This window comes from Lactuca sativa, chromosome 1 (assembly GCF_002870075.4).
Source record: "Lactuca sativa cultivar Salinas chromosome 1, Lsat_Salinas_v11, whole genome shotgun sequence".
Classification (NCBI taxonomy): domain Eukaryota; kingdom Viridiplantae; phylum Streptophyta; class Magnoliopsida; order Asterales; family Asteraceae; genus Lactuca; species Lactuca sativa.
Genome location: NC_056623.2, coordinates 246,842,697 through 246,914,785, shown reverse-complemented (window position 1 = coordinate 246,914,785; position 72,089 = coordinate 246,842,697). Strand labels below are relative to the sequence as shown.

At 44.3% G+C, this 72,089-nt stretch overlaps 1 protein-coding gene across 2 annotated transcripts; it reads left to right on the top strand.

Annotated features, from left to right (window-relative positions):
- Positions 1 to 32,596: 32,596 nt before the first annotated feature.
- On the top strand, positions 32,597 to 35,521 carry LOC111909236 (phosphatidylinositol/phosphatidylcholine transfer protein SFH2). 2 transcript variants are annotated; one of them, XM_023905024.3, is made up of 11 exons: positions 32,597 to 32,892; positions 33,003 to 33,031; positions 33,402 to 33,485; positions 33,608 to 33,661; positions 33,742 to 33,819; positions 33,926 to 33,979; positions 34,147 to 34,206; positions 34,284 to 34,379; positions 34,470 to 34,571; positions 34,696 to 34,776; positions 34,845 to 35,521. In XM_023905024.3, the coding sequence occupies exons 1-11, from the start codon at positions 32,838 to 32,840 to the stop codon at positions 35,166 to 35,168; spliced, it is 1,017 nt and encodes a 338-aa protein (XP_023760792.1). In that variant the 5' UTR covers positions 32,597 to 32,837; the 3' UTR covers positions 35,169 to 35,521. The 2 variants fall into 2 exon arrangements, with proteins under 2 accessions (XP_023760792.1, XP_052620960.1); XM_052765000.1 differs by lacking the exon at positions 33,003 to 33,031.
- The last annotated feature ends 36,568 nt before the right edge of the window (positions 35,522 to 72,089 follow it).

The window sequence follows — 72,089 nt, the reverse complement described above, 5'->3', positions numbered from 1 at the left end:
AGGACTGGTGGAGATTGATGACAGGTTCATATTCTGATGATCAGCGGGCTGCTATACCTGGGAGCAGTTACAGGATATGTTTCGCACCCGCTACGTTCCGCGCGTGGAAGGGGAGCGACTTGCTCAGGAGTTTTTGACATTGAGATAGGATGGGAAACTTGTGATGGAGATTACCCGGATGTTCACTGAGATAGCTATGTTTTTCCCAGATTTTGCGTTAGATCAATCTCAGATGAGTCGTTATCTGAGTATGCTCAAGACGGATATACGGCAGTTTGTGGCTACACAGAGTTGTGATACCCTCCTAGATCTACAGGAAGCCGCAAGGCGGCGTGAGTTGGAGATAGAGCTGCAGCTGAAGGAGCAGCGTCAGACGCCGGCACCTAAGCGGTCTAAGACCGCTGATACACGGTTTGGGGGTCAGCAGAGCCGCACTAGTGGAAAGTGTGGCAGGGTTCATTCGGGAGTTTGTAGAGTAGGTGGTGGGTGCTACAAATGTGGCAAGGAGGGGCACTATGCCAGGGACTGCCGTCAGTCCGCCCCTCCCGTGGATATGATGATTTGTTACCATTGTCATCAGGTTGGTCATGTGAAGACCAACTGTCCGCAGCTCGCCGCCAAGTTGGCGCAGGGTTCTGTGCCAGCTACTGTGAGGATTGGATATGGGAGGCCAGTCAAGGTGGAGCCTCCGAAGGCTCAGGTTCGCGCCTTCCAGCTCACAGCCGAGGAGGCCAAGGCAGCACCGTATGTGGTTGCCGGTACGTTTCTATTCTCAGTCTTAGTTATTGTATTTTTGTTATGCTCATTGATTGTACCTGTGGTTAGGTACGTTTTTAGTGAACTCTTTGCCCGATTTGGTATTATTTTACTCGGGGGCGAGTCATTCGTTTGTATCTCAAACCCTCTTTAGAGGATTCAGTGTGTCGACAGATGATCTTGAGTGTCCGTTGCGAGTTTCGATCGCCAACGAGCACGGGGTTTCTGCTTCTTCAGTCTACCGAGGATGCGAGTTGGAGATTTTCGGGGTGCCCTTCCCAATAAATTTGATTCCTATCCCAATGGGGGATGTATGCGTGATTGTAGGGATGGATTGGCTTAGCCGTTTTGGCGCCATGATCGACTGTGAGTGACAGTGGGTGGTGGTTCGAACCCCAAGCGGGGGAGAACTAGTAGTATATGGTGAGGGCACCAGGTCGGGATCAGGGTTTTGTTCGGAAGCCAGGACTCGACAGTATATTTAGCACGGGTGTGTCGGTCATTTGGCGTATGTGGTAGATACACGGGTTAGAGAGCAGCTCTCGGTTTCAGAGGTCCCGATGGTTAGAGAGTTTGCTGATGTGTTTCCGAAGGAGTTACCCGGAGTGCCTCCGGTGACGCAGGGTGAGTTCAGGATTGATCTAGTGCCAGGTGCGGCCCCTAACACCAAGGCGCCATACCGTTTGGCACTGCCTGAGATGCAGGAGCTATCATCTCAGTTGCGATGCTGCTAGGTAAGCAGTTTATTCGTCCGAGCAGTTCACCCTAGGCGAGAACGGTTGTATACCAAGTTCTCGAAATGCAAGTTTTGGTTACGAGAGGTCCAGTTCCTCGGACATCTCGTTAACCACGAGAGGATTTTGGTCGGTCCGGCCAAGGTGGAGGCGGTTATGCAATGGGAGACTCCGAAATCTCCCTCATACATCAGGAGTTTCTTGGATTTAGCAGGGTATTCTCGGAGATTCATTCATGATTTCTCCAAGATTGTGGTACCACTCACTCATCTAACGAGGAAGTGGGTGGATTTCCGATGGGGCCCTGAGCAGAAGAGGGCGTTTGAGACCCTCCGGCAGTGTTTATGCGAGGCGCCGGTCTTGACACTCCCCGAAGGAGTTGAGGATTTTGTGGTATATTGTGATGCGTCCATCACAGGCTTGGGAGCAGTCCTCATGCAAAGAGGGCGGGTGTTAGCCTATGCATCACGGCAGCTGAAGCCACATGAGACGAGATACCCTACGCACGATCTTGAGTTGGAAGCGGTGGTTTTCGCTCTCAAGATTTCGAGGCATTAACTGTACGGGGTCCGATGTACTATATATATGGATCACAAGAGTTTGAGGCACATCATGGATCAGCCGAACCTGAATATGAGGCAACGCAAGTGGCTGGATGTGGTCAAGGACTATGATTGTGAGATCCTTTACCATCCTGAATATGAGGCAACGCAAGTGGCTGGATGTGGTCAAGGACTATGATTGTGAGATCCTTTACCATCCTAGTAAAGCGAATGTGGTTGCGGATGCTTTGAGTCGCAAGTTAGTTGGGTCCTCTACCCCAGCCAGGTGTATGAGGATAGCGGTGAATTCCCCACTGGTGGGCTTGGTCGGGGATGCCCAGATTGAGGGTATGAGACCAGATAACTAGAAGTTGGAAAGGATTAAGGGGGAAAGCGCCCAGTTTGTTCAAGATAGTCGCGGATTGTTGACCGTTTATGGTCGGGTTTGGGTTCCGATGTACGGAGGGGTCCGGTAGACACTGATGGAGGAGGCTCATAAGTCTCTTTTTTTATTCACCCGGGAGCCACCAAGATGTACCATGATTTGAGTTCGAGTTATTGGTGGCCTGGTATGAAGCGAGATATCGCTTGGTTTGTTGAGAGGTGCTTAACCTATAGGATGGTCATGGCTGAGCATCAGAGGCCGCATGGCAAGTTGCAGCCTCTGGAGATTCCCGTGTGGAAATGGGAACGGATCGAAATGCATTTCATCACGAGGTTGCCGAAGACGGCAAAGGGGTTCGATGCTATATGGGTCATCGTAGATCGATTGACCAAGAGTGCCCATTTCCTAGCCATACGGGAGAGTTCGTCGACAGAGAATTTGGCCGACCTATACGTCAGAGAGATTGTCTCTCGCCATGGGGTTCCAGTTTCTATCGTTTCCGATCGAGATGTCAGGTTTACTTCCCGCTTTTGGCAGAAGTTCCATGAGGAACTGGGTACGCGGCTGCATTTTAGCACGACGTTCCATCCGCAAACTGATGGGCAAAGTGAGCGGACCATTTAGACCCTCGAGGAGATGTTGAGGGCATGCGTCATTGATTTCGGTGGGAGTTGGGATTCCCACCTACCGCTTGCAGAGTTCGCCTACAACAACAGCTATCATTCCAGTATTGGCGCTCCGCCTTTCGAGCTGTTGTATAGGCAGAAATGTAGGACCCCATTCTGCTGGGGCGAGGTTGGGCACAGGGTGATGGGTCGGACAGAGGTAGTTTTGCAAACTACTGATAAGATACAGCAGATTAGACAACGACTGCAGACCTCTTAGAGTCGGCAGAAAAGTTATGCCAACCGACGCCGATCTGAGCTGGAATTTCAGGTGGGCGACATGGTTCTCCTGAAGGTCTCACCCTGGAAGGGTGTGATCCGCTTCAGGAAGAGGGGAAAATTGGGTCCCCGTTATATTGGGTCGTTTAGGATTGTTTCCAGGGTTGGCAAGGTGGCTTATAAACTAGAGCTTCCGGAGGAGCTTAGCCGGATCCAAAGCACATTTCATGTTTCGCAATTGCAAAAATGCATTATGGACCAGGAGGCAGTGGTATCGTTGGATGATATTCAGGTCGATGAGCGCCCTAACTATGTGGAGAGGCCTGTGGCTATTTTGGAAAGGAAGAAGAAGATTATGCGGAACAAGGAAATACCTTTAGTAAAGGTATAGTGGGAACATCAGAGGGGATCCGAGTGGACATGGGAGCCGGAGGCGGAGATGCGCGAGCATTACCCGGCATTGTTTATCCCAGCGGACTTCGGGGGCAAAGTCTAGTTCAAGTGGGGGAGAGTTGTAAAACCCCGATTCTCAGGTATATATTGTTTAAATATGATTTATTGGGTTAAGCTCTACTCGACGAGTTGGTTGACCTACTCGTCGAGTAGCAGCGGGGTGGGATCGTGTGTTAAGTAACCTACTCGACGAGTCCATATTGGGACTCGGCGAGTAGGAGCTGGCAGATGAAACCCAAAATCCCAGGGTTGCACCTTTATTTAAAGGAGCCTCAGCCTCCTTTGGCCTCTTTGTAGTCTTTGAGAGCTCCTTAAAACCCTAATATGTGTGTGTGTGTGCCTCTTTGTAGTCTTTGAGAGCTCTTGTGAATCTCTTCTATTGGTTGAGTTTTAGGGTTTTTGTGAGATATTAAGTTGGAGAGATGAGCTATGGGCTAGATCTGAGGTTGTAACTTCAGACCTAGACCCTCCTTGGATTCTAGAAGCATAAAGTTACAATTTTGGTCATAATTGACGTCCCTATTGAGCATGAAGCTCCATTAAGAACTTAAAATGGGAATTTAGAGCCTTTATAGCCATGCATGCACGTAAAGTTTGCAACTTTACATGATAAGCATGCCCTAGAAGCTTGGATCTGTAATTTGGAGCCGCTGCATGGCTCAAATCAAGTCTGTACAGGAAAAGGACTGAATGGACTCGGTGAGTCGCAAGGTTGACTCGGCGAGTCACATGAAGATGGTCGTGAACTCAATGAGTTGGATGAACAACTCGGCGAGTCCGATGAAGATTACCATAAGACTCGACGAGTTGAAGAACAACTCGACAAGTCGGATGAGTTTTCCATAGGATATGTATGCGTTTATATTCGTCGAGTTGCAAGGAGGGAACTCAGCGGGTGACCTTAAAGGTTGGGCAAGAATCGAAGGAACTCGACGAGTCACCCCGATGACTCGGTGAGTTGGAATGTGCTTCAAGGAACTCGGCGAGTAGCCGGGGGTACTCGGCGAGTTGGGGGTCAACATTGGTAGTTGACCTTGACTGAGGACTTTGACTTTGATCAGGGGTTGACTAGTGGGTTATGGAGTCCCTTATAAGGTTAAGGACTCATGAGTATTTTGTACTATGATCATAGGTGGTGGAGCCTGTGTCAGGTCATCCGAGAGTTGGAGTTTATATTCCGAGTCGACATCTGCAAGGTGAGTTATCCTCACTATAACGATAGGGTCTACGGCACCAAGGCCGACCCTTTAAGTTGTTATTGTTATGGTATGCTACATGTGGTTATGATCTGTTAGATTGGAATCAGGGTAGACAGTATGTTATGCTCTTATGATCCGTAAGGATTGGTATGTTAGTGACATGCTAGGTCGGTACTCTAGTTACGAGAGAATTCTATGATTGATGATCAGTGATATAAATATGTTTGATGTTTGTGTAAGCCAGTATATGATAGTTATGTGCACATGGTTATTTTCTTATTGGTTGGGTTGAGGCGGTCCTACTTTGTGCTGAAGGCCAACATACCCTATGAGCGGTCCGGGGAGACTGCAGGCCCACGTGGCGAACCAGTCATGCTGAAGGATTAGGATAGATTCAAATAGACTATAGGCCTAGTAGGGCGGTCCAGTCAGGCCGATGGCCCAGTATGCATGTGGATTGGTTGATTGTTACTGATATGGCATTTTCAGTGTGATATTGGTATTTTGGGGGTAGTTCACTAAGCCCTCGGGCTTACAGTTTCAGTTTATTGTTTCAGATACTTCAAGAGATCATGGCAAGGCGAAGGCGTGAGCGTACCGCTCCTCATCCTTATGTTATGATTTTGGGACACTCTGATGGATATTGATTTGAAAACTTTTTTGTAAACGATGCTATTTGATTTTATTTACGATCAAAAAAGTTTAAATTTGGTGTAAAATTTATGGATGTTACAATGTCACACTGCACTTCCTCCCATACAACATCTCGAAAGGAGGACGATCGATACTCACATGATAACTATTGTTATAGGAGAACTCAGCCAACGGAAGGTAAGTATCCCAACTACCTCCGAAGTCTAAAACACACGCCCACAACATATCCTCCAGAGTCTGGACAGTTCACTCGCTCTGACCATCCGTCTGTGGGTGAAAGGTGGTGCTAAAATGCAGTCGAGTACCCAACTCGTCATGAAACTGCTTCCAAAACCGGGAAGTGAACCGCACATCCCTGTCTGAAATCACTGAAACTGGCACCCCAAGCCGCGCCACTACCTCCTGGATATAAATGTCGGCCACCTTTTCGACCGAAATACTCTCCTAAATCGGAAAAAAATGGGCACTCTTGGTCAATCGATCGGCGATGACCCAAATCGAATCCACTCCTCACGCAGTCCTGGGAAGCTTCGTAATGAAGTCCATAGTAATATCCTCCCACTTCCACAACGGGATATCCAACGGCTGGACCTTGTCATGAGGTCTCTGGTGCTCAGCCTTGACCTTCCTATAGGTTAGGCACCTCTCTACGAACCAAGCTACATCCCTCTTCATACATGGCCACCAATAATCAAGACGAAGATCCCTATACATCTTTGTCGCTCTTGGATGGATAGAGAACCTGAATTTGTGCGCCTCCGCCATCAATACCTGGCACACACCCCCATGATAAGGGACCCACACCCTACGATGAAGAGTCAACAATCCTTGGCTATCATAGTTGAAGGAGGAAACCTGACCCACAATTCGCTCGCTCTTCCAATGTTCCTCCTTCATGGCCTCCTGTTGGGCCTCCTGAATCTGCTCCAACAATGGAGTCACAACTGTCATCCTCAAACAGATGTCCCTGATCGGCGCTGCCTTACGAATAAGCACATCGGCCGCAACATTGGCCTTCCTTGAGTGGTAGAGGATCTCGCAATCATAATCATTCACCGCATCAAGCCACTGACGTTGTCTCATATTTAGATTCGGCTGGTCCATGAGATAACTCAGGCTTTTGTGGTCCGTGTAAATGGTACAACGAACCCCATAGAGGTAATGGCGCCAAATCTTGAGGGCGAAAACAACAACCCCCAGCTCCAAATCGTGCGTCGGATAATTCGCCTCGTGAGGCTTCAGCTACCTCGAAGCGTAAGCTATAACATGCCCCCTCTGCATCAACACCGCACCCAAACCCGAGATGGACGCATCGCAACAAAATCCTCCATGCCCTCCAGCAGGGCTAAGATTGGCGCCTCACACAATTTCTCTCTCAATGTCTCAAACGCAGCCTGCTGCTCAGGCCCCCAACGAAAGACCATGACTTTCCTCGTCAACCGGGTTAAGGGCACGACTATCTTGGAGAAGTCCTAAATGAATCTCCGATAGTAGCATGCCAGTTCCAAGAAGCTCCGAATCTCAGATGGAGACCTCGGAACCTCCCACCTCATCACGGCCTCCACCTTGGATGGGTCAACTGAAATCCCGTCCTGGTTGACAAGGTGCCCAAGAAACTGAATCCCGCGCAACCAGAACTCACACTTGGAGAACTTAGCATACAATCTCTCCCTCCTCAAAGTATCCAAAACCTCCCGCAAGTGCTCCTCATGCTGCTCTCGCATCTCGGAATAAACCAAGATGTCATCGATGAAAACTATCACAGACCGATCCAACATCGGTCTGCACACGTGGTTCATGAGATCCATGAACGCGGCAGGAGAATTGGTGAGCCCGAAAGGCATCACCACGAACTCATAGTGGCCATAACGTGTCTGAAACGCAGTCTTCTACACATCCTCCTCTCTGACCCTCATCTGATGATATCCTGAACGCATATCAATCTTGGAGAACCAAGACGCTCCCTGTTGTTGGTCAAAGAGGTCATTAATCCTTGGGAGTGGGTAACGGTTCTTTACTGTTACCTTATTCAGCTCCCGGTAGTCTATACATATCCGATGCGACCCATCCTTATTCTTCACAAACAGAATCAGGGCTCCCCAGGGTGAACTGATCGGTCTAATGAATCCATTGTCTAACAGCTCCTGCAACTATGTAGACAACTCCTGCATTTCAGGAGGAGCCAGCCGATATGGTGCCTTGGCTATCGGAGCCCCACCAGGGACTAGGTCGATCCTGAACTCTACCTGCCTCTCTAGAGGTATCCCAAGCAACTCCTCGAGGAAAACATCTGCAAACTCTTGCACCACGGGCACATCGCCCACCGTCGCCTTACCCGCCTCCAGGGTATCCATAACATAGACGACAAATCCTAAGCAACCCTACTAAAGGTAGCGCCTAGCTCTCGCTGCTGAACATAAAGCTGGTCCCTGTTGTGGCCTCTCGCTCTGAATTACCAGCTCTCCCCCACCGGGGGTCCTGATCCGCACCAACTGCTACGCGCAATCAATCACTGCCCCGTTAGGGCTTAGCCAATCCATACCAATAATAATCTTGTTCCCCCGTAAAGATATGGGAACCAGATCTACCAGATAACGCTCCTCGAACAGCCTCAAAACACAATCTCGGTAGACCTCTGATGCTCGCACTGACCAGTCGTCTGCAATCTCGACCTCTAGAGGTCCAACATGTCCGAAGACTTAGGAAACTTCTTGCTAAACGCAAGAGAGACAAACAATCAGGTAGCACCCGAATCAAACAATACCTGAACTGGGATACCGTTCACATCGAACGATCCTAAACAGAGCACATACATAACATATCAAAATCACAGCGACATAACATAAAAGCATAAGAAAGAAATTGTACCCATCACCACATCGAGTGCAGCACGTGCCTCCTCATCTGTCAACTAAAATGCTCGGCTCCTCACCACTGGAGCCTCTACCTTGGTCTTCTGGCCATCCGTGACCCGTGCTGACGCTGGGGTCGGCGCCGCCGTTGGCGCTGCTGTTGTCGCTGCTGTCAATCTAGGGCAGTTGGCCTTCTTATGGCCCCTCTAATTGCAATGGAAGCAAATTAGGTGTGACATCTGAACTGTGGGGGCGGGGAAGTACAATCCCTGCCAAATTTCCCCGTCTTGCCACACTTCTAGTAGCCCGACGATCCCGCTCTACAAGCTCGCTCATGCGGTCTGCCGCATTTCCTGCAGCGGCTCTGGCCCGGCTAGCCCTTTGACCTAATGTCGAATCCCTTGGGTTTCTTCCCCGAAACCCCTGTCACCTGCTCAGTCTCTACTTTCCTCTTCTGGAAATGCTCCAAATCGAGCTCCCTCTCCCGCGCATTGGCAATCATGGACTCTAGGGTCGGGCAGGCTGAATAGCTGACATGCTCCCGAATATCAGCCCTCAACATCTCATGATAGCGGGTCTTCCGCATCTCCTCATCCCCCATATACTGGGGGTACCAACAAGGCCCTCTCTCTAAACTTAGCGGTGATGTCCGCCACTGTCTCAGTCATCTCCCTCATATCTAGAAACTCCCTGGCCAGCTGTTGAAGCTCCACAGCCGGCGCAAACTCAGCCATGAATCTAGTCACGAAATCTGACCACACCATAGCCTCAATGGCTGCGGCTCCCAACGAGTCGCCAACCGACTCCCACCAGTCTCTATCTCTATCCCTCAGACATCCCGCAGCAAAGCGTACCTTCGACCCTTCCAGGCAGAAGCTTGTCAACTGCGCAGACTCAATGCTTGCGATCCATCTCCTGGCAGCAATGGGGTCCTTCACCCCGTGAAAATCCGGCGCACCACTCCCTCTGAAGTCCTTGAAGGATAGTGTACGTGTACCCGCGTGGCCAGACGCCAAATCACTCCTGAATGCTCGGAGGCGATCCTCCATCAGCTCGATAATCCCCTCCTTGATCGACCCGAAAATAACCGGGGTCGACTCAAGGATACCTCTCGTGATCTCGGACGTGATGAGCTTGCGTAACCCGTCATCAACCTGCTCGGATCCTACCCCCGAGCTTAATCCTGATCCTAAGCCTCCTGCTCCATGTCGTGTTACCACCATACTGAAAATAAACACGTAAATGTCAGGATCATACATACTCCTGAGAGGCCTCACACACTCTCCCGGTTTCCTGGTTCCATCTCGACCCTCCTTGACTCGAGTACGGATCCTCTGCTTTCAGTAGTACGGGCCCATACTACCTTCCACATCTATCCATACTTTCCTCAAGGATTGCCTCAATTTCACCAAGTCCCCTTACTGATATCCCTTTCCATCTGATCTCATCCTAGGCTTTCCTAGAGCACCCTCTGACCTACTCTCCGCCATCAGCTGCACTAGGAGTCCCTCCTTCCCTTCCTTAACTAGCTCGAAAATATTGTTACATATCCGCTCACTAGTTAGTTAAAGTTAGCCGGGACCCCCTTAGCACAAAGCAAGCGGTATTCATGCATTGAGTAACCACATCAGGCATAACCTAATCAGGCTATCCTACCGCTGGCTAAACAACCCTATCATACAGCTCATATAACAAGCATTAAAGGCATCCTCCTAGATCCTCAGCCCTAATCTAGCATGCAGTTCTCAGAATCATATACCAGGCATACAAAGCATCCTCCTAGATCCTTAGCCCTAATCTAGCATGCAGTTCTCAGAATCATATATCAGGCATACAAGGCATCCTCCTATATCCTTAGCCCTAATCTAGCATGCACTTCTCAGAGTCATAAATCATACACATAACATAACAAGTATGGGTATCTTGAGGAAAACTTACTTGAGCTCGGCCAGTCGCACGCATCACACACCTTGTCCTTTCTCAAAATTCTTTAACTTAAAATTTTAGAACTATTTTCTTTGTGAAAAAAATCTCTTAGTCCCTCGGTTTGAGTCCAGACACCCCCGAGGGTGTGTCCGAATCCCTCAAACCAAGGCTCTGATACCAACTTGTAACATCCCAAAATTTGAGGCCAAAAATTTCGTTTCTTTAATTAAGTGATTTATACATTTGTTTATCAAAACATTGCCAGCTTCTACACTGCTAGCTCCTTCCCCTTAGACGAAGAGGTACCGGAAACCAGAAATTAAAACTGTAAGCACAAAGCTTAGACCCACATATCTAGCAATCTAGCATACTCACATATCCCACAATAACAGACCAGACAATTATCACAAAGATAATCGTCCGAACTAACAATTACTAGTCGGCCGGCCTTGGTGCCTTAGACCCACTTCTACAGGAAGGTAACTCACCTCGATGTCGTGTAGTGTCTGAACTGTCCTCAGTGTGAAGGTTGGCTCTCTTCAACTCCTCAATCCCTACACGACAACCCTCAAGTCATCAAACAGAACATGCAACCTTAACCCGGGTCAATGCCAAAACTAGGCAAAGTTAACATTGGTCAAAGTCAACACCCACTTGACTTGACTCACCGAGTTGGTCTACCAACTCGTCGAGTCCATACTCCATTAACCTGATCCAACCCCGACTTCACTCGTCGAGTTTAGCAAGAACTCGACGAGTCTTACTTCATTCAAACCATTGGGACCATCTTCATCCGAATCACTGAGTTGTCTGAACAACTCGTCGAGTCCATCTTCAAAGATTGGGAGATTGCCTTGGACTCACTGATTCTGTTCTAGCACTCGTCGAGTCCCATGCTTTCCAGGTCCAAGGCAAACCCTCAGCAGGCTGAGCGTTCCTTTCACTCAACCAAAACCATTCCAGAAGACGTATTTGGGGGAAAAAGCGTCTCGACTCGCCAAGTCACCCAAGTGACTCACCGAGTCCCTCCTTGTCCAATACTATACAGTCGATTTCAGTGGGACTTAACACACCAAAACAATAGATCTGGCCTCCTAATGTCCATTTTACACGTAAAGTTCCAAACTTGGAATGCATACAAGGGGTCTTTGGCCCAAAAAGCCATAAAAGATGGCCTCCGAGGTGCATGGGGTGTTCATAGCAACAAAATGGGCACCTTTGTGCCATAAAACCCCCCCAATAGACATGGATCTACGTAACGCCGTAAAATTTCAAACAAATTTTTCACATTTTAAAAACACTTTATTTCATAATATTATAAAACTCATTGTTTCATATATCCAAACATAAGTCAAAATCCCAAGATCATAACATATATAAAACTCCGTGTGTGTGTGTACTGATCATGCTGACGCCTTCCCGCGATCCTCACTAGTACCTGAAAGCATAACACAAAATACTGTAAGCACGAAGCTTAGTGAGTTCCCCAAAATATCACACATAACACATACTAGCCACTTAAGGCTATAACTTTGTGGTAGGGATGAGATTTAGAACTGGAAAACCGGACCGGAACCGGAACCGAACCGGAACCGAACCGGAACCGGACCCGTTAGAACCGGAATATATAGAACCAGGTCCGGTTCCGGGTTTAAAAATTGGCTTTATCTGGGTTCCGGGTAATCCGGGTTTGGGTCCATTGGGTCCGGGTAAACCGGGTCTAAAATCCGGAACCGGTTTTTGGAACCGGAACCACTTTTAGGGCCGGAACCACTTTTTGTGAAACGTTTACAAGATGCATATCTTATTTGTTTCAACTCCAATTGACATACGGTTTTTTCCAACATGTATTTTAGAGTTTGTACATGATTCTAGACTATAAATTTGTCATTTTTAGTTTTATATTCATTGACTTACAGTCCTCAAAAGTTGAGATACCAAAGCTGAAAGTTTTTAGTTTTTTAGTTTTTTTGTATTCGGTGAAAGTTTTAAAACATGCATATCTAATTCGTTTGAAATCGGATTGATATGTGGTTTTTTCCAACTTCTATTTTACAGTTTGTAAATGATTTTAGACTATAATTTTGTCATTTTTGGTTTAACATTCAATGATTTACAGTCCTCCAAAGTCAGGATATCAAAACTGAAATTTTTCAACTTTTCAGCTATTTGTTTTTGTACTTTATATTATGTGAAAATATTAACACAAGTATATCTCATTCGTTTAAATTCGGATTGACATGCGGGTTTTTCTAGAGTGTATTTTAGAGTTTGTACATGATTTTAGACTCTAATTTTGTTAATTTTGGTTTTGTATTCAATAAGTTACAGCCCCCCAAAGTCGGGATATCAATATGAAAATTTTCAAAGTTCAACCCACTAAGTAGTAAGTAATTACCAAAAAATTCCGGTTTTTTCGGGTTTTCCGGGTCTAAACCCACTTTATCCGGTTCCAACCTACCCACTTTGATGTTTCCGGGTTTTCCGGTTCTAGACCCACTTTACCCGGAACCATACCCGGAACCGAACCGGAACCGGTTCCTATATACCGGTCCGGTTTCCGGTTCTATAAAATCCCGTTAACCGGTTCCGGGTTTTCCGGGTCCGGGTCCATCCGGTCCGGGTTTGGACCCACTTTCATCCCTACTTTGTGGGCCCCTGGGCCCTAACTTTGTGGACCCTCTGGTCCTAGCTCTGTGAACCTTTCGGTTCTAACTCTGATATATATACTGATATACACAGCATAAATCACATAGAAATAATGCAGTGCAGCAGATTACATAAATAGCATACAATAACTCTGTCACACAACTCTAATTACCACTCAACGTAAAGTATAGTGAAAAGACTCACCTCGGATATCTCGGATAATATCTCGCTCGCGGGTACATAGATCTAGCCTCTGCCTAAAACATAAACAATCATCTCAATTAATAACGGCTCTCCAGGCTAGGCTAGACTCTCTCTCATGTCCTCTAAGAAGGCTAAAAGACCATTTTACCATTCAAACGGTCCACAAGTCCAATTGTTGACCAATCCCTAAAAGTCAACAAAAGTCAATGGTTAAACCTTGACCAGACTCGTCGAGTGCACAAATGTGACTCAGCGAGTCCATGCGTGTCCTTCACACTCCTGGTCCTCACCTGACTCACTAAGTCAACCGTCCACTTTTCAAATCATCATTGATCGTGAACCGCGGGACAACCAGTCCCAACTCGTCGAGTCCGGCTCTTGACTCGGCGAGTTCAATCGTGAACTCAAGTCCTCTAGATCCCCTCTGACTCACCGAGTCATTTCCCCAACTCAGCAAGTCACCAACTGTGTGATTTATGGGGAACCTACTCCTACTCGTCGATTTTGTTCTTGGACTCGGCGAGTTCATGCCATGCTCAAACTCAAAAGCCCTCCTGAGGTCAGATCCGTTCCTCTAATCCATAGATCTGACCTTCCCAAGCATGATAATCACGTAAAGTTCAGAACTTGGTGCTCATGCAAAGGCCCAAAGATTCTATTTGAAGAAATAACCTCAAATATGACATCCTAAGCTCATGTCTCCCAATATCAATCATAAAGATCAAAGGGTTAAGGTCTCTAGACCTCTTTGGATCCAGATCCAAAGCCTTAATACGAGAAGGGACCAGATGCTCATCAAATCGAGCCTCTAAAGGGTCTAGAAAACCCTAACTCCCAAGGTTAACACCAAAACTGAAGAAGGATCGAATCTATACCTCAAATATGAAGTCCCTGGGCTCTGAAATCTACAGAATAGCACCCTTTTCAGCTCCCTCTTGCTTTGGTCACCTTTTTCTTGAACGAACACCAACACAAGGATCAAAAATGGCCTCTCCTTCCTCACAAACTCTCTAGCTCTCTTAGGGTCTTTCTCTAGGGTCTGGTAGCCGCAACTGAAGGCTATAAGAGCCTTTAAATAGGTCCCAAACCCGAGAATTGGGGTTTCACTTAACAGCATGGACTCGCCGAGTCCACGAGTCGACTCGTCGAATCCGGTCACTAATCTGGATAAGAACTCGCAATCCTACTCGGCGATTCTAAGCATCAACTCGTCGAGTTCCTCCCCAAACTCAGAATAAATGAATAATATAATATACCTGGGAATCTGGAAGTTACAATTCTCCACCACTAGAATTAGAGTTCACCCCCGAAGTCCTGCTCAACAAACAACTCTGGATGCTGCTTCCGCATCTCCAACACCGACTCCCAGGTCAGCTCGGACCCCTTCCGATGTTGCCACTGGACCTGCACCAGAGGCACTTCCTTGCTCCTCAGAACCCTGATCTTCCGATCCCGGATCGCAATTGGTCCCTCAGAGTAATTCAGGCTCGCATCCACCTGAATATCCTCCAATAGTACCATTGCCGACTCATCGGCCACACACTTCCTCAACTGAGATACGTGAAAGGTGTCATGAATCTGACCTAACTCCGCAGGTAGCTCCAACCGGTATGCTACACTGCCTACTCTTGCTATCACCATGAATGGACCAATATATCGGGGCCCCAGCTTGTCCCTCTTCCTGAATCGGATCACTCCTTTCCAAGGAGATACCTTCAGGAGTACGAAGTCACCAACTTGAAACTCGAGCTCCGAGCGACGCCTGTCTGCGTAGCTCTTCTGACGACTCTGAGTCGTCACTAACCTCTTCCTGACCTATTGTATCTGCTCAGTCGTCTGAAGTACTATCTCTGTACTACCCATCACACGCTGTCCGACCTCACCCCAGCAAATGGGAGTCTAACACCTCCTCCCACACAACAGCTTAAAGGTTGGCATACCAATGTACGAATGATGGCTGTTGTTATAGGAAAACTCAGCCAAGGGTAAATACGTGTCCCAACTCCCTCCGAAGTCCAATACACATGCCCGAATCATGTCCTTGAGCGTCTGAATCTTCCGCTCGCTCTGCCTGTAGGTCTGTGGGTGGTATGCGGTGATAAAATGCAGCCTCGTACCCAACTCCTCATGAAATTTCTTCCAGAACCTGGAAGTGAAAGGCACATCTCGATCTGAGACGATCGAGATCGGTACTCCATGCCGCGATACCACTTCTCTCACGTACAACTCTGCCAGCCTCTCAGCGGAAGAACTCTCACTGATAGCAAGAAAATGGGCGCTCTTTGTCAACCTGTCCACGATCACCCAAATTGCATCGACACCTCTTGCAGCCCTTGGCAATTTGGTGATAAAGTCCATGGTAATATGTTCCCACTTCCATTCGGGAATCTCCAAAGGCTGCAACTTACCATGCGGACGCTGGTGCTCAGCCTTAACCTTGCGACAAGTCAAACACCTCTCTATGAACCATGCGACATCCCTCTTCATACAGGGCCACCAATACTCTCTCTTCAGGTCTAAATACATCTTAGTGGCCCCGAGTTGGATTGAAAACCTCGATTGGTGTGCCTCCTCCATCAGGATGGTACGTGCCCCGCCCACACATGGCACCCAAATCCATCCCTGGAAGGTCATAAGCCCTCGGCTATCGGTGACGAACTCAGATACCTGTCTGATAACCTGCTCTCTCTTGCGGTTCTCCGGTCTCACGGCCTCAGCCTGGGCCCCTCGGATGGTGTCCAACACCGGAGTCATCACTGTCAATCTCATACAAACATCTCGTATCAGGGCGCCCTCTGCCCTACGACTCATGGCATCGGCTACAACGTTATCCTTGCCCGGGTGGTACAGGATCTCACAATCGTAATCCTTCACCACATCCAACCATCTCCTCTGGCGCATGTTCAGGTTGGGCTGATCCATCAAATACTTCAAGCTCTTTTGGTCCGTGTATATGGTACACCAAACCCCATACAGATAGTGACGCCAGATCTTGAGGGCGAACACTACATCCCCTAACTCCAGATCGTGGGTGGGATACCTCGCCTCATGAGGCTTCAGCTGCCTCGATGCGTATGCTATCACATGCCCTCTCTGCATCAGCACCGCTCCCAGCCCCAATATTGACGCGTCACAATACACCACAAAGTCCTCCATCCGCTCCAGAAGGGCTAACATCGGGGCATCGCATAGTCTCTGGCGAAGTGTCTCGAAGGAGGCCTGCTGCTCTGGGCCCCATGAAAAAGCAACACCCTTCCGGGTCAACCTGGTAAGTGGCACGACGATCTTGGAGAAATCCCTGATAAATCTCCGATAATAGCCAGCCAACCCTAAGAAACTCCTAATCTCGGTGGGTGATCTCGGCACCTCCCAACTCATCACAGCCTCAATCTTGGCCGGATCGACCAATATCCCATTCTGGTTAACGAGGTTCCCCAGGAACTGGACCTCTCATAACCAGAAATCACACTTGGAGAATTTGGCATAAATCCTCTCCAATCTCAGAACTCCGAGGATCTCCCTCAAATGCTCCTCATGTTGCTCTCTGGATCTCGAATACACTAATATATCATCGATGAACACGATCACCGAACGATCCAACATCGGCCTGCACACTCTGTTCATGAGATCCATGAATGCCATCGGTGCATTGGTGTGCCCGAAAGGCATCACTACGAACTCGTAGTGCCCGTAACGAGTCCGGAATACTGTCTTCTGGATGTCCTCATCACGCACCCTCACCTGATGATATCCAGACCTTAAATCAATCTTGGAAAACCAAAAAGCTCCCTGCAACTGATCGAACAAATCGTCGATCCTCGGTAAAGGGTAACGGTTCTTGACCGTCAGCTTGTTCAACTCCCGGTAATCAATGCACATCCGGTGTGAACCATCCTTTTTCTTGACAAAAAGGATAGGTGCTCCCCACAGCGAACTGCTTGGCCGAATAGAACCCTTCCCCAGCAGCTCTTGAAGCTGCGAGGATAACTCCTGCATCTCTGGAGGTGCAAGGCGATAGGGCGCCTTGGCGATAGGCGCTGCCCCCGGAACCAAATCAATACAGAACTCTACCTGCCTCTCGGGAGGCACGCCCGACAACTCCTCAGGGAAAACATTTGGGAACTCTTGCACTATCGGGACCTCATCAACTGACCTCGGTCTCCCTGAATCAACCCTCGTATCCATCACATACACTACAAACCCACTGCATCCCCGTTGTAGACTCTGCCTCGCTCTAGCGGCCGAACAAAATGCTGACCCAGAACGCGTACCCTCACCGTATACCGCAAGAACTCCCCTACTAGGGTCTCGTATGGTCACCAGTTGTCGCTCGCAGTCGATAACCACTCCAAATTTGCTCAACCATTCCATGCCCACGATGACACAGACATCTCTCATCGCAATAGGGACTAAATCAATCAGGAACTCAACATCGAAGATCTCGAGTACACACCCTCGGATCACCTCTGTGGCATAAACCGCCCTCTCGTTAGCTATGGAAACTCTCAGAGGTCGACTCAACAGCTCTCGACTAATACTGATGTGCTGACTAAAAGCCAAAGATACAAAAGACCGACTCGCACCCGAGTCAAACAACACCAAGGCAGGTACAGAACTCACAAGAAAAGTACCTACGCATATCATAATATAAGCACAATATCTATAACTCAAAATAAATAGATGAAAGAATACATACTTGCCACAACATCGAGCGCTGCACGGACCTCCTCCGCGGTCAACTGGAAGGCTCTCCCTCGTGCCTTCGGTGCCTCGGCCTTCACTGGCCGACTATCAGTAGCTCTCACTGTAGCAGGGGAGGATCCAGAGATGCTCCCTGCACTGACCCTCGCAACTGCGGACACTCTGCCTTCCAGTGTCCGGTCTGGTTGCAGTGGAAACAGACTGCAAACCCCTTGGGGCAATCCTTGGCCATATGCCCCTCCTTGCCACATTTGTAGCAAGACCCTGCTCTGCACACCCCATCATGACTCTTGCCGCACTTTCCACAAGTGCGACCCTTCTGTCTCCCTGTCCTCGAATCGGCGGGCTTGGCCCGCTTGGCTGTCGGCTGAGACTGTGTCGGTCGCATATCCCTCCCCTAAGACTCCGCCTCCTCCCTAGCCTGAGTCTCCAGCTCTATCTCCCTCTTCCGAGCATTTGCCTGAAGCTCGGCAAATGTCCAGTACGATGAGTTCGCCGCGAAATCTCGTATATCCCTCCTCAATATGCTCAGATATCGGCTCATACATGCCTGCTCGGAAGACACGTGCTCTGGGCAGAACATCGCCCTCTCATGGAACACCCGGGTAATCACTGTAACAGACTCGGTACCCTGCTTGAGGGTCAGAAACTCCTGGGCCAATCATTCCCTCTCCACCTAGGGAACATACTCCTATCAGAACATAGTGGTGAACCTCTCCTAGGTCACTGCAGCAAGCTCAGCAGGCAAATAGTGCGCCGTCACAAACTTCCACCAGTCCTTCGCTCCCAAGCGAAGCTGGTTCAGCGCGAACCGAACCCTCAAATGCTCTGGACATGAGCATGTGAAGAAACACCCCTCAATTTCCGAAATCCACCTCATCGCCGCAATCAGATCATGTGTCCCATCAAACTCTGGTGGTTTTGTGTTGCTGAACTCCCGGAACAGCAACGCATCACCACCTTGTGGTCTAGCCGCAGCTACAGCTGCGGTGTCCGCAGCAATAGCAGCATCAGAAAGAGCAGCATATCGCTCATCAAAAGTCTCTATCAGTTTGGTCTTGATAGACCCAAACATCTCTGGTATCTCTGCCCTGATGGCCGCAGCCACCTCCTCGTGAATGATCCTACGGATCTCCTCATCACTAGCACCGCTGCTCTCTAGTGTGTGGTGTGTCCCAACCATGATGTCTCTAAAATACAACATAAGAAGTATCAGGGACTCACTCGAGTATTCTCACACTCGATAACTCAACCTTACTTGACCTCTGGTACCCCCGAAGATTCTTACTTGGACTGCGCACTGATCCGGTGTCTCCAGTAGTACGGGCCCAATACTACTGTCCACATCGCATCAACATTCACCCCAAGTCCTCCTCCCAGGGTCCCAAATCCCAAGCACTCTATTCTCAATAAGCATAGGCTATTCTCTAGAAGATCTCTCATAAACTCCTCACTGCTATCTAATCACTCTCAAGCTTCCCTAGCAGCAAGACTCCTAGACTAAGGCATCACAAATCAGGCCACTCTAGTCCTAATAAGAATACCTAGTCTAATCTAGCATGCATAACATAAATCATCATATATCATAGCATAACATATCTCATAACACTTATTGTAGGGGTATTTTGGGAAATCACCGTTCGGGCGCTGGCTGATCGTACACACGGCTCTGCTCTGTTTGTTTCAAAACTCTTTTACTCTTTGAAAATTACTTTATTATCAAAAAATTTCCTCAAATCCTCGGTTTGAGTTCAAATACGCCCGAAGGTGCATCCGAGTCCCTCAAACCAAAGATCTGATACCAACTTGTAACGCCATAAAATTTCAAACAATTTTTTCACATTTTAAAAACACTTTATTTCACAATATTATAAAACTCATTGTTTCATATATCCAAACATAAGTCAAAATCCCAAGATCATAACATATATAAAATTCCGCGTGTGTGTGTACTGATCATGCCAGCGCCTTCCCGCGATCCTCACTAGTACCTGAAACGCATAACACAAAACACTGTAAGCACGAAGCTTAGTGAGTTCCCCAAAATACAACACATAACACATACTAGCCACACGAGGCTATAACTCTGTGGGCCCCTAGGCCCTAACTCTGTGGACCCTCTGGTCCTAGCTCTGTGAACCTTCCGGTTCTAACTCTGATATACACTGATATACACACAGCATAAATCACATATAAATAATGCAGTGCAACACATCACATAAATAGCATACAATAACTCTGTAACATAACTCTAATTACCACTCAAGGTAAAGTATAGTGAGAAGACTCACCTCGAATATCTCGGATAATATCTCGCTCGTGGGTACATAGATCTAGCCTCTGCCTAAAACATAAACAATCATCTCAATTAATAACGGCTATCCAGGTTAGGCTAGACTCTCTCTCATGTCCTCTAAGAAGGCTAAAAGACCATTTTACCCTTCAAACGGTCCACAAGTCCAATTGTTGACCAATCCCTAAAAGTCAACAAAAGTCAATGGTTAAACCTTGACCAGACTCGTCGAGTGCACAAATGTGACTCGGCGAGTCCATGCGTGTCCTTCACACTCCTGGTCCTCACCTAACTCACTAAGTCAACCCTCAACTCTTCAAATCATCACTGATCGTGAATCGAGGGACAACCAGTCCCAACTCGTCGATTCCGGCTCTTGACTCAGTGAGTTCAGTCGTGAACTCAAGTCCTCTAGATCCCCTCTGACTCACCGAATCATTTCCCCAACTCAGCGAGTCACCAACTGTGTGATTTACGGGGAACCTACTCTTACTCGTCGAGTCTGTTCTTGGACTCGGCGAGTTCATGCCATGCTCAAACTCAAAATCCCTCCTGAGGTCAGATCCGTTCCTCTAACCCATAGATCTGACCTTCCCAAGCATGATAATCACATAAAGTTTAGAACTTGGTGCTCATGCAAAGGCCCAAAGACTCTATTTGAAGAAATAACCTCAAATATGACATCCTAAGCTCATGTCTCCCAATATCAATCATAAAGATCAAAGGGTTAAGGTCTCTGGACCTCTTTGGATCAAGATTCAAAGCCTTAATACGAGAAGGGACCATATGCTCATCAAATCGAGCCTCTAAAGGGTCTAGAAAACCCTAACTCCCAAGGTTAACACCAAAACTGAAGAAGGATCGAATCCATACCTCAAATATGAAGTCCCTGGGCTCTGAAATCTACAGAATAGCACCCTCTTCAGCTCCCTCTTGCCTTGGTCACCTTTCTCTTGCAAGAACACCAACACAAGGATAAAAAATGGCCTCTCTTTCCTCACAAACGCTCTAGCTCTCTTAGGGTCTCTCTCTAGGGTATGGTAGCTGCAACTGAAGGCTATAAGAGCCTTTAAATAGGTCTCAAACCCTAGAATTAGCGTTTCACTTAACAGCGTGGACTTGCCGAGTCTACGAGTCGACTCGTCGAGTCCGGTCACTAATCCGGATAAGAACTCGCGATCCTACTCAGCGAGTCTAAGCATCAACTCGCCGAGTTCCTCCCCAAACTCAAAATAAATGAATAATATAATATACCTGGGAATCCGGATGTTACAATCTAAAACATACACTGACTTCCAACACTAAATCCCGAATACAACCTCTCTAGGGCTTTGAAAGATGAAGGAAAAAGCCCAAAAATCAAGATCTATAGACAAAGGTTCAGCTTCATACCTCCAATAAGCTGAAAATGAGCTCCAAACTCTGGATCTTTTTGTTTCCCCTTGGTCTCACAAGCTCCTTTCCTCTTCTCAAGCTTCACAATCCACCAAAAAGCACCAAAATGGCCTTAGAACACACAAAAATGGATAGGGTTTCGATGTGATGTCTTCTGGGAGTATATAGGACGATGGAGGCTGAGATAAGGTGTTTAAATAGGGTGCAAACCCTCAATTTAGGGTTTTACCCAAACAACACCTACTCGCCGAGTCAGTCTTCCGAATCGTCGAGTAGGTCACTTAAATTGTCCACGGATCTTGACTCTACTCGACAAGTTGGGCCTCCAACTCGTCGAGTCCCAGAGAAAAACACAAGAATGCTTGAACTAACTGCGTACCAGGAATCGGGTGTTACAAAAAATGACATTTTTTCAGCTTTGAAAATCAAACAGTTGCATCAATATAACAGAAAACTCCCTAGGCTCTGATACCACTGATGGGTTTTGAGCACTATAACAATCCTATGGTGCACATACAACCCTAGATGCTTTGGATCTAAGTTTTCTCAAGTTATACATGCAATTTCATTTTATCCAAAGCATACACCCTAGCTAGCATGCAATTGGAGATATACAACATAAAAACTAGTTAGATAAATACCTCTTTGTTGTATCTTGTAGTTCTTGGCCTTTCAAGAGCTTAGTACCTCAAGTGTGATACCTCTAATGTGTCACAAAACACCAAAAGCAAGAGGAGGCTTATGAGAGAGAGGTTAGGAAGCACCAAAATCAGCTAGGGTTTCACCTTGAAATAGAATGCCGATTTTAGGGAGCTAGGGGTTCAATTTATAGTGTGGAATCTTTAGGGTTTCATACATAAAACTCTAAAACCTTTGGCATTCCAATAATCCATATGATTGGCCCTTTGGACTAACTTTTCATGGACTCTCACATAGATTTAGCCTGTCCCTAATCAATCATGGATCATTAGACAAACTATAAATATTACTGATTTACCTAATCAGTCCCTGTAAATTTAATCAGTCTCTTTTGATCACTAAATTAATTCCAAATTCATTCTTGATCAATACTAATTAAATAATATGATTTCTCAATTAATATATTATTCATATAATATATTAATAAATCACAAATAACCTTTTTTGTCAAATATCCATCCTATCAAATTGCTCTGAGGAATGCAACCCAAAAGGATCATGCTATTATCGGGTCAAGTACATACCAATTATAGTTATGGGCTTAGACACCTAATCCAAAAGTTCTTAGGCCTAGGTAGCCTTACCAATTGAGTCTTTCGGAACCTGGAGGCTGGACTAGGGGCGAGACTGGGGTCTCAGCTATGGTCGGGAACCGTTATGTCGTGAGTTAGGGAGGGGTTGTCATAAATCGGAAGGATCAAGGTGTGATGCATGCGTAGATGCGTGTAACACGGGTCATGAGTTGAGTATCAGATTGTATAATAGTGGTTCCAATTTTGTTGTCAGACCAAACTCTTGTGCTTGAGTTTGGCTCTTTCTGTGTAGAGCATACACCAGTTGAGATTCTGGATTTTCAGATGGGTTACATTCTGAGTGGTTATGATTTCCATATGATGTTTTAGACCTGGGTGGGTCGGTTCAATTGGCTTGAGGGGGACCACGACACGCATGGGATCCGCAAGCGATAGATGATGGAGTTCGGAGATGATGTGAGTCTGCAGATCGATTGCAATATTCGCTTAGGGTAAAGCGAACTTAGTGATTGTGTGTACAGTGTGATTGGTTGAGATAGCTCGGTTGGATTGAAAGATTGTGGAGTCATATTGTCGAATGTGCTTGGGTGGAAATGGCAGTCCAACTGGTGGGTCGAGAGTCAATCCCGCATTCGAATCTGGTGTTCAAAATTGGAAGGCAACTCGAGTTATATTTCGAATATCAGGGGATAGTACCGGTAAGGCATGGTCATTCAGTTTGGGGCCAGGGTTGAATCATCCTGGGATTGATAGTGGGATGGTCCAGTCTGGCGAGAGGACAGGCCTAGTGTAGGACCTTTGTCCCATGTGGATCAACATGATTTCATTCAGTGTTTAAGGGAAGAGCGAGCGGATGATTCAGACACTTGAGGAAATGCTACGCGCGTGTGTTATGGACTTTGGTGGGAGTTAGGATTCCTACCTACCCTTGGCTGAGTTTTCATACAATTGTTGGATTTATGTCTAAGTCCATAACTATAATTGGTAAGACTTGACCCGACCCGGCATGGTCCATTTGGGTTACATGGCATCGGGACAATTGGATAGACAAGATGAGGAAAAAAGGATACTAGTGATTTTATATTAATACATTATAAGTTCTAATATATTAATATATAATCATATTATTTAATTAGTATTGATCAAGAATTAATTTATAATTAATTAAGTGATCAAAATGAACTAATTAAATATGGACTCTTAGATATATATGTGTGATGGGCCAAGTTCATTTAAGTTGAGCTAAGCTTTCATGGATAGTCCATGGAGTGTTTAACCCATGGATCATAAGAAATGAAAGGTCATAGGTATTAGGGTTTAACCCTAATCTCCACACTATATAAAGAGGTCCTTGGTTGGTGAAATTGGCACTAGTGTGGGTACACTAAGAGGGCTAACCGATTTCACTAAAGAGAATCAAAGTATCCTTATTCTCAAGGTTATTCCAAGAGTTCATGGTGTTGTGTGAACCATTTGAGGTGTCAAACTTGGGGCACTAGGCACTCAAGATTCATGAAGACAAGCTACATCAAACAAAGGTATGTATTCTATCCATTTGATTACCCAAGTATCAAATATTGTATGCTAGATAGGGTAATACGTTGGAAAGTTCATAATTGCCTGTATAATAGAGAAAACATGGATCCAAGGTATTTTGGGTTGCATGTACACTAAGGAGTGTTAGAATGCTCAAAACCGAACAATGGTATCAGAGCCTAGGCTTGTTTTCTTGTTATACTTGCAAGATCTGCTTAAAAATCGAAGTTGTTTGCTGTCTGGGCATCAGACTCGGCGACTCCATCAGGAGACTCGACGAGTCCATGCCTTAAAAGTGTTCAAAACGATCCAACTCGCCAAGTTGGTTCATGAACTCGATGAGTTGGACCCCCAGACAGCATATATTCGACTGTTTTGGCTGGAATTGGACTAGGAACATTACCCTAAGATGTTTTTGGACTTATAAACTTGTTTTTGATGTGGTAATGTTCATGCTAATCCAATTTCAAAGATAATTTCAATAGATTCATGTTTTGTATTAGCTTAAAAGTTATGCTAATTATATGAAAACGTTTGATGTGATTTAACTTTGTTCATATGAGTTGCTTAGATTAATAGATAAGTTAATTGATTATGTGTTTTCAATCCATTTTAATCTAAGAGATGATTCTAAAATGTGTTTGTGTAACTTGTCCTCAAGTTACATGAAAGGTCACATTTAAGTTTCTTAAAACTTATAAAAGTTGGCAAAGGTTACAAAATGAAGAGTCTTGTTCTCATTAAATGGTTTTATGACTCCATAACTTTTCCTCAAGTTATGGAGGTTCAAGAGTCACTTTATTAAATAATAAGAATGTGTAGCCTTAATTAGTTCCATAAGTTACAAAAGAAGAAAAGTTACATTATTTAATAGTTTAAAGTCTTCCATAACTTTTCCTCAAGTTATGGAACTTGAAGACTTTTTTAATTAAAACTACTTTAAACTCATAATTTATGGAATTAATTAGTTGTTAATAGTTTCAAAACTTGCCCTTAAGTTTTGGAATTTGAAAAGTTTTCACTTATGAATACTTTAATTCCAAGTTAGCCCTTAGAATTTAAAAAGTTAAAATTCAACCCTTATACTTTATAATATTATAAGTTAATAATATGAATTGTGAACAAAGAGCAGAATTTCGAAGATGGTCCCTGAAACTTCGAATTTTTTGCAGTTTTCACCCAAATTCGAAAAAGGACTATATTTTGCTGAAAATTGAAGATTGTGCATTTCTGGTCCATGCAGTTTGTGCAAATTGACGCTTTCTACCCAGATTTGAAAAAGGGGGAGAGTTTTGCATATTTGGCTGTTTTAGACGCAACGAGTCCCTGCAAGTTTCAGAAAGTGACAATTTCTACCCGGATTTTTGAAAAATCTTGCAACTTTCACCCAAAAAGTCAAAAATTTTCATAAATTGAAATTTTTTTGTGGCTTTTTCGTGATTGTTTTTCCGTGCAAGATTTTTGGTGATTCATTTTTGGTACACATCAAGGGGGAGTATCGTGAAGTTTATTCCTCGGGCGCTTCTCATCCTTATTGGGTTTTATAATCAATTTTTGATTATAAAAAGGGGGAGAAATGATGGGTATTCGAAGCTTCTCGGGTTTGTCGAATATTCATTTGCGGATTTGAAGACCGGTGTTACTTCGAAGGGGAGTTTGGTCTTGATCGCGCTAGCTCGTTGGAGATTAAAGCTGGACATCCAATCCTAACTTTGAGGGGGAGAATGTTAGGGTGCAAAGTCATTCTTGGATGTAATGTTTAGGCTTTCCTCTTTGTATGTGTAAATGGGTTGAGTCTTTCCTATAAATAGGAAAGGAGTGACTCCCATTATAAAAGGAGTTCATTTTGGAGTGTTAGACTAGAGAGAGAATTTGTATACAAACCCATTTGTATAATCTTTCTAGATCTAATAAGAGCTTACAAAGAATTATTTACTCCTTGTGTTTTTGATTTTACATGATGAATCACTAGATCTTTCTAATTCCGCACATGCCATCATAATCAACACCACTACAAATTGATACTATGATTACGACATCCCTTTTCATAGTTATGAAATTGTTTAGACACACCTGTGAGCTATCTAAGAAAAGGTGTGTGATTTTGATAAAGTCTTATCAAAGCAATCTAGTATCAGAAATCTGAACTTTGGTAAGAAAGTCAATAAAGTATTGATTTCTAGAAGTCCAGCTAATTTCTGAATACATGTCAAAGCTAGTGGGAGTATAAGTGTTATGTGGATAATCATCATGTTAGTGGGAGCATGATAATTATGATAAGTATTGCAAGTTAGCAATGTTAATTATAGAAATAAAAGTTTCAATTCGTTGAAAAAGGTATTTTGCTATAATTAAGGGAGAGGAGATTATACTTCATGTCAATTCTAAAAGGCTTAGAGTGAGATTTTAAGCTTAGATTGAGATTTTAATCATCTTTAGTCAAGAATATATATATGAATTTCATACTGGATTGGTTCAACTTAAGAAAATTCTATATATTGCGTTCTCAAAATTCGATTATGATTACGGCATCCCTCTTCATAGTCAAATCTTGAGAACATGGCAAATAAAATAATATTTTAGCAAAAGAGTGGTCTAGAATCATGTCCTTATGTGAGACATCATGAATCGTGTCCCATTTGCTTTGGGTACAAGATCGATTACATGTGCTATAATATTTATCCTTTCTAAATTTTCCAAATGCCTTGGGGCATAGAGGGGGAAAAGGTTTAGAATTGGATATGACTAAAGTGATTAAGCAATTGTCGAGGACAATCTAAGGTTTTACCAAGGATTGATTGCTCAAGGACAGTTGGAAGTATAGTGTTAACTTTGGAAGGACCATATTGACCTAATCTGAAAAGAGGCAGTTCTTGTTCAGAAGGGGTAATCAAAATGGGAATATGGAGTTGTCTCCATAGGTGGAAGTTATCTATGTAAGAAACTTAATGCAAGAAGAATGTTCAAAGGCAATGAACTTTGAATATGAGACTTCAGTTCCATGGAGTTGATCTCCATTGGAATATTCTGTAATGTTTTTTGACAAACCTTTGTGACTTTGTGCATAATCGTTACAAGAGGACCAATGCATATAAGTTTTAGAATCAAACAGATTTCGGTAAAAGGCATGAATTTGGAATTCTTGCATTGTCAAAAGGACTTGGGAGTGTGAAATTAGAATCATGGTTCAATTGGTTATTTCACAAAGTAAAAGATCATATACAAACTTGGTATGCATACTTGGAGTATGGCATAACTAATGTTTAGACAAACATAGAGTGCATACTTGGTGTACGGTAAAGCTATTGTTTAGAAAAACATAGTGTACATGCTCGGAGCATGGGAAAACTATTGTTTTAATTCAAGAATAAAGTTGATAGTTGAAACAGTATGAAATGAATAATGTGTAATCATATGGTGATAAATAAAAGGTGTTTTATTTATATTCATAAGTTCTAAGACCATATTGGATTCAATTATTCTTGTGCTTCATTTTTGCATGTTTGACTTCCAGAATAACTAGGTCGTTCTTCCTGAATGACTAAGTTATTCAAACTATCCACAGTCGGTTATATGTTGGAAGTAGATATGAATCAAGACTGTCATGAGTTGGGCTTGTAGAGGTCTAAGATGTTGGACAAGGTGATGCTACAACACTCATGAGTGCTCATAAGTTCTGAGTATTGGATTCAACTCGTGCTCATTTGAATCACTTCATGGATTTTATCACGAGTGATCATGAGACGATAATATCTTATATTCTTCAAACCTAGAGATATGAGTTGTTACTATGAGTTGGTTGTACATTGATTGCACAAAAACGCATTGGTAACTTGATGTTATAAAACGTGCCTTTGTGTATGATTCAACAAGTAGTAGGACAAGCAATATGAGTCGAAGTTTATCCATTCCTTTTACCTTCGGGATAAAAGCGATATATGTGGGCCCCTCGATGATTTAATGATGATACATGTGAGTGCTTGGCCAAGCCAGGACTGATTTGATCTGTTCAATCAGTCAATCATCATGAATTAGAAATCGTAAAACAACAGATGGATAGAGAGAATGATTTATAATCCATGTCTTAGTCCATATGATATCTAGAATGGAGGAATATATGATCACTTATCTAATGGAAAAGTCATTGACAAAGGTCAGAGATCATCGGCAAGGTCAGAGTTCGACGGAAGGTTTTGAGAGCTAGATTGCCAGTCGGTTTTTGAAGTCATACGCAATAATAGTTTTAGACTTATCCAAGTGGGAGACTGTTGGATTTATGTCTAAGTCCATAACTATAATTGGTAAGACTTGACCCGACCCGACATGGTCCATTTGGGTTGCATGGCATCGGGACAATTGGATAGACAAGATGAGGAAAAAAGGATACTAGTGATTTTATATTAATATATTATAAGTTCTAATATATTAATATATAATCATATTATTTAATTAGTATTGATCAAGAATTAATTTATAATTAATTAAGTGATCAAAATGAACTAATTAAATATGGACTCTTAGATATATATGTGTGATGGGCCAAGTTCATTTAAGTTGAGCTAAGCTTTCATGGATAGTCCATGGAGTGTTTAACCCATGGATCATAAGAAATGAAAGGTCATAGGTATTAGGGTTTAACCCTAATCTCCACACTATATAAAGAGGTCCTTGGTTGGTGAAATTGGCACTAGTGTGGGTACACTAAGAGGGCTAACCGATTTCACTAAAGAGAATCAAAGTATCCTTATTCTCAAGGTTATTCCAAGAGTTCATGGTGTTGTGTGAACCATTTGAGGTGTCAAACTTGGGGCACTAGGCACTCAAGATTCATGAAGACAAGCTACATCAAACAAAGGTATGTATTCTATCCATTTGATTACCCAAGTATCAAATATTGTATGCTAGATAGGGTAATACGTTGGAAAGTTCATAATTGCATGTATAATAGAGAAAACATGGATCCAAGGTATTTTGGGTTGCATGTACACTAAGGAGTGTTAGAATGCTCAAAACCCAACAACAACAACAACAACCATCACTCCAATATTGGGATGCCTCCCTTTGAGCTTTTTATACAGGAGGAAGTGTCGGACTCCCATTTGTTGGGGGAGGTCGGGCAGATAATGATGGGGAGCACTGAGATAGTACTCAAGACGACAGAGAAAATCCAGCAGGTTAGACCGAGGTTGCTGACGACCCAGAGTCGTCAGAAGAGTTACGTAGATCAGAGACGATCCGGGTTAGAGTTCCAGGTCGGCGATTTTGTCCTCCTGAAGGTATCCCCATGGAAAGGGGTGATTCGATTTAGGAAACGGGGAAAGCTGGGCCCTAGATACATCAGTCCTTTCAGAGTGATTGCTCGAGTAGGTAAGGTAGCTTATCGGTTAGAGTCGCCTGCAGAGTTGAGCCAGATTCATGACACCTTCCAGGTATCCTAGCTGAGGAAGTGTGTAGCCGACGAGACGGCAATGGTTCCTTTATAGGAGATTGAGGTTGATGATCGTCTGAACTATATTGAGAGTTCGGTCGTGATTTTAGATAGGAAAGTAAAAACCTTAAGAAACAAGGAGGTGCACCTAATTAAGGTGTAGTGGCAGCACCGTAGGGGTTCAGAATGGACTTGGGGGCCGGAGTCCGAGGTGTGTGAGCAGTACCCAAAGTTGTTTCCAAAGAATGACTTCGAGGGCAAAGTCTGATCTTAGTGAGGCAGAATTGTAACACCTTGATTTCCCAGGTGTGAAAGTTGAGGGTTTCATGCATATTATAGGACCTACTCAACGAGTTCTCCACTTCAACTCGTCGTGTAGTAGAGATCAGCCCGCACAGATTTTTGAAGCAAACTCGACGAGTTGGAGGGGCCAACTCGAGGAGTTGAGTATGTTTAGTGAAAACCCTAATTTTCGGGTCTTGCAACCTATTTAAAGAACTTATAATCCATTGTAGCCTCCCTCATCGTCATTTCAACCAAAGAAAACCCGAGATTGAGCTTTGTACCTTATTGAGTGTGTTTGAGAGCTTAAAAGGTGACTTTTAAGGAGTTTTTAAAGGAGGCTTGAAGATTGAGAAGCTTGGATCAAGAAGAAGCTATAGATCCATCACCTCATGTGTATTGGTGATCAAACTGAGGTATAAAGTTAATACCTTGACGTCTTTATACTTAGATCTTCTATAGGGAGTTTTTATGGCCATTCTTGGGACATTATGGAGTCATTCTCGAGTTTGAGCTTGTCACAAGGACATGGTTTCAGATTTGGACTCCCCTAGGCTCCTATAGTCATAAAGTCATCAACTTTATCAAGCTTTGGCCCTTCTCCATGCCCTAAACCACTTCTTGAGCTTAGTTTTGGGTGTTTTAGGCTTGTGAGGCCTTATATGCACGTAAAGTTAGCAACTTTACATGATAACTTCAACCTAGGAGGTTGGATCTGAAGTTTGGAGCATTAGAATCGACTGGAATGAGCTTAATGTGTAATGGCTGAAGAACTTGACGAGTTGGGCATCCAACTCAATGAGTTGAGTCTGATTTTCCCATTTTTGGATTCGGAATGAACTCTAGGAGTTGGTGGGACAACTCGACGAGTGGTTACGGTTTTTCCCCGATCTTCTGGACACTGCATGGACTCGACAAGTTGGCCAACAACTCGGCGAGTTGACTCGAGTTTTCGCGATTTACTAAGTTCCGAAGGAACTCGACGAGTCTATGAGCTGCACTCAACGAGTTGACTATTGACTTTCGTTGACTTTAGGGTTCTAGTCTAGTTGTGGACTTTGGAGGCCATAGAGGGGTAAAATAGTATTTTCCCCTTTCTGAGGTTATTAGAGAGACTTAGCCAACATTTTGAGGATGTTGATATTTGATTTTAATTAGAGATATATGTGATATATGTTAGGCGGAGTCTAGACCAGCAGTTCGAGTACGGGATTTACTTGCTTTAGCTTGCGAGGTGAGTCTTCTCACTATACTTACTTGAGTGGTAATTACTAAGCGACCAGAGGGACTTATCTGAGTTACTGACCAGAGGGTCATATGTGCTTATACTAAGTTATGTGATATATTATACATTTTGTCTTTGTGATTTATGTTGTATATTATTCTGTGCCTTATTGAGTGGGACCATAGGGTCTAAACCGAGCCATGAAACCGAAGGGTCTTCACTGAGATACAAGACTGGAGGGTCCAACCCGAGTCGTAAGACCGGGGGGTCTTCACTGAGACACATGACCAGAAGGTCCTTATCGAGATATAGCCATGAGAGGCTAGTTATTTGTTTGTGGTATTTTGGAGAACTCACTAAGCTCCGTGCCTACCGTGTTGAATTAAATGTGTTTCAGGTACTTCTGTAGATTCCGGGAAGGCGAAGGCACGATTTTACACATCCATTGGCTAATGGAGATTTGAGGATTTTGGGTTACTCTGATATTGTTTTGATAATAACTTACAATTTATGTGATGACTTGACTTTATGAGTAATATTTTGAGAATTAAAAATAAAAAATTTATCTTGAATTTTGAGACGTTACATCGGGTGTTACAGACACGGATCAATTCCACAATTTGGACGATCGAATCCAAGATGATTAGCTACATAGAAGGCACATAGCTACAGATGTAGGCTTGGATACCACAAGTGTAAATAGGGCGAAGAAGAATACACCGTTATATTTTATGGAGAAATTAAATATATTCTTACATTTTGTTCATATTTTTCTTTCTCTATGTTTAAGATGATGATAAGTATATAAATTTAACATCTCAATCAAATTTAAATTAAATTTAATAACACTTGTCAGCATCTAAAATAAATAGAAAAAAAATAAGAAGATATTTAATTTCTCTATTTTATGATACCATATAATGTAATAGTTGCAAACACTTGCACGTAAGGATTATTGTTTGGTACCTTAGAAAGAAATAAGTTTATATTAAATTGATGTAAAATTGTACTAACTTGAATGATTTGAGATCTTACTATAAGATGTAGTTGTTTGTAGAATAAAAGGGGAGTAAGGGACAATTATTATCCTTGAAAGACGACTTGGTAAGATGATATCATGAGAAAAGTCAAGATCTCAAACCTATCATTTTTTTTTTCGTCCAAATACTATATAATAACAACGAAAACGATAAAAATCGGTGTCCCTCATACTTTTATAAACAAACTTTATCTTTTTTTTTTTTTTTTTTAATGGGGGCAATGACTCTCTAACAACTGGTCAATTTAAAACGTGACATGTCGAGAAAGAGAGAGAGGAGCTCCCTCCCGAGAAAGTTCGTCATAACTTTAGCAGAAGAGAGAGAAAGAGAAAGAGAAAGAGAGAGTCGTAAAAGCTGTGGACTTCACATTAACGATCACAAAAGCTTTTTAGTCTTTGGAGTAAAAATTTGTGTTCTTTTGTTCGTAAAACAATCCGATTTTATCTTCTAGTACAAGCTGAACTAAAATGGGTCTTGCTTCTCAAGAAGCAATCAATCAGTTCAAGGCGTTAATGGACCAAGGTTTGTTCCTCAATTTTATTTTTATTTGCAAATTTCTACTGCTCTTGTTTGTTAATTTAAGCTTAACGACGATTTACTAATTTCGAATTTTTTGGGGGAATTTTGGGCAGTTGACGAGCCTCTAAAAAGAACATTCAAGGTTTTGCAGACTTTCTCCTTTACTACCCTTTTAGATCTGTACCTATTATCGAATCCTACTCTCGATTTCTCATTATTGTATGTGTTGAGACGCAAATTCATGTTGTTAAAAGTTGCTTTTCATCTTTTCCTTTCATCTTTTTTTTTTTCAAGCTTCTCGCTGCCTCGCAGAATGTGCAAATGCCACGTTCAAAATTCAAGATCTTTCGTGTTTGTTGTACACATCTCATTGGTAGCATTTCCGAGTTGGGGTTTGAAATGATGATGATATAATTAGTATCACATAACAATGAAAATCATTAAACTGGTTTTGAAATTGCGTGTTTTAAAGACTCAAACTTTTTTCTCATGTATATAATTCTTCATTTCAGAATGTTCATCAGGGATATATAGTTGAAACCTTGGAGCGATTTCTCAAAGCAAGAGAAGGGAATGTTACAAAAGCCCACAAAATGGTTCAATCCAAATCCATGACCCTTATATTTAAAATAATCCCGTGATATACATACATACATACAACTAGATCTGTCTTTTTTTTTTTTTTTTGATGATTGATTCTCTTTGTGTAAAATTACAGTTGGTAGATAGCTTAAACTGGAGGCTGCAAAATGGGATAGATGAGATTTTAGCTGTAAGTCCCCGTTTGTCTTGTACTACATTGGAGTAAGAAAAAGACGGGAATGCCCTTCTAATGCGAAATTTGTTGTGCAGAAACCGATTATTCCAACTAATTTCTACAGAGGAGTGCGTGATTCACAGCTGATAGGAGTGTCTGGTTACACGAGAGATGTTAGTTACATTTGTTGATATTATTGTTTTGTTGTCTAAAATAGAAACACATTCAAATATCAACATACTTTTATTCTTCTCATTTTTTTTTCTACTTCTACAACAGGGGCTTCCAGTGTTTGCTATTGGGGCAGGTCTCAGCACATTCGACAAAGCATCTGTAAGACTTATGAATGCAAGAAATATCAACATACTTTACTTATATTCATTTATTTCTTCCTATTAAATCATTCTTTTTAGAAAACTCTACCTGTTTATAGAAATGTCATTCAAACAAAAACCATTTTCATTAAATCTAATGAAATCTTTTTTGAATTTCTCTTGCAGATCCATTATTACGTGCAATCACACATTCAAATCAATGAATATCGGGATCGTGTGATTTTGGTGAGAATGGAAAATGGTTTTATTTTATGAGTTTACTTTAAGATGCTAATAATTTCTAATCACTGAATTCATTGTAGCCAACTGCAACAAAAAAGAATGGAAAATATATTGGCAAGTGTGTTAAGGTTTTAGATATGAGTGGCCTAAAACTATCTGCATTGAACCAGATAAAGGTATATATGTATATCTACTTATTAGTTTAATCACATATATATATTAAATGCAAGAAATATGAATCAGACATTAATCTTTTGCTGCTGCAGCTACTGACAACAATCTCAACTGTTGATGATCTTAACTACCCAGAGAAGACAATTACATATTATATAGTAAATGTTCCATATGTATTCTCCGCTTGTTGGAAGGTATTCTATTTACTCATTAACTATCATTGGACAAATGCAAGAAATATTAAAATACGATTTCGTTTTTTTTTCTTTTCTTTTCTTATTACAACTTTCTACTTGTCTACAAATAAATGTTATGCAGGTTGTGAAACCACTTCTGCAAGAACGAACAAAGTTAAAAGTTCAAGTATTGCAAGGAAATGGTCGTGAGGAGCTTTTGAAGGTAAATAAAATAGTTTTTAGCGTAAGGGCATTTTTGGAAAATGAACATATAATGTTTTGGTTGTGCAGATAATGGACTATCCATCCCTGCCCCATTTCTGCAGAAGGTCAGGGTCAGGGTCAAGTTCAGGGTCAGGGTCAGGGTCAGACACCATTTCTGACTGCTACTCATTGGATCATCCTTTTCATCAGGAGCTTTACAGCTACATGAAGCAGTTGTCAGGTGTCCATGAGCCCAAAGAACCTGCAAAACAAGGATCAGTGCATGTGGAAGTGCCTTTGGGAGACCCTGAAAATGAAGAGATACACAAAACACTTGAATCCGAATTGAAGAAGCTTCGAAACCGTAAAAGTCTCTCTGGGTCCTTTCAGAATTTCAAGATTGGCGATTAAGGTCCCTCCATGTTTGTGTTTCGTGTGGTTTAGTCCTTAGTAGCTTCAGCCTTCAAGTATATTATTTATGCATCTCTTATCACTTATCTAGGTAGGTATTTTGCAATAGAGATGCTTTAGCAATGGATATATATTAAATATCTCATCATCCTATTGCTTCTGCTTGTATTGCTCAATCAAAAGTTTGTTTTCATGTATGTATATTATATGGGGTATTTTAAGTTCTAGTTTATGTTGCTTGGATCTTTATATCTTGTAACAATCACCTAAATGGTACTTTTCACCTTTGGGCTAGTGGTTAGTTTATGTAACAATGTTTATTAGTATAAGAAAAAACATGCAAATATGCTGTAGTGGTGTGTTATATTTTAACCTTTGGGTAAAAATTATTTTTTATCGTCATTATAGCCCAACAAATTTCTCTTCCTTCAACTAAATTTTGTTCATATTCTAAATGTATAAACTAAAAAATAACCTGTTTTTGAGCGGAATGCAAACTATTGTTCCTGGTGAGCATGTGAATTCAGTCAAACATTAGATGACATTGCATATGTTGTGCCACATCGATCCCACGTGTAAGACAAACTACCACCAACCCTGCCCACTCCTAATAAAATTCTTCTTTAAATTGCCCACGACCATTGTCATTTTCATCGCCTTCATCCTCATCTCCGCTTCTCCTGGTTGGACATTCTTCTAGTGGAGCTCATAACAAATAAGCCTTAGTCGACCGGAAAAGAGTATATCTCGCCGATGATCTGGTTCGGAGTGAGGTTACAAACCATAAACTTGGCCCATTTGACATCTGTTAAGGTTTTAAAACATCATATTATTATTATCCATTGCAAAAAATAGATCAATAACCTGATGAAGATAACAGTGGTGGTGGTGGTGCTCTCTCTCTCTCTCTCTCTCTCTCTCTCTCTCTCTCTCTCTCTCTCTCTCTCTCTCTCTCCCCATGGCTACCGAAGATGGATGACATTCAATCTACACCACTGTTGATCTCCTTTAAAAAAAATATTTAAAAAAAAAACGTAAAGGGCCAAGTGCAAACTTTGGAAAATCAATTTTGGCTCAAGCATTGTTTTCCATTGTTTAATTTGGATGAATCACTGTTGTTGACAAGTTCTTTGTCAACAGGGTTGGAGGTTGGGTGTGCGAAAAAAAACCACAAAAACGAGTCGATCATATCAATCCAAAACCGAAAACCTGTAACAAAAAAATCAGTTATCTACGTTCTTTAACATCCTGACTCCCAGATATAATATTTATACATATTTATCTTCAAGTTAACTGAGCGACTCGACAAGTGGGTGCCCGAACTCGTCGAGTAGAGTTGAATTGGCATGTGGGTTTAATAACCAACTCGACGAGTCAAAGAGCCGACTCACCGAGTTGGCGCTGTGTGAGGGAAACCCTAATTTTCCAGGGTTGAGTCCTATTTAAAGGGCCTTAAGCCCTCATTTTCGCCTCCCTCATCACCTTGAGCACTGTGAAGAACCTTAATCGAGTTTTAGCTTGTTGTGTGAGAAGGAGAGGCTATCTTGAGCATTTTGGTGCACCTTGAGAGAGGAAGAGGAAAGCATCAAGGCTTGGAGCAAGGAAGGGCGTTTGGATCTAGAGGTTCTCAGTGGATAGCTTCTGTTTGAGATAAAAAATGCTATCTTGATCTTTTTCTTGTGAGATCTTAATTTGGGGAGTTCTAGGGCTTTTCCCCGTCCTTCTTGTGTTATTGAGTCCCTTAAGCATATATTGAGATTGAAACCTCAGATCTGGACTGTAAATGGTCTAGTGAGCCCAAGGACCCGAACTTTATTGAGCTAGAGGCAAGACTTTTGTGCATGTAACCCTTGTTGGAGCTTGTATTATGCCATGCATGGACATAAAGCTCCAGCTTTACGTGACATTTGAGCGTTAGGGAGCAAGATCTAGAGTTTGGGGTCATGGATCTGCCTTAAAACGTCTGAAGGAGCACATGGACTGAATGGACTCGCCGAGTCAACGAGCTGACTCGACGAGTCGGCTAAGGTTTTCCCCGATGAGTCTAGACATGGGTAACTGAACAGGTTGATGAGACAACTCGACGAGTTAAGTTGGGTTTTCGTGTCATTTCTGAAGGAATAATGGGGACTCGGCAAGTCACATAGATGCACTCGGCGAGTCAGGTCAACATGGACTGTTGACTCGAGTGTTGACTTCTGTTGACCTTAGGGTTTGGTCAAGGCAGGGATTGTGTAGCACCCGGTTCCTGGTATGTAATTTATTTTGTTGTATTTTGCATTTTTGGCCTGGGACTCGGCGAGTTGAAGGCCCAACTCATCGAGTAGGAGTGGGTTTAGACACGGGACTTAAGTGACGGACTCGTCGAGTCGGCAGCCAGACTCGACGAGTAGGCTCTGACTGGACAAAACCCTAATCTGAGGGTTTGCACCCTATTTAATCATCTCTTTCAGCCACCACTCATCCCTATTGCTCCCAAAGACTCTCCATAGCAAACCCTAAGTGTTTTGGTGCAAGAACTAAGGCTTTTGAGTGATTTTTGTGGGTATTGACCTCAAGGAAGAAGGAAGAGCATAGAAAGATCAAGAGGAGACTGAAGGATTCAAGTTTGGTTCATCATTTGCAGTCTTTGAAAGGTAAAAAGTTTGTACCTTGCTTGCTTGTTTGTTAGATCCCTTTTTGAGGAAGATTTAGGGCTTTTAAGCCATATGAGGTGACCAACCATGATTTGCAAACATGGTTGGGGGTCAAGACTTTGGATCTAGCACTTGGGAAGAGTCACAAGGTAGAATTGGGTTGCTTTTGCACCCAAGGAAGGCCCCATGCAGCAAAAGAACCATTTTAGAGCCTTTTTGGCTCAAAAGTCCCATGCATGCACGTAAAGTTCGTAACTTTACGTGCTAGATCGAGCTTAGGGGCTTGGATCTATCATTTGGACAAGTGTTGTACATCAGAAATCGAGGATTTAGTGTGTGGACGTTATCGACTCGGCGAGTCCGTTCGTGGGACTCGACGAGTCCAAGGCTTTGAGTCCCATATCTGTTGAGGGTCAAAAGAACTCAGTTGGGTGTTAGAAGGGTTGTATCAGGACAGAAGGAGTGACCCAACACATTGGACTTAGTTTTAGACCTGGAGTTCATGGGACTCGACGAGTGCTAGAACAGACTCGGCGAGTCCAAGGCAATCTTCTTATGTTTGAAGATGAACTCGACGAGTTGTTCATACAACTCGGCGAGTCAAGGTCAGGACTTGTTCATCAGATGAAGGTGAACTCGACGAGTTGTTCATACAACTCGGCGAGTCGGATGAAGGTTCATTGATGTTCGTAAAGAAGGGGAACTCGTCGAGTCGTTGCCAAACTCGACGAGCCGAGTCATGGATAAGGACGAGTAAAGGGTACGGACTCGACGAGTTGACGGCCCAACTCGGCGAGTTGGGTCAACTGGAAGTTGACTTTGACTTGGACTTGGTTGGGGGTAAAATAGTCATTTTACCCTAAGAGTAGATATCAGATTCTGACTGAGTGTTTTGGGGGATTATAGACAGAGGATTTCCGGAGCAACAGCAAACAGAGGTTTCCCCGTGCAAATTATCAGCAGCTACTCATACGAGGTGAGTTACCTTCCAGTAGGGGTGGGTCTAAGGCCACAATGTTGGCCCACCAAAGAGGAATATTTAGGAGGTGATTGTCTTTGTGATAATTATCTTGGTCTGGTTATGTGCCTTGGTTATGAGATTTATCTATATGATATGTTATGTGTATAGTAGAGATCAGTTTCCCTGACACTGGTCCTTAGGACTGAAGGGTAGGTCAGTACCCGGATATGCCTGATTGTATGTTTATATCTTGATGTTGTATGCTAGTGGTAGGGTTGGAATAGTCCCCAGTTACCGGTTGAAAGATACCGATGATGGTTACCGGTTGAAAGATACCGATGATGATTACCGGTTGAAAAAATACCGATGGAAGTTACCGGTTGAAAGATACTGATGATGAATACCGGTTGAAAGATACCGATGGTATTGTATGGTATGTTGTATGATGAGGGAACTCACTAAGATTTGTGCTTACGGTTTCTGTTTTGGTTTCAGGTACCTCTTCGTCTAAGGGGAAGGAGTCGGCGGCGTAGCATCGCATCACACACGCACACATGATTCCGCATCGGATTTTCTGGGATTGCACTCTGATTTTCATTATTTTGATGTCATGGTTTGGGACACAATATTATGATTTTGTAATGTGTTGCTTTATTGACAATGTTATGGTAAAATGTTTTAAAAATTATTAATTCAAAAATGAAATTTTCGGGCTTGAATTTTGGGATGTTACAAGTTGTATCAGAGCCCTGGTTTGAGGGATTCGGACACACCCTGGGGGTGTCTGGACTCAAACAGAGGGACTAAAAGATTTTTACAAGGAAATGGTTTTCTAAAATCTAAATGGAGGGATTTTAAGAAAGACGAAGTGTGTGATGCATGCGAACGGTCGGGCTCAAATAAGTTTTCCCCAAGATACCCATACTTGCTATGTTATGTTATATGGTTTTGATTCAAAAAATTGCATGCTAGAATAGGACTAAGGATCTAGGAGGATGCCTTGTGTGCCTGATATATGATTCTAAGAATTGCATGCTAATTAGGGTTAAGGGTCTAGGGAGGATGCCTTATATGCCTGTTGTATGAGTTGTATGCTAAGACTGTTTAGTCAGCAGTAGGATGACCTGTGTAGGTTATGCCTAGTTTGGTTACCCAATGCACGAATGCTGCTTGATTTGTGCTATGGGGGTTCTGGCCATCTACAACTAGCTAAGGAACATATCCGTAACAGTATCCGCAAGCTAGTTAGGGGGAGGTGGTGGGGACTCCTAGTGCAGCTGATGGCAGAGGGTAGGTCGGAGAGTGCCCTAGGGAAGCCTAGGATGAGGTCAGTGGAAAGGGTATCAGTAAAAGGGACTTGGTGAAGTCGAAGCAATCCTTGAGGAAAGTACGGGTAGATGTGGAAGGTAGTATGGGCCAAATTTTTCAAACAAATTTTTCATTTTAAAAATAAAGTATTTCCATTCAAAACAAGGCATAAATAATTTAAGTGTCATGTCAAATACAAATTGTCTAAATCCCAAAATCATAAAAACATCCCCCAGTGTGTATCGATCACGCCGGCGCCTTCCCACGGTCCTCGCTAGTACCTGAAACACATACATAACAACTGTAAGCATAAATGCTTAGTGAGTTCCCCAACATACTACTTACGCACATACGCCTTTCCAGGCCCTGACCTTCCGGTCCATGTGTCTCAGGGGACTTCCGTCCCTGCTGGGTAAACCTTCCGGTCCTACCCACGCCGACCTTCCGGTCCATCACACAACATATTGCCTTCCGGCCCATAACATATCGCCTTCCGGCCCATGACATACATAGCACATATAACAAATAACTTACCACTTCTAGCATACATATCACATATCATATCTGACCTTCTGGTCACACAGTCAAACCCTTCCGGGTACAGTATAGTGAGAAAACTCACCTCGTGAATGCTGAAAGCTAGCAAATCCTGAAATCACTCGTGCACAATCCGACGAGCTACAACCTCCCTATAACATCACATATCTCTCATTAACACTTATATCTTCTAAGTGTGACTATCCCTAAGAAGTCAGACTTAGGTCAACTCTGGTCAACGGTCAACGGTCAACTCGACCGGACTCGGCGAGTGCCATGGCGACTCGGCGAGTCTAGACGTCCTCCAACTCTATGAGATTCCCTATCTACTCGTCGAGTATCCTCCTTGACCCGACGAGTTACTCCTGGAAGAATCGCGGGGCCACCCCGACTCAACTCGCCGAGTCTGAAGAACAACTCGACGAGTCCCAGTAAATCTTCAAGCTACTCGCCGAGTCTGTTCATCGAACTCGGCGAGTCCATGCCATGCAACCGCTCAAACTGCATCCTAAGGTCAGAACTGCTTCGACCATTCCTAGGTCTGGCCTTCCTAGGCTGATCCATCACGTAAAGTCCTCATTTCAGTGCTCATGATACACCATATGATTCATAATTTACATTTTGACCTAAGGCATAAGGATTCCAATCCAAAACCTTCATCACTTCCCGAAATGCACAGACATGGGACATTCTGGACCTCCAAAGGTCCCAATACAGGGTTACAATCGATTAGGGGACTAGGGTAACATTCAATCTATTCACAAAAAGGGTTCCATAACCCTAATTCCATAATCACATCAACATAGCAGAGTTTACTCGAATTCTTACCTGGATGATGTATTCTCTATGTCCCCAATCCTCAGAATGTGACTCCCTTGCTGTTCCTTTAGCCAATCCCTTCTCTTCCTTGCACAACAACTCTTCTATAATCAACAATGGCCTATAATCCTTGCTCCAGATGCACACAATCGATTTAGGGTTCTTCTCAGAAGGCTAAAATGAACAATGACGGCCAATGAGTCCTTTTTATACGTCCCAAACCTGAACGGTTAGGGTTTTCGCTAAACAGCGTAGACTCGCCGAGTCCATATCTGGACTCGTCGAGTCCAGTCGCGATCCCGCGACCAAGTCTGCGATCCTACTCGGCGAGTCTAGGCTCCAACTCGCCGAGTCCCCTCTTAAATCACCCCAAAAACATAATTTAACAATACCTGAGATTCCGGGCTGTTACAACTCTCCCCCACTAGGATTAGACTTCGCCCTCGAAGTCTCACTCTGAAAATAGTTCCGGATGCTGCTCCCGCATCTCACGTTCCGGCTCCCAAGTCATTTCCGATCCCTTACGGTGTTGCCACTGAACCAACACCAGAGGTACCTCCTTGTTCCTCAGAACCTTGATCTTCCGATCCCTGATGGCCACTGGTCTCTCAGCATAATTCAGGCTCGCATCCACCTGAATATCCTCCAATGGAACCACTGCCGACTCATCGGCTATGCACTTCCTCAATTGCGACACATGAAAAGTGTTGTGGATCTGTCCCAACTCCGCTGGCAACTCCAACCGATAGGCTACCCGGCCTATCCTTGCAATCACACGAAATGGCCCAATATACCGGGGTCCCAACTTGCCTCTCTTCCTGAATCGAATCACTCCTTTCCAAGGAGAGACCTTCAGGAGAACGAAGTCGCCGACTTGAAACTCAAGCTCGGATCGGCGCCTGTCTGCATAACTCTTCTGTCGGCTCTGGGCGGTCAATAACCTCTGTCTAACTTGCTGAATCTGCTCTGTCGTCTGAAGCACGATCTCTGTGCTACCCATCACTCTCTGTCCCACCTCTCCCCAGCAAATGGGGGTCCGACACCTCCTACCATACAACAGCTCAAAAGGTGGCATATCAATGCTCGAATGATGGCTGTTGTTGTAGGAAAACTCTGCTAAGGGAAAATATGCATCCCAGCTACCCCCGAAGTCTAACACACCCGCTCGAAGCATGTCCTCCAGCGTCTGAATCGTCCGCTCGCTCTGACCGTCTGTCTGGGGATGGTATGCGGTACTAAAATGCAGTTTAGTACCCAGCTCCTCATGGAATTTCTTCCAGAACCTGGAAGTGAAGTGCACATCACGGTCTGAAACAATCGAGATCGGCACTCCATGCCGAGATACCACTTCTCTCACATATATCTCTGCCAACTTCTCCGCTGAAGAACTCTCGCTGATGGCAAGGAAGTGTGCACTCTTCGTCAACCTATCCACAATCACCCAAATTGCATCAACTCCCCTGGCCGTCCTCGGCAATTTGGTGATGAAATCCATAGTGATCTGTTCCCACTTCCACTCGGGGATCGCCAATGGCTGTAACTTGCCATGCGGTCTCTGGTGCTCGGCCTTAACCCTACGGCAGGTCAAGCACCTCTCAACGAACCATGCAACGTCCCTCTTCATACAGGGCCACCAATACTCTTTCCTCAAATCCAAATACATCTTCGTAGCACCGGGATGGATCGAGAATTTCGATCTATGAGCCTCTTCCATCAAAGTAATACGCGTACCGCCCACGAACGGTACCCAGATCCGACCCTGAAACGTCAGAAGCCCTCGTCCATCCTTAACGAACTCTGAAATTAACCCAACGACCCGCTCTTTCTTCTGTATCTCTGGTCGTACAGCCTCGGCCTGTGCCCCACGAATAACATCCAATACTGGAGTCATCACAGTCAGTCTCAAGCATACATCTCGCAATGGAGTGCTCTCCGCCCTGCGGCTCAACGCGTCGGCTACCACATTAGCCTTGCCTGGGTGGTACAGGATCTCACAATCATAATCCTTGACCACATCTAACCACCTCCTCTGTCGCATATTTTGGTTGGGCTGATCCATCAAATACTTCAAGCTCTTATGGTCCGTGTATATCGTACATCGAACCCCATACAGGTAGTGGCGCCAAATCTTGAGAGCGAACACTACTGCCCCCAACTCTAAATCATGCGTGGGATATCTCGCCTCATGAGGCTTCAGCTGCCTTGACGCATAAGCTATCACATGACCCCTCTGCATCAACACTGCACCCAGTCCCGAAATCGATGCGTCGCAATATACTACAAAATCTTCCATCCCTTCCGGGAGAGCTAATACCGGGGCTTCGCACAACCTCTGGCGAAGTGTCTCAAAGGAGGTCTGCTGCTCGGGCCCCCATGAGAATGCAACACCCTTCCGGGTCAATCTGGTGAGTGGCACTGCGATCTTGGAGAAATCCTTAATGAATCTCCGATAATACCCTGCCAACCCAAGGAAGCTCCTGATCTCAGAGGATGACTTCGGCACCTCCCAACTCATTACCGCCTCAACCTTGGCCGGATCGACCAATATCCCTTTCTGATTAACAACATGTCCTAGAAATTGGACCTCCCGCAACCAGAAGTCACATTTAGAGAACTTTGCATAAAGCTTCTCCGACCTCAATACCTCAAGGACCTCCCTCAAATGCTCCTCATGCTGCTCTCTAGATCTCGAATACACCAGAATGTCGTCGATAAATACAATCACTGACCGATCCAACATCGGCCTGCATACCCTGTTCATGAGATCCATGAACACAGCCGGGGCATTGGTGAGCCCGAAAGGCATCACCACAAACTCATAATGCCCATATCGCGTTCTAAACGCTGTCTTCTGGACGTCCTCATCCCTTACTCTCACCTAATGGTACCCTGACCTCAGATCGATCTTGGAAAACCAAGATGCTCCCTGCAACTGATCGAATAAATCATCGATCCTCGGTAACGGGTAACGGTTCTTGACCGTCAACTTGTTCAACTCCCGGTAATCAATGCACATCCGGTGGGAACCATCCTTCTTCTTGACGAACAGAATAGGTGCTCCCCATGGCGAGCTGCTCGGCCGAATGAATCCCTTCCCCAACAACTCCTGGAGCTGCGAGGACAACTCTTGCATCTCTGGAGGTGCAAGACGATAAGGCACCTTAGTAATAGGCGCGGCCCCCGGAACTAGATCGATACCAAACTCTACTTGCCTCACAGGAGGTACTCCCGGCAGCTCCTCGGGGAAAACATCTGGAAACTCACGCACCACAGGGACCTCCTCAACTGACTTCGGTCTCTCGGAAACCTCCCGCGTATCCATCACATACGCCACAAAACCCTTACAGCCCTGCTGTAGACACTGCCTCGCCCTAGCGGCCGAACAAAAAGCTGATCCCGAACGGGTACCCTCGCCGTACACCGAAAGAACTCCCCCACTATGGTCTCGTATAGTCACCAGCTGACGCTCACAGTCGATGACAGCGCCGAATCGGCTCAACCAGTCCATGCCCACGATGACACAGACATCACCCGTCGCAATAGGAATCAGGTTAATCGGGAATTCGACCCCGAAAATCTCTAACACGCATCCCCGGAGAACCTCCGTGGCACAAATCACTCTCTCGTCAGCTATAGAAACCCTCAGAGGCCGACTCAACGACTCACGACTAATGCTGATATGCTGACTAAAGGCTAAAGATACAAAGGATCTACTCGCACCCGAGTCAAATAACACTAAGGCAGGCACAGAGTTCACAAGGAAAGTACCTACGCATATAATAACATAAGCATAACGTCTCGACATTAAAAATAAATACATGAATTACAGCATACCTGCCACAACATCGGGCGCAGCGCGGACCTCCTCCGCAGTCAGCTGAAAGGCTCTCCCCCGAGCCCTCGGGGCCTCGGCCTTCACCGGTCGAGTCGCAGTAGCTCTGGCAGCAGGTGCAGATCCCTGAAGAAGCTAAGGTCACTCGGCCTTCCTATGGCCTGTCTGGTTGCAATGAAAGCAAACCGTAAACCCCTTGGGGCACTCCCTAGCAATGTGCCCCTCCTTGCCACACTTGTAGCAAGCACCAGATCGACATGCCCCATCATGACCCTTGCCGCACTTTCCGCAAGTGCGGCCCTTCGAACCTCCTGTCCTCGAATCGGCGGACTTTATCCGCTTGGCTGCCGGCTGGGACTGAGCCGGTCGCCGGTCCACCTGCTGAGACTCGGCCTCCTCCCTGGCCTGGGTCTCCAACTCGATCTCGCGCTTCCTGGCGTTCGCCTGAAGGACAGAAAAAGTATGGTAGGTGGAGTTTGACACAAACTCCCGGATATCCCTCCTCAACACTCCCAAGTACCGGCTCATCCGAGCCTGATCAGTGGACACCAGCTCGGGGCAGAACATCGCCCTCTCATGAAACTTCCGCGTGATCGCCGCAACCGAATCAGTACCCTGCTTGAGGGTTAAGAACTCCTGAACCAATCGTTCCCTCTCCACCGGGGGAACGTACTCGTCCCTGAACATAGCAGTAAACCCCTCCCATGTCACTGCTGTAATCTCTGCCAGAGTGAAGTTCGCCGTCACGAACTTCCACCAATCCTTCGCTCCCAGACGGAGCTGGTTCAAAGCGAACCGTACCCTCAGGTGCTCCGGGCATGAACAAGTGTAGAAGCACCCCTCTATATCCGCGATCCACCTCATTGCAGCAATCGGATCCTGCGTCCCATCGAACTCAGGTGGCTTCGTGTTGCTGAACTCTCGGAACAGCAACGAGTCACCCCCCTGTGGCCTGGCAGCGGCCACGGCTGCGGTAGCTGCAGCGGCTGCAGCTTCAGTCAATGCGGCGTACCGCTCCTCAAACGTCTCCATCAGGGTGGTCTTAATAGACCCAAACATCTCCGGGATCTCAGCCCGGATCGCCGCCGCTACCTCCTCGTGAATCATCTGACGAATCTCCTCGTCACTCACACCGCTCGAACTCGCTCCTTGGCGTGGTCTAACCATGATGTCTCTGAAATACAACATAAAACTATCAGAGACTCCATCGAATGTAATCGCACTCGATAACGCAACCCTACTCACTCTCCGATATCCAGGGATTCTTACTTGGGTCTCCCACTGACCCGGTGTCTTCGGTAGTACGGGCCCAATACTACCGACCACACCGCATCAGCATTCATCCCAAATCTTCCTCCCCAAACCCCGGATAGTGAGTACTCTACTCCTGTTATGCACTATCTACCCGCACCCTAGCAAAGCATCTCATATCGGCAAACTTCCCTAGACTAAGGCATCACAAATCAGGCCACTCTAGTCCTATCATGAATACCTAGTCTTCTAGCATGCATAACAATTCATATCAAATAATATTGTAAGGTGTTTTGGGGATCTTTACCGTTCGGGCGCTGACTGATCGTACACACTGCTTCTTTCTTGCTTACCACAAAACCATTTACAAAAGTTTTTGCCTTTATTTTAAAAAATTTCCTCAAATCCTCGGTTTGAGTTCAGTTACTCCCGAAGGTGCACCCGAATCCCTCAAACCAAGGCTCTGATACCAATTGTAACAACGCAAATTTTTCAAACAAATTTTTCATTTTAAAAATAAAGTATTTCCATTCAAAACAAGGCATAAATAATTTAAGTGTCATGTCAAATACAAATTGTCTAAATCCCAAGATCATAAAAACATCCCCCAGTGTGTATCGATCACGCCGGCGCCTTCCCACGGTCCTCGCTAGTACCTGAAACACATACATAACAACTGTAAGCATAAATGCTTAGTGAGTTCCCCAACATACTACTTACGCACATACGCCTTTCCAGGCCCTGACCTTCCGGTCCATGTGTCTCAGGGGACTTCTGTCCCTGCTGGGTAAACCTTCCGGTCCTACCCACGCCGACCTTCCGGTCCATCACACAACATATTGCCTTCCGGCCCATAACATATCGCCTTCCGGCCCATAACATAATCGCCTTCCGGCCCATGACATACATAGCACATATAACAAATAACTTACCACTTATAGCATACATATCACATATCATATCTGACCTTCTGGTCACACAGTCAAACCCTTCCGGGTACAGTATAGTGAGAAAACTCACCTCGTGAATGCTGAAAGCTAGCAAATCCTGAAATCACTCGTGCACAATCCGACGAGCTACAACCTCCCTATAACATCACATATCTCTCATTAACACTTATATCTTCTAAGTGTGACTATCCCTAAGAAGTCAAACTTAGGTCAACTCTGGTCAACGGTCAACGGTCAACTCGACCGGACTCGGCGAGTGCCATGGCGACTCGGCGAGTCTAGACGTCCTCCAACTCTCTGAGATTCCCTATCTACTCGTCGAGTATCCTCCTTAACCCGACGAGTTACTCCTGGAAGAATCGCGGGGCCACCCCGACTCAACTCGCCGAGTCTGAAGAACAACTCGACGAATCCCAGTAAATCTTCAAGCTACTCGCCGAGTCTGTTCATCGAACTCGGCGAGTCCATGCCATGCAACCGCTCAAACTGCATCCTAAGGTCAGAACTGCTTCGACCATTCCTAGGTCTGGCCTTCCTAGGCTGATCCATCACGTAAAGTCCTCATTTCAGTGCTCATGATACACCATATGATTCATAATTTACATTTTGACCTAAGGCATAAGGATTCCAATCCAAAACCTTCATCACTTCCCGAAATGCACAGACATGGGACATTCTGGACCTCCAAAGGTCCCAATACAGGGTTACAATCGATTAGGGGACTAGGGTAACATTCAATCTATTCACAAAAAGGGTTCCATAACCCTAATTCCATAATCACATCAACATAGCAGAGTTTACTCGAATTCTTACCTGGATGATGTATTCTCTGTGTCCCCAATCCTCAGAATGTGACTCCCTTGCTGTTCCTTTAGCCAATCCCTTCTCTTCCTTGCACAACAACTCTTCTATAATCAACAATGGCCTATAATCCTTGCTCCAGATGCACACAATCGATTTAGGGTTCTTCTCAGAAGGCTAAAATGAACAATGACGGCCAATGAGTCCTTTTTATACGTCCCAAACCTGAACGGTTAGGGTTTTCGCTAAACAGCGTAGACTCGCCGAGTCCATATCTGGACTCGTCGAGTCCAGTCGCGATCCCGCGACCAAGTCTGCGATCCTACTCGACGAGTCTAGGCTCCAACTCGCCGAGTCCCCTCTTAAATCACCCCAAAAACATAATTTAACAATACCTGAGATTCCGGGCTGTTACAACGTAGTATGGGCCCGTACTACTGAAAGCAGAGGATCCGTACTCAACTCAAGGAGGGCCTAGATGGAACCTGGAAACTTGGAAAGTGTGTGAGACCTCTAAAAAAAGTATATGTGACCCTGACATTTGTATGTTTATTTTTAGAATGGTGGTCACGCGACATGGAGCGGGAGGATTAGGATATGGGTCAGGATCGGGCTCGGTTGCAGGATCCGAGCATGTGGATGATGGGTTACGCGAGTTCATCGCGTCCGAGATCACGACAGGTATCCTTGATGCAACACCGGTTATCTTCGAGTCGATCAAGGAAGGTGTGACATCCCTATTTTCACGGCCAGAAAAGACCGATTTTGTTTATCCTTTATGAAAATCAGAGTACCTCTTTTAATAAAAATGTTGCGGAATTTGTTCCCAGTAAAACATGATAAATATGTTATCAAAGCATTTCCGAAGAAAAGTATTTTTATTCATTTTAAAACATTTGGGATGTCATCGTCAACAGAGAAACATAAGCATAAACATAACTTACATTCATTATCACTAGTGATTTATATCTCCTTCATCTCTCAGTGTAGTGTGACTTCATAACAACACCTGTGATATAAATAAACTGAGTGGTTCAGGTTGGGAAACTTGGTGAGTACATAGGGTTTTCAACCCACAATAATATAATTATTATGTTTACACAAATAAGCAATCAACCCAATTACTCATCCCCATTATCTTCTTTATTCTTAAGGATCTACCTTAAGAATCAGCTATTCCTCGTTCATTTATTCCTAAGGATCATCCTAAAGAATCGACACGAAGTCCATCGTTGCCACGGTTTACACAACAGGCACTAAGTCTACATAGTTGCCAGGGGTTAGGCATCAAGTCTGCATGATCGCCAAGGTTTACACAACGGGCACTAAGTCTACATAGTCTTCAGGGTTTAGGCATCAAGTCAGCATGATCGCCAAGGTTTAGGCAACAAGTCTGCATGGTCGCCAAGGTCTAGAGTACACCGGGTGAACACATCATTCACAACACATACAGGTTGCGAGCCTGCTAGTGTTCCACTGGACTGTCTAGAATAGTCTGTGGTTGTCATCCATACTCTGTTGAATGATGGGGCCATCGTTTGGGAAAAGGCTTCTCACATCGTCCACCTCTCACCCTCACCTCGTGGTCTATAACACCGCTCAACTCATCATCAAACTCATATTACATCTATTACATCTACCCATGTTTTACCCCAACATTATCGTAGATATAAAATACATATATAGTTTAAATCATTTAAAACATGTATAAAATTGTTCATCCAGCATAGACAACAAGTATTCAGATAATATGCACGCATAAAACGTAATTTATATAAAATGCTTCATATCTATGTGTAAGATGAAAGTAACTATGCACTCACCTGATAAGGTGGTGACTCGGTACTCGGACAGCGCTTCGTTTACTTTAAAATAATTTCCTTCGACGAAACCTAGTATTATTACCGCTAGATTTTAGTCTAATATTTACAGTGACTAATTATTAGTCTTATTATTATTATTATATAAGCTTCTAAACAATACTTTCCAACCACTATGTACAGACAGGGGCCAGACATAAAACACCGGAGGGCAGGACCATTTTGGCGTATAACACTTCTGAAATCCAACAACCCTATGCGGTCCTTTAAACCAGGTTCCCTGTACTGCGAGTAGTTAAAAAAATATTATAATGACACTTATATAAGTCATAATAATAGCTCAAATATTTATTATAAGTTCATAATAACAATATTAATTTTAAATATAAGCTATATTAAAATAGGGTAAGCATAACTTACTTACAAGGGGATTTTAGCTAGGAGGCAGGCTCTGCAGGGCATAACTTCATCGCTGAATCTTTCTAAGAAAGAGTCGTGCAACGCTTCAGCGCTCACCTTACTATACTAAAAACTACAAAAAGAGAAGTCGAATCACGAGGGACCGAAATGCTCGGAGGATAAGGAGAGAAAGACTATTGAATCAAGAGAATGGTGCAAGAAATATGAGAGCCCAAGGCTCTTATTTATACTAATTGAATTTTCAATAACTACCCTCCATAATTACTTAATGACCTTTTAGTTATATAAACAACTAAACTGTGACATCCCCAAAATCACGGCCAGAAAAGACCGGTTTTGTTTATACTTTATTTCAAAATCAGAGTAACCTTTTAATAAAAGAATTGTGGAATTTGTCCCAAAACAATAATATGATAAAGATTTATAAAAATCATTTCCTTAGAAATGTATTTCATTAAAAGACTCGGGATGCCATGTTCGATACAATACATAAGTATAAACAGTACAATATAAGCCTTACTACATTATTTCATATCCACATGCCTATATCCGTAATCCCTAATCCCCTATGCTCGAGCGCCACTACCTGTAATACATAAAACTGAGTGGGTCAGGCTTGGGAGCCTGGTGAGCACATAGGGTTTTCAACCCACAATAAATAAGTTTACTAATTTCATCAACCAACAATAACCCGATTACCCGTTCCCGTTATCCTCACATTCCGTCCCTAAACACCTATCATAAGGGACCTATCCTAAGGATCATCATCAGGATGGACACTACTGCTAAGGGGGTTCCTCAGCAATATATGTTGTAAAGGCAACCATGAGGGGATGGAGTACACCGGTGAACACATCGTTCACAACACCTACAGGTTGCGAGTCTGCCAACGTTCCACTAGACTGTCTAGAAGAGTCCGTGGTCGTTATCTATTGTAACGATCGTTTCCGAGGTATAAATTCATTTAATTCTTCAGTTTATTTAGTGTGTTGTAATTGAATTGTTATTGTGACTATACCTCTTTTTGTGTCGAAGTGTAGGCAGCCCATAAGCCGTACGCGGGGCGTAACCCCCCCCCCCCCTTGTACGCTGGGCGTACTGATTAAATGAAGCGCGGGGAGACTGAGCGTACGCCCAGCGTACGCGACCAGGTGGCAAACCCTAATTTTAGGGGTTGAGGCATATTTAAACCCCATTATAGCCTCCCATTTGGCCTCCTCACTTATCATTCACTCCAGAGAAACCCTAGTTCGTCCCCTTTGCTCCTTGTTTGTGTGTGTTTGATCTTTGAGCTTATTTTTGTGAAGAAGGAGAAGAAGAGAAGTGGAAGAAGAAGAACTTGAGCACCTTGAGCTCATAGATCTGGGATCATTCCTTCATTTGGCATTCAAAAGAGGTATAAAGCTTCCAACTTTCCTCTTGTAAGTTTAGATCTAGGAGTTTTTAGAAGTTTGGACCTTTTAGGTCCAAAGGAAGGACCTTTATATTGCAACTTCGTTTTTGAAGCATGGGATTGCTATCCTTGAAGCTCAAGAGTCCCCATAGCAGTAAAGTTTCGATCTTTGTGGCTTATATGGAACCATGCATGAGATCTAGTTAGTTTTATGGAAGTAGAATGTTATTTGTGGAAGTTTGAGCCTTTATGAGACTTGTAAGCCATCAAGTAAGCAACTTTATGACTTAAGTCATAGAATAAGCTTAGGATCTGGATTTGTAGCTTCTGGATTGGATTATTAAGCACTTAATGAGATGTTGGCTTAATAGAGTTGTACGCGCTGCGTACAAGCCAGCAGCCGGTACGCTCAGCGTACCTTGATGTACGCCCCGCGTATGCTGCCAGTTTGGGCTTCGAGTGTTGGGCCTTGGTGTGGGCTGGGTTTCAGGCTTAGGGTCCTTGGGCCTTTATGGCCCATCAGACTTCAGTTGCTAAGGACCAAGGATTTAGTATTGGTCTTGAGTAAGGCCCAATAGCAGGGTTCTAGGCCCAAAATAGCAAATTAGGCCATTAATGGGCCTATAGTGGGGCCATAGATGGACTTAGAAGGAATTAAGGATTTGGGTCATGTTTGTGTCCCACACCATAGTAAGGGTAAAATGGTCATTTTATCCATAGAGGAATCCCTATTCTGATTTAGTATTTTAATTCCCATGATAGCTGGGAAGCAGCCGGAGCAGCAGTCAGGGATTTCTCATTTAGGAGTTCAGCAATCAGCATCACGAGGTGAGTTTCCTTCCGGTAGGAACGGGTCTAAGGCCACAATGTCGGCCCGTTTAGCTAGCAATAGTTTCCGGACTTCGGTCCGATGCAGTGGTTAGTATGTTTGATGCCTTCGTGGCTCAGACAAGATTTATGTGTTATGTGTCCCGGGCCACAGCCTGATGCAGTATGCAGTATATGTGTTTATGCTAGTTGATATGTGTTTATGCTATGCTATGTTCAGTTAGTTCCGGACTTCAGTCCGATGCAGTTAGCCCGGACTTCGGTCCGATGCAGGGGACAAGGTCCCAGTCAGTTTTCCGGACTTCGGTCCGATGCAGGGGGAAAGTCCCCATTTAGTCCGGACTTCGGTCCGATGCAGGGGACAAGGTCCCAGTCAGTTAGTCCGAACTTCGGTCCGATGCAGGGGACAAGGTCCCAGTCAGTTTCCGGACTTCGGTCCGATGCAGGGGGCAAGCCCCCAGTTAGTCCGGACCTCGGTCCGATGCAGTAGGCAAGGCCCAGTATGTGTTTATTATGTTATTGTATGGTATGTGGTAGTTTGGGGGAGCTCACTAAGCTTTGTGCTTGCAGTTTCAGTTTTGGTTTCAGGTACTTCCGCAAGTAAAGGGAAGAGCTCGGGTTAATGGAATCGCATACACCACAACTCCAGTTTGTCTTGGGAGTTGTTTTAGCTTTTCATAGATATGATTTGACACAGTCTTGATACAGTTTTCTCGTGATACTTTGCTATGATTCTGAGATAATGACGTATGAGTTTATTTTATGATATTGACATGATGTTTTTAGTAATTATTAAACAAAAATTTTCGGGTCGTATTTTGGGATGTTACATCTATACTCCGCTAGATGACTGGATCAACAACAACAACATCGAGGCCTATCATCATTTTATCACACATCACCTATTACATCTATCCATAATTTACCCCAACATTTTTGTAGATATAAAATACATATACAATTTAAATCATATAAAACTTGTATAAAATCATTCATCCAGCATAAATAGCAAGTATAAAAATAATATACACACATAGCACGTAGTTTATATAAAATACTTCATATTTATGTGTAAGATGAAAGGGACCATGCACTCACTTGAAAAGGTGGTGATTCCGAACTCAGACAGCGCTTCGCTTCTTAAAAATAATTTCCTTCGACGAAACATAGTATTATTACCACTAGAGTTTAGTCTATTATTCGCCGAGACTAATTAATAGTCTAGTTATTATTACTATTATATAAGCGTTAAAAAAAATACTTATATAACCCTTAATAATAGTCCAAGTATTTATTATAAGTTCCTAATAACGTTAATATAATTAAATAAAAGCTATATTAAAAATAGCGTAGGCGTAGCTCACTTACAACGGGTTTTATAGAAAACCAGGCTTTGCTTGGAGTAGCGTTCCCAAGCCAAAAAGCTCTTCTTCTCGGAGCCGTCGAGCACTTCGGGGCTTCCGCCTCGTGCTAGGGAGGTTCTCTGGGCTTTTCGGGGGATTTCGGGGCTTGAGAGAGGTTCTAGACAGAGAGTAAAGAGAAGAAAGAATGGGAAAGGTGTGAAGAAAATGAGGGTGGGAGAGGTGGTATTTATAGGGTGAAATGTGGTTGAACTTGGTGCCACATGTCACCATCTGGTGGCAAACCTTGGGGAGAAAGCAATGGTCAAGATTGTGCCACGTCACCCATTTTCGCACAGTACACTTCCGACTTCTAAAAATCCGTAACTTTCACATATGAGCTTCGTTTCTGACGTTATTTTATTTTGACTCCGTCGGCTAATTCTCGACCGATCTTAAATTTAACAGTACGAGGAGATTATATTGTTAAATGTCCGCGTAAAATTCATAACTTCTGCATACGGACTCTGTTTTCGTCTGTCTTTTTACTGTTGAGTTCCTATTAATGAGATCTTCAATTCTCATTTAGTTCGTGTAGGCCAATAACCGCTCGATCTAAAATTCGAGTTTCGGGCTCTACACTACTAAGCTGAAATTTCGAAAAATCATAACTTCCTCATACGAAGTCAGATTTGGGCGTTCTTTTTATGGACGCTCTCAGTTCAACGTATTCTACGAATTTTATTTAGATCGTTAAGGCTAAAACTCTCTCTATCGTAAATTCACTATTTACACTTCCCGGTATCATGTTGGTTCCATCGCGAAACTTCGACGGGTCATAACTTCTTCGTTACAACTCGAATTTCGGCGTTCTTTATATCTCCGGAATCCTTGTTTCGACCAATACAACTTTATGTAAAGATTTCGGGTTTATCTCACATTTTAATTTTGACGCTTATTTTTATCCTTTATTTATTATACATTTATAAATAAGTAATAAGCACATAAATACACATAGTTCACATGATACTCAAATATTTCATTTTTATTATTTCAGAAAGAGTTACAATGGTTGATCTAGACTATTACATTGTCTAAAAATGCTATTTTAAATGGATTTAATGATATTTGTACTAAACTAATGTCGAAAGAACTCAACATTAGTCTTATAATGACTGCTTCGTCGATACCTTTCTAATAATATATACATATGTATATATATGTGTACGTATATATGATTTATATTTTATTTTAATACGTAAATATGCTATTATAATTTTTAACTCGTTCATACGAACTCCGTTTTTGACGTTCTTTATATCCACGTGTAGGTGGAGACGTACTCTACAACTTTCATTTAGACTTCGTCGGCTAATTTTGACTTTATTTTTAAAGTTATATTTTTAACAGGCCGGGACATGATTGGTTCTTTAAAATCTCATAACTTCTTCATCCGATGTCCATTTTCGTCTGTCTTTTTATCGTTACGCTACTAATAATGAGATCTTCGATTCTCGCTTAGATTGTGTCGGCTAAAAACGTTTGATCTAATACTCGAACTTCGGGTTGTACACCGTTAAGCCGAAACTTCGAAAAATCATAACTTCCTCATACGAAGTCAGATTTGGGCGTTCTTTTTATGGATGTTCTCAGGTTATCATATTCTACGACTTTCATTTAGATTACTAAGGCTAAAAGAAGCTCTATCATAAATTCACTATTTACGTCTTCGCGGTGCCGTGCCGGGTTTGCCGTAAAACTTCGACGGGCCATAACTTCTTCGTTATAACTCGGATTTCGACGTTCTTTATATGTATGGAACCCTTGAGACATTGTAACAGCCGAAATTTAGGTACAACCGATTAGCCCTTCATCTTTATTTATTTGTTATTTTGGGCCTTTGTGTTGGGCGAGTACGTTGGGCGTACAAGGAGTACGTTGCGCGTACTCGCGCGCCTCATTTAAACACGTCATCGTCAGGTACGCTGGGCGTACCCAAGGTTACGCCGGGCGTAAACGTTCCAGACCCAAAACCCTAATTTGAGTTGTTGGCTATAAAAGGAATGAGATGGCTTGGTTTCTCAGCCACCATCCTTCATAAAGAAACCCTAAGAGAGTTGTTCCTTCGTTCATAGCTTGTTTGTGAGTGTTCTAAGCTTTAAGGTGTCATTTCAAGGTAGCAAAAGGAAAGAGGAGTCCATTGTGGATGCTAGAAGTTGGTGTGCAAATGTAGATCCGTGAAAAGCAAACGCTGGAGCTTCTTCCTAAGGTAAAAAGTTCAGATCTTGCCTTGTAGTTCTCATGGTATACTTCATGGACCAATTTCTAGGGTTTTGGTCCCAAAGATGGAGACTTTATGAGCAAGTAGTCTCCATTGGCTTAGATCTACCATATTCCAGGTCCATTTGAGTTGTATGTTCATAAAAATGTGATCTTGGCGTATATATTTAGCCATGCATGAGATCTAGATCTTTGGAGGTGAAAAGGAAGGTATTAGAGGGTGTAGGAGCCTTTACATCCATGCCAAGGCTTAAAGGTTCCGACTTTATGGATTAGGAGGCTTATTGAGAGCCAGATTTGGAAGTTGAAGGAGTGTCTTAACCATTTAAGACAAGAAATATGGTATGGATGAATCTAGGGTTTATGCTGGGCGTAACTCCCAGTACGCGCAGCGTAAGGGGTTGTGACCCCCGATTGTGACTCATCGATGTACGCCCCGCGTACTGTGGTCAGTTGACTTTCGTTGACTTTTAGGGTTTGGTCAACATGAGTCAAGGAAGGGTAAAATGGTCTTTTACCCCTCTATGGGATAATGATAAGGGTGTAGCCTAGTCTTGAAAGTCTATATTAATTAGAATGATATTTCGTTATGATTAGGCGGGTTTGGGTCTTCGTTTCGAGATTCGGAGATAGCGAGCACATGAGATTCTAGACTTCCTGCGAGGTGAGTCTTCTCACTATACTGTACCCGGAAGGGTATTTATGTGTGACCGAGAGGTCGGATATGTTATGAGTTGTATGCATTGAATATGATAAGTTAACCGTTTGTATGTGCTATGTATGCTATGCTTGATATGGGTCGGAAGGCATTATGTTATGGGACAGAAGACATTTTATGTTATGGGCCGGAAGGCATTGTGATGTGGACCGGAAGGTTTACCGGGTCGGGAAGTAAGTCCCCTGAGACACATGGATCGGAAGGTCATGGCCTGGAAAGGTGTATATGCGTAAGTAGTATTTTGGGGAACTCACTAAGCATTTATGGTTACAGTTGTTGTGTTATTTGTTTCATGTACTAGCGAGGACCGTGGGAAGGCGCCGGCATGATCTGTACACACTGATGGAGGATTTATGATCTTGGGATTTATATGATTTGTATTATGATATGATACATTGGATCTTTATGACTTGTTTTGGATGAAAACATGTTTTTAAGAAATGAAAATTTTGTTTTGAAAATTTACGTTGTTACAAGTTGGTATCAGAGCCTTGGTTTGAGGGATTCGGGTGCACCTTCGGGCGTAACTGAACTCAAACCGAGGATTTGAGAAAAAATTTCAAAAATAAAAGCATAAAATTTTATAAGGCATTTTGTGATAACCAAGGATGAAGCAGTGTGTACGGTCAGCCAGCACCCGAATGGTAAAATCCCCAAGATACCCTTACAATAGGTGTTATGAGATATGTTATGCATGCTAGAGTAGACTAGGTATTCATATTAGGACTAGAGTGGTCTGATTTGTGATGCCTTAGTCTAGGGGAAACCTGCTGCTATGAGATGCTTTGAGAGCGAGTAGGTAGCCAGTGCATAGCAAGAATAGAGTACTCGTGATCCGGGGTCCAAGGAAGAGGACTTGGGGTGAATGCTGATGCGGTGTAGTCTGTAGTATAGGGCCCGTACTACTGAAGACACCGGATCGGTGGGCAGTCCAAGTAAGAATCCTTTGGGTATCGGAGGTCGAGTAGGGTTGCGTTATCGAGTGCGAGTATGCTCGATTGGGTCTTTAATATTTTTATGTTGTATTTCAGAGGCATCATGGTTGGGACACGCCACAGACCGGGGACGAGCGGTGTGAGTGACGAGGAGCTTCGTCAGATGATCCACGATGAGGTGGCTGCGGCAATCCTGGCCGAGATTCCAGAGATGTTTGGGTATATCAAGACCATGCTGTTGGAGACTTTTCGATGAGCGGTACGCCGCGGTGACTGAGGCTGCGGCCGCTGCAGCTACAACAGTTGTGGCTGCTGCCAGACCTCAGGGAGGTGACTCGTTGTTGTTCCGGGAGTTCAGCAACACGAAGCCACCCGAGTTTGATGGGACGCAGGACCTGATCGTTGCGATGCGATGGATTGCTGACATTGAGGGATGCTTCTACACGTGTTCATGTCCGGAGCATCTGAGGGTGCGGTTTTCTTTGAACCAGCTCCGCATGGGAGCAAAGGATTGGTGGAAGTTCGTGACGGCGAACTTCACTCTTGAGGAGATCTCAGCGGTGACTTGGGAGAAATTCACCACCATGTTCAGAGATGAGTATGTTCCCCTGGTGGAGAGGGAACGACTGGTTCAGGAGTTCTTGACCCTCAAGCAGGGTAATGATTCAGTTGTTGTGGTCACCCGGAAGTTTCATGAGAGGGCGATGTTCTGCCCTGAGCAGGTGTCCACTGAGCAGGCACAGATGAGCCGATATTTGGGTATACTGAGGAGGGACATTCGGGAGTTCGTATCGAACTCGACATACCGAACATTTGCTGAGCTCTAGGCAAATGCCCGGAAGAGGGAGATCGAGTTTGAGACTCAGGCCAGGGAGGAGGCCGAGTCTCAGCGGGTGGATCGGCGGCCGACTCAGTCCCATCCGGCAGCCAAGCGGACCAAGTCCGCCGACTCGAGGATAGGAGGTCAGAAGGGTCGCACTTGTGGAAAGTGCAGCAAGGGTCATGAGGGGGCCTGTCGATCAGGTGCTTGCTACAAATGTGGCAAGGAGGGGCACATCGCTAGGGATTGCCCCAAGGGATTTATGGTTTGCTTCCATTGCAACCAGACCGGCCATCGGAAGGCCGAGTGTCCTCAGCTTCTCCAGGGATCCGCGCCTGCTGCTAGGGCTACTGAGACTCAACCGGTGAAGGCCGAGGCCCCGAGGGCTCGTGGGAGGGCTTTTCAGTTGACTGCGGAGGAGGTCCGCGCGGCGCTCGATGTCGTGGCTGGTATGTATTCTTTCGTGTATTTATTTTTTTATGTTGAGATGTTGTGCTTATTTTATGATATGCGTAGGTACTTTTCTTGTGAATTATGTGCCTGCCTTGGTATTATTTGACTCGGGTGCGAGTCGGTCTTTTGTATCTCTGGCTTTTAGTCAGCACCTCGGTATTGATCGAGAGGTGATGAGTCGACCTCTGAGGGTTTCCATAGTTGATAAGAAAGCGGTATATGCCACCGACGTGATTCGAGGATGTGTGCTCGAGATTTTTGGTGTCAATTTCCCTATAGACCTAGTTCCTATCGCAATGGGAGATGTCTGTGTCATCGTGGGCATGGACTGGTTGAGTAAGTTTGGAGCGGTCATTGACTGCGAGAAACAGCTAGTGACTATGCGAGACCCTAGTGGGGGAGTGCTTACTGTGTATGGCGAGGGGACCCGGTGTGGGTCAGCGTTTTGTTCGGCTGCCAGGGCGAGGCAGAGTTTGCAGCAGGGCTGCAGTGGATTCATAGCCTATGTGATGGACGCATGAGTGGCCACTGGGAGGCCAAGATCGGTTGACGAGGTTCCGGTAGTGTGCGAGTTCCCGGATGTTTTTCCCGAGGAACTGCCGAGCGTGCCCCGGAAAGACAAGTGGAGTTCCGTATTGACTAGATTCCGAGAGCAGCACCTATCGCCAAGGCGCCTTATCGCCTCGCGCCGCCAGAGATGCAGGAGTTATCCTTGCAGCTTCAGGAGCTGTTGGGGAAGGGGTTTATTCGACCGAGTAGCTCGACTTGGGGAGCACCGATCCTTTTTGTCAAAAAGAAAGATGGTTCGCACCGGATGTGTATTGATTACCGGGAGTTGAACAAGTTGACGGTCAAGATCCGATATCCGTTACCTAGGATCGATGATCTGTTCGATTGGTTGCAGGGGGCATCTTAGTTCTCCAAGATAGACTTAAGGTCGGGTTATCATCAGATGAGGGTTCAGGATGAAGATATCCAGAAGACTGTCTTCAGAACTCGTTATGGACATTGCGAGTTTGTGGTGATGCCTTTTGGGCTCACCAATGCCCCAGCTCTCATGAACAGGGTGTGCAGGCCGATGCTGGATCGGTCGGTGATCATATTCATTGATGATATTTTGGTATATTCGAGGTCTAAAGAGCAGCATGAGGAGCATTTGAGGGAGATCCTTGGAGTTCTGAGATCGGAGAGGCTGTATGCCAAATTCACCAAGTGTGATTTCTTGTTACGAGAGGTCCAGTTCCTAGGACATCTTGTTAACCAGAAGGGGATATTGGTCGATCCGGCCAAGATTGAGGCAGTGATGAGATGGGAGGTGCCGAGATTACCCAATGAGATCAGGAGCTTTCTGGGATTGGCCGGCTATTATTGGAGGTTTATTAGGGATTTCTCCAAGATCATCGTGCCACTTACCAAGATGACCCGGAAGGGTGTTGCATTTTCTTGGGGTCCGGAGCAACAGTCCTCATTTGAGACCCTTCGTCAGAAGTTGTGCGAGGCCCCGGTGCTCGCACTCCCAGAAGGGATGGAGGATTTTGTGGTATTTTGTGATGCATCCATATCTGGGTTAGCGGCAGTGCTTATGCAGAGGGGGTACGTTATAGCGTATGCATCGAGGCAGCTGAAGGCTCATGAGTCGAGATATCCTACCCACAATCTGGAGTTGGGGGCTGTGGTGTTTGCCCTCAAGATCTGGCGGCACTATCTATATGGGGTTCGGTGTACCATATACACGGACCACAAGAGTCTGAAGTACTTGATGGATCAGCCAAACCTGAATATGCGCCAGAGGAGATGGTTGGATGTGGTGAAGGATTATGATTGCGAGATCCTGTACCACCCGGGCAAGGCTAATGTCGTATCCGATGCTTTGAGCCGTAGGACGGAGAGCGCCCCGATCCGAGACATTTGTATGAGGTTGACGGTGATGACTCCGGTATTGGACACCATTCGAGGGGCCCAGGCTGAGGCTGCAAGACCATAGAACCGAAAGCAGGAGCGGGTTGTTAGGCAGGTGTCAGAGTTCGTTATTGATAGTCGGGGACTTATGACATTTCAGGGTCGGATTTGGGTACCATTTGTGGGCAGGACGCGTACCATTTTGATGGAGGAGGCACATCGATCGAAGTTCTCGATCCATCCCGGGGCTACTAAGATGTATTTGGACCTAAAGAAGGAGTATTGGTGGCCCTGTATGAAGATGGATGTTCCATGGTTCGTCGAGAGGTGCCTAACTTGTCGCCAAGTTAAGGCCGAGCACCAGCGTCCGCATGGTAAGCTGCAACCGCTGGAGATTCCCGAGTGGAAGTGGGAACAGATTACCATGGATTTTATCACCAAATTGCCAAGGACTGCAAGAGGAGTCGATGCAATTTGGGTGATTGTGGACAGGTTGACGAAGAGCGCTCATTTTCTTGCTATCAGTGAGAGCTCTTCCGTTGAGAGGTTGGCATAGTTGTATGTGAGAGAGGTGGTATCGCGGCATGACGTTCCGGTGTCGATTGTTTCAGATTGAGACGTGTGATATACTTCCATATTTTGGAAGAAGTTTCCCGAGGAGTTGGGTACAAGACTGCATTTCAGTACCGCATACCACCCACAGACGGACGGGCAGAGTGAGCGGACGATTCAGACGCTCGTGGATATGCTCCGAGCGTGTGTTTTGGATTTTGGAGGGATTTGGGACACCTATTTACCCTTGGCAGAGTTTTCGTACAACAACAGCCATCATTCGAGCATTGGTATGCCACCCTTTGAGCTGTTGTATGGGCGGAGGTGTCGGACCCCCATCTGCTGGGGAGAGGTGGGGCATCGGGTAATAGGTAGTACGGAGATTGTGCTTCAGACGACAGAGCAGATACAGCAGGTCAGGCAGAGATTGTTGACCGCTCAGAGTCGCCAGAAGAGCTATGCGGACATGCGTCAGTCCGAGCTCGAGTTTCAGGTTGGCGACCTGGTACTCTTAAAAGTCTCTCCTTGGAAAGGAGTGATTCGATTCAGGAAGAGGGGCAAGTTGGGACCTCGATTCATTGGACCTTTCAGGGTAATTACGAGGGTAGGCAGGGTAGCCTACCGTTTGGATCTACCTGCGGAGCTGGGTCAGATTCACGACACCTTTCATGTGTCGCAGTTGAGGAAGTGTATTGCCGACGAGTCGGCTGTGGTTCCATTAGAGGATATTCAGGTGGATGCGGGCCTGAACTATGTTGAGAGACCAATGGCAATTAGGGATCGAAAGGTTAAGGTTCTGAGGAACATGGAAGTGCCCTTGGTGCAAGTGTAGTGGCAGCATCGGAAGGGCTCCGAGCTGACGTGGGAGTCCGATTCGGAGATGCGGGAGCAGCATCTATAATTGTTTTCGGTATAAGACTTCGGGGACGAAGTCTGGTTCTAGTGGGGGAGAATTGTAACAACCGAAATTCAGGTACAACCGATTAACCCTTCATCTGTATTTATTTGTCATTTTGGGCCTTTGTGTTGGGCGAGTACACTGGGCGTACAAGGAGTACGTTGCGCGTACTCGCGCGCCTCATTTAAACACGTCATCGTCGGGTACGCTGGGCGTACCCAAGGTTACGCCGGGCGTAATCGGTCCAGACCTAAAACCCTAATTTGAGTTGTTGGCTATAAAAGGAATGAGATGGCTTGGTTTCTCAGCCACCATCCTTCATAAAGAAACCCTAAGAGAGTTGTTCCTTCGTTCATAGCTTGTTTGTGAGTGTTCTAAGCTTTAAGGTGTCATTTCAAGGTAGCAAAAGGAAAGAGGAGTCCATTGTGGATGCTAGAAGTTGGTGTGCAAGTGTAGATCCGTGAAAAGCAAACGTTGGAGCTTCTTCCTAAGGTAAAAAGTTCAGATCTTGCCTTGTAGTTCTCATGGTATGCTTCATGGACCAATTTCTAGGGTTTTGGTCCCAAAGATGGAGACTTTATGAGCAAGTAGTCTCCATTGGCTTAGATCTACCATATTCCAGGTCCATTTGAGTTGTATGTTCATAAAAATGTGATCTTGGACGTATATATTTAGCCATGCATGAGATCTAGATCTTTGGAGGTGAAAAGGAAGGTATTAGAGGGTGTAGGAGCCTTTACAGCCATGCCAAGGCTTAAAGGTTCTGACTTTATGGATTAGGAGGCTTATTGAGAGCCAGATCTGGAAGTTGAAAGAGTGTCTTAACCATTTAAGACAAGAAATATGGTATGGCTGAATCTGGGGTTTACGCTTGGCGTAACTCCCAGTACGCGCAGCGTAAGGGGTTGCGACCCCCAATTGTGACTCATCGATGTACGCCTCGCGTACTGTGGTCAGTTGACTTTCGTTGACTTTTAGGGTTTGGTCAACATGAGTCAAGGAAGGGTAAAATGGTCTTTTACCCCTCCGTGGGATAATGATAAGGGTGTAGCCTAGTCTTGAAAGTCTATATTAATTAGAATGATATTTCGTTATGATTAGGCGGGGTTGGGTCTTCGTTTCGAGATTCGGAGATAGCGAGCATGTGAGATTCTAGACTTCCTGCGAGGTGAGTCTTCTCACTATACTGTACCCGGAAGGGTATTTATGTGTGACCGAGAGGTCGGATATGTTATGAGTTGTATGCATTGAATATGATAAGTTAACCATTTGTATGTGATATGTATGCTATGCTTGATATGGGCCGGAAGGCATTGTGATGTGGACCGGAAGGTCGATGCGGGTAGGACCGGAAGGTTTACCGGGTCGGGACGAAAGTCCCCTGAGACACATGGACCGGAAGGTCATGACCTGGAAAGGCGTATGTGCGTAAGTAGTATTTTGGGGAACTCAGTAAGCATTTATGCTTACAGTTGTTGTGTTATGTGTTTCAGGTACTAGCGAGGACTGTGGGAAGGCGCCGGCGTGATCTGTACACACTGATGGAGGATTTATGATCTTGGGATTTATATGATTTGTATTATGATATGATACATTGGATCTTTATGAATTGTTTTGGATGAAAACATGTTTTTAAGAAATGAAAATTTTGTTTTGAAAATTTACGTTGTTACAGACATATTCTACAACTTGTTTAAGATTATTTATTCTAAATAATATTTTGTCGAAAAGTCGTTTTCGACCCCTATTATCTCTAAATTTACTAACGGGGATCTACGGGCATTACAATTATCTCCCCCTTAGGATGATTACGTCCCAGAATCATCAACGAAACAAGACTCACATGATGACCCTATACGTTATCTCTTCATCCTAAGTAATAACTGTAACTTTGATGTTTCTTCGAATGAGTATCTAACTCTAAGACTTCTTGACTGCAGGCGGTGTCCGATCTTGGACCCGCTCTCTATCTCATGTTAGACTTTCAATCATGATCTTTATGTCGCAATCTCGATCCTTATTGGAGACTCATTTTTTTTAACAAACTTGAGATAAGTTTCTTCCTTCGATTATCATAATAGACCGATGGGTCATGTTCTGATGACTTCCCATCGCATGATGCATCGCTTGGACTCAGGTCTTTTAGAGTCAAATTCCATAACAGACTATACCTTCCTTCATGTTCTAACCACTTCTTAAAAGGTAACATTTCTAGCTACAAGCAACCTTTCGTGATACCTCTACTGATCGCCTTTTATTTTAATCTTTCGTCTTAAGTCAGACGCTACATCGAAATTGATTCTCTAAACCACATAACATACTCAACGTAATCGGACTCAATTTGATATTGTAACAGCCCAAAATCCAGGCACCCTTCTATTTAGCCCTTCATCTTTGTTATGCTTCCATTTAAGGTTTTCATGTTAAGCGAGTACGCTGGGCGTACAAGGAGTACGCTGCGCGTACTCACGCGCTTCATTTGGACACGTTCACCCTCAGGTACGTTGGGCGTACCAAAGGTTACGCGGGGCGTAACCGGTCCAGACCTAAAAACCCTAATTCATTCGGAGGGCTATAAAAGGAATGTGTGGCTCGACTTCTCAGCCACCATCCCTCATAAAGAAACCCTAAAGAGAGTGTGCATCCGTTCTTAGGCCATTTGTGAGTATTCTAAGCTTGGTGGTGCCATTTCAAGGTAGCAAAGGAGAAGAGGAGCTCATTGGGAAGGCTATAAGTGGTATTCAAGTGTGGATCTGAGCTTTGCAAAGGTTGAAGCTTCATTATAAGGTAAAAAGTTCGGATCTTGTCCTATAGTTCTTGTACCATTTTCTAGGGTTTTAGTCCCAAAGGTGGAGACTTTTTGAGCAAATGGTCTCCATAAGCTTAGATCCTTCATATTTCTGATCTATGTGAGTTGTGGACTCATAAAAATGTAATCTTGGTCGTGAATATTGTACCATGCATGAGATCTAGGTCCTTGAGTTGGAATAGAATGATGTTAAGAAGTGTTGGAGCCTTTACAACCATGCCAAGGCTTAAAGTCTCGACTTTATGGGTATAGACGCATAATGTGACATCCCCATTTTCACGGCCAGAAAAGACCGATTTTGTTTATGCTATATAAAATTCAGAGTACTTCTTTTCATAAAAATGTTGTGGAATTTGTTCCCAGAAAAACACGATAAATACGTTATTAAAACATTTTCGAAGAGACGTATTTTATTCATTTTAAAATATTTGGGATGTCATTGTCAATACAGAAACATAAGCATAAACAGAACTTACATTTATTTACATTAGTGATCTACATCTCTTTAATCTCTCAGTGTAATGTGACTTCATATCAACACCTATGATATAAATAAATTGAGTGGGTCAGGTTGGGAAACCTGGTGAGTACATAGGGTTTTCAACCCACAATAATATAATTATTATGTTTAAACAATCAAGCAATTAAACCCAATTACCCATCCTCATTATCTTCTTTTCTCTTAAGGATCTACCCTAAGAATCAGCTATTTCTCGTTCATTCATTCCTAAGGATTATCCTAAGGAATCGGCATGAAGTCCATCGTTACCAAAACTTATAGATTACAACTGGTGAACACGTAGTCCAAAACATCTGGTAAACACTTAGTTTAAAAGTAACTAGTGAACACACTTAGTTCAAAATACCTAGTGAACACACTCAGTTCAAAGATACGTAGTGAACACTCTCAGTTCAAAATACCTAATGAGCACCTAGTTCAAAAACACCTACAAGTTACGAGCTTACTAGCGTTCCACCGGACCGTCTAGTATCGACCATGGTCATCATCTATACTCCACTAGATGACTGGATCACTGCCAACATTGATGTCTCCCATCGTGTTATCACAAAACAACTATTTCATCTACCCATGTTTTACCCAACACATTTTGTAGATATAAAATACATATACAGTTTAAATCATTTAAAACATGTATAAAAATCTTTCACCCAGCATAGACAACAAGTATTCAGACAATATGCACACACATCACGTAATTTATATTAAAATACTTCATATCTATGTGTAAGATGAAAGGGACTATGCACTCACCTGAGAAGGTGGTGACTCGGTACTCGGACAACGCTTCGTTTACTTTAAAATAATTTCCTTCGACGAAACCTAGTATTATTACCACTAGATTTTAGTCTAATATTTACCGTGACTAATTATTAGTCTTACTATTGTTATTATTATTATATAAGCATTTAAACAATACTTTCCAACCACTATATACAGACAGGGGCCAGACATAAAACACCGGAGGGCAGGGCCATTTTGGCATATAGCACTTCTGAAATCCAACAACCCTATGCGGCCCTTTAAACCAGATTCCCCGTACCGCGAGTAGTTAAAAAGATATTATAACTACACTTATATAAGTCATAATAATAGCTCAAATATTTATTATAAATTTATAATAACAATACTAATTTTAAATATAAACTATATTTAAAATAGGATAAGCATAACTTACTTACAAGGGGATTTTAGCTAGGAGTCGGGCTCTTTGTAGGGGCAGAACTTCGTCGCTGAATCTTTCTAAGAAAGATTCGTGCAGCGCGTCAGCGCTCACCTTACTATACTAAAACTACAGAAAGAGAAGTCGAATCACGAGGGACCGAAATGCTCGGGGGATAAGGAGAGAAAGACTTTTGAATCAAGAGAATGGTGCAAGAAATATGAGAGCCCAAGCCTCTTATTTATAGTAATTGAATTTACAAAAACTACCCTCCATAACTACTTAATGACCTTATAGTTATATAAACAACTAAACACCCCTTTATAATACTATTTTAAATAGATTTAACGATATTTGCACTAAACTAATGTCGAAAGAACTCAACATTAGTCTTATAATGACCGCATCGTCGATACCTTTCTAATGATATATACATATGTATATATATGTGTACGTATATATGATTTATACTTTATTTTAATACGTAAATATGCTATTATAATTTGTAACTCGTTCATACGAACTCCGTTTTTGACGTTCTTTATATCCACGCGTAGGTGGAGATGTACTCTACAACTTTTGTTTAGACTCTGTCGGCTAATTTTGACTTTATTTTTAAAGTTATATTTTTAACAGGCCGGGACAGGATTGGTCCGTTAAATCCTCATAACTTCTTCATTCGACGTCCGTTTTCGCCCATCTTTTTCTCGTTATGCTACTCTTAACGAGATCTTCGATTCTTGTTCAAGTTGTGTCGGCTAAAAATCGCTCGATCTAATATTCGAATTTCGGGTTGCACACTGCTAATCCGAAACTTCGAAAAATCATAACTTCTTCATACGAAGTCAGATTTGGGCGTTCTTTATATGTACGGAAACCTAGTGACATATACTACAACTTGTTTCAAAATATTTATAAGCATCTGTCGAAAATTCGTTTTCGACACTTATTGCCTCTAATTTGACTAGCCCGGATCTGCGGGCGTTACACATAAACAGAGCTGGATCTAGAAGTTGGAGTAATGGCTTAACTGATTAAGACCAGAAATGATGTATGCTAAAGTTTGATGGTTACGTTGGGCGTAACTCCCAGTACGCGCAACGTACTGGGTGGAGACCCCGATCCATGGGTTGGCGATGTACGCCCCGCGTACATCAAGCAGTACGCCCCGCGTACATCAAGCAGTACGCCCCGCGTACTCATAGGGTTGACTTTTGTTGACTTTTAGGGTTTTGGTCAACATGAAGGCTCTGGGTCAAGGAAGGGTAAAATGGTCTTTTACCCTCTGAGGAATGATGATAAGGGGGTAAAGTTTTAGTTGTGGAAGTCTTTGATTATTAAATGATATTTTTTATGATTAGGTGAGGTAGAGTCGTCGTTGGGATTTGGAGATATCGAGTACGCGAGATCTTAGACTTTCCACGAGGTGAGTATTCTCACTATACTGTACCCGGAATGGTTTTATCGTGTGACCGGAAGGTCGGATATGTTATGAGTTATATGCATTGTATGTGATAAGTTAATCGTTTATATGTGCCATGTATGATATGCTTAATATGGGCCGGAAGGCTTTATGTTATGGGCCGGAAGGCGTATATGTTATGGGCCGGAAGGCGTTGTGATGTGGACCGTAAGGTTGATGTAGGTAGGACCGGAAGGTTTACCTAGTCGGGACGGAAGTCCCCTGAGACACATGGACCGGAAGGTCAGGGCCTGGAAAGGCGTATGTGCGTAAGTTGTATTTTGGGGAACTCACTAAGCAATTATGCTTACAGTTGTTGTGTTATGTGTTTCAGGTACTAGCGAGGACCGTGGGAAGGCGCCGGCGTGATTGTACACACTGGCGGAGAAACTGTTTTTATGATCATGGGATGTGTTTTTTTGTGATAACATTGTTTATGTTTGAGTTTGGAATATTAAACGATGGTTTTGATGTTTGCAAAAATGAAAAATTTGTTTTTAAAAATTACGTTGTTACAAGTTGGTATCAGAACCTTGGTTTGAGGGATTCGGATACACCTTCGGGCGTAACTGAACTCAAACCGGGGATTTGAGGAAAATTTTTAATTAATAAAAGCAATAAAAATTTGATAAGAGATTTCGAAACAACCAAAGGAGAAGCAGTGTGTACGATCAGCCAGCGCTCGAACGGTAAAATCCCCAAAATACCCTTACAATATGTGTTATGAAATATGTTATGATATGATACGCATGCTAGTAGACTAGGTATTCATATTAGGAGTAGAGTGGCCTGATTTGTGATGCCTTAGTCTAGGGGAACCTGCTGCTATGAGATGCTTTGAGAGCGAGTGGGTAGCCAGTGTATAGCAAGAATAGAGTACTCATGATCCGGGGTTCGGGGAGGAGCACTTGGGGTGAATGTTGATGCGGTGTAGTCGGTAGTATTGGGCCCGTACTACTGAAGACACTGGGTCAGTGGGCAACCCAAGTAAGAATCCTTGGGTATCGGAGACCGAGTAGGGTTGCGTTATCGAGTGCGATTATGCTCGATGGAGTCTCTGATATTTTTCTATTGTATTTCAGAGGCATCATGGTTGGGACGCGTCACAGACCTGAGACGAGCGATGTGAGTGACGAGGAGCTTCGTCAGATGATCCACGATGAGGTAGCTGCGGAAATCTGAGCTGAGATTCCGGAGATGTTCGGGTCTATCAAGACCACGCTGTTGGAGACTTTTGATGAGCGGTACGCCGCGGTGACTGAGGCTGCGGCCGCTGCAGCTACAGCAGCTGTGGCTGCTGCCAGACCACAGGGAGGTGACTCGTTGTTGTTCCGTGTGTTCAGCAACACGAAGCCACCCGAGTTCGACGGGACGCAGGATCCGATCGCTGCGATGAGATGGATTGATGATATTGAGGGATGCTTCTACACTTATTCATGTCCGTAGCATCTGAGGGTACGGTTTTCTTTGAACCAGCTCCGCCTGGGAGCAAAGGATTGGTGGAAGTTCGTGACGACGAATTTCACTCTTGTAGAGGTTTCAGCCGTGACTTGGGAGAGATTTATTGCTATGTTCAGAGACGGGTATGTTCCCCCGGTGGAGAGGGAACGGTTGGTTAAGGAATTCTTGACCCTCAAGCAGGGTAATGATTCTGTTACGGTGATCACTCGGAAGTTTCATGAAAGGGCGATGTTTTGCCCTGAGCAGGTGTCCACTGAGTAGGCTCGGATGAGCCGATATTTGGGTGTACTGAGGAGGGATATCCGGGAGTTCGTATCGAACTCGTCATACCAGACCTTTGCTGAGCTCCAGGCGAATGCCAGGAAGAGAGAGATCGAGTTGGAGACCCAGACCAGGGAGGAGGCCGAATCTCAGCGGGTGGTTCGGCGGCCGACTCAGTCCCAGCCGGCAGCCAAGCGGACCAAGTCCGCCGATTCGAGGACGGGAGGTCAGAAGGGCCGCACTTGCGGAAAGTGCGGCAAGGGTCATGAGGGGGCATGTCGATCGGGTGCTTGCTACAAGTGTGGCAAGGAGGGGCACATTGCTAGGGATTGCCCCAGGGGATTTATGGTTTGCTTCCATTGCAACCAGACCAGCCATCGGAAGGCCGAGTGTCCTCAGCTTCACCAGGGATCTACGCCTACGGCTAGGACTACCGAGACTCGGCCGGTGAAAGCTGAGGCTCCGAAGGCTCGTGGGAGAGCTTTTCAGTTGACTGCGGAGGAGGTCCGCGTGACGCCCGATGTCGTAGCTGGTATGTATTCTTTCGTGTATTTACTTTTATGCTAATATATTGTGCTTATATTATGATATGCGTAGGTACTTTTCTTGTGAATTCTGTACCTGCATTGGTATTATTTGACTCGGGTGCGAGTCGGTCTTTTGTGTCCTTGGCTTTTAGCCAGCACATCGGTATTGATCGGGAGGTGATGAGTCGACCCCTGTGGGTTTCTATAGCAGATGAGAAAGCGGTATACGCCACTGACGTGATTCGAGGATGTGTGCTTGAGATTTTTGGGGTCAAGTTCCCTATAGACTTGGTTCCTATAGCGATGGGGGATGTCTGCGTCATCGTGGGCATGGATTGGTTGAGTAAGTTTGGGGCAGTCATTGATTGCGAGAGACAGCTGGTGACTATACGAGACCCTAGTGGGGGAGTGCTTACTGTGTATGGCGAGGGGACCCGATGTGGGTCAGCTTTTTGTTCGGCTGCCAGGGCGAGACAGAGTTTGCAGCAGGGCTGCAGTGGATTCGTAGCCTATGTGATGGACACTCGAGTGGCCGCGGGGAGGCCAAATTCGGTTGACGAGGTTCCAGTAGTATGCGAGTTTTCGGATGTGTTCCCCGAAGAATTACCAGGTGTGCCTCCAGAAAGGCAAGTGGAGTTTCCGTATCGATCTTGTTCCGGGAGCGGCGCCCATTGCCAAGGCGCCTTATCGCCTCGCTCCACCAGAAATGCAGGAGTTATCCTTGCAGCTTCAGGAGCTACTGGGAAAAGGGTTTATTCGGCCGAGTAGCTCACCTTGGGGCGCGCCGATTCTATTTGTCAAGAAAAAGGATGGTTCGCACCGGATGTGTATCGATTACCGGGAGTTGAACAAGTTGACGGTTAAAAACTGATATCCGTTACTTAGGATCGATGATCTGTTCGATTAGTTGCAGGGGGCATCTTGGTTCTCCAAGATAGACTTGAGGTCGGGTTATCATCAGATGAGGGTTCGGGATGAGGATATCCAGAATACTGCATTCAGAACTCGTTATGGACATTACGAGTTTGTGGTGATGCCTTTTGGGCTCACCAATGCCCCGGCTGCGTTCATGGATCTTATGAACAGGGTGTGCAGGGCGATGCTGGATCGGTCGGTGATCGTATTCATTGATGATATTTTGGTATATTCGAGGTCTAGGGAGCAGCATGAGGAGCATTTGAGGGAAATTCTTGGAGTGTTGAGATCGGAGAGGCTGTATGCCAAATTCTCCAAGTGTGATTTCTAGTTACGAGAGGTCCAGTTCCTAG

Excerpts from the sequence above, each read along its gene's own strand:
- LOC111909236 (XM_023905024.3), top strand. The coding sequence starts at position 32,838 with ATGGGTCTTGCTTCTCAAGAAGCAATCAATCAGTTCAAGGCGTTAATG. Across the intron at positions 33,820-33,925 it reads TGTCTGGTTACACGAGAGAT|GGGCTTCCAGTGTTTGCTAT; the intron begins GTTAGTTACATT and ends CTTCTACAACAG. Across the intron at positions 34,380-34,469 it reads CTGCATTGAACCAGATAAAG|CTACTGACAACAATCTCAAC; the intron begins GTATATATGTAT and ends TTGCTGCTGCAG.